The sequence below is a fragment of the Ranitomeya variabilis genome, chromosome 3 (genome assembly GCF_051348905.1).
Source record: "Ranitomeya variabilis isolate aRanVar5 chromosome 3, aRanVar5.hap1, whole genome shotgun sequence".
NCBI lineage: Eukaryota > Metazoa > Chordata > Amphibia > Anura > Dendrobatidae > Ranitomeya > Ranitomeya variabilis.
Genome location: NC_135234.1, coordinates 117,042,876 through 117,114,964, shown reverse-complemented (window position 1 = coordinate 117,114,964; position 72,089 = coordinate 117,042,876). Strand labels below are relative to the sequence as shown.

The window sequence follows — 72,089 nt, the reverse complement described above, 5'->3', positions numbered from 1 at the left end:
GGTTAGGGTTTGGATTAGGGTTGGCATTAGGGTTATGTTTGGGATTAGGGTTAGGGCTGTATTGGGATTAGGGTTAGGTTTGAGGTTACGGTTGAGATTAGGATTAGGGCTGTTATTAGGGTTATGGTTGTTTTGGGGTTAGGGTTGTGATTATCGTTAGGGTTGTGATTAGGATTATGGATCGGGTTGGGATTAGGGTTAGGGGTGTGTTGGCTTTAGGGTTGGAGTTAGAATTGGGGGGTTTCCACTGTTTAGGTACATCAGGGGGTCTCTAAACGCCACAGCCAATTTTGCGCTCAAAAAGTCAAATGGTGCTCCCTCCCTTCTGAGCTCTGCCGTGCGCCCAAACAGTGGTTTACCTCCACATATGGGGCATCAGCGTACTCAAGATAAATTGGACAACTTTTGGGGTCCAATTTCTCCTGTTACCCTTGTGAAAATAAAAACTTGGGAGCTAAAAAATATTTTTTGTGGAAAATTTGTTTTTTTATTTTCACGACTCTGCATTATAAACTTCTGTGAAGTACTTGGGCATTCATAGATAAGTTCCTTGGGGGTCTAGTTTCCAAAATGGGGTCACTTGCAGGGTGTTTCTACTGTTTAGGTACATCAGGGGCTCTGCAAACGCAACATAACGCCCGCAGACCATTCTATCAGTCTGCATTCCAAAACGGTGCTCCTTCCCTTCCGAGCTCTGCCATGCGCCCAAACAGTGGTCCCCCCCCACACATGGGGTATCAGTGTACTCAGGACAAATTGGAAAACAACTTTTGGGGTCCAGTTTCTCCTGTTACCCTTGTGAAAGTAAAAATTTTGGGGTGAAAAGATCATTTTTGTGGAAAAAAAATATGATTTTTTTTATCTTCATGGCTCTACATTATAAACTTCTGTGAAGCAGTTGGGGGTTCATAGTGCTCACCACACATCTAGATAAGCTCTTTGGGGGATCTAGTTTCAAAAATGGTGTCACTTGTGGGGGGGTTTCTACTGTTTAGGTACATCAGGAGCTCTGCAAATGCAACATGACGCCCGCAGACCATCCCATCAAAGTCTGCATTCCAAGCGGCGCTCCTTCCCTTCCGAGCCCCGATGGGTGCCCAAACAGTGCCCCCCCACATATGGGGTATCAGCGTACTCAGGACAAACTGGTCAACAGATTTTGGGGTCCAATGTCTCCTGTTACCCTTGAGAAAATAAAAAATTGCAGGCTAAAAAATCATTTTTGAGGGAAAAAAAAGGATTTTTTTATTTTCACGGCTCTACGTTATAAATTTCTGTGAAGCACTTGGGGGTTTAAAGTACTCACCACACATCTAGATAAGTTCCTTAAGGGGTCTAGTTTCCAAAATGGGGTCACTTGTGGGGGGTTTCTACTGTTTAGGCACATCAAGGGCTCTCCAAACGTGACATGGTGTCCGATCTCAATTCCAGCCAATTCTACATTGAAAAAGTAAAACGGCACTCATTCACTTCCAAGCTCTGCGGTGCGCCCAAACAGTGGTTTACCCCCACATATGGGGTATCGACATACTCAGGAGAAATTGCACAACAACTTTTGTGGTCTAATTTCTCCTGTTACCCTTGTGAAAATAAGAATTTGTGGGCGAAAAGATCATTTTTGTGTAAACAAATGCGATTTTTTATTTTCACGGCTCTACTTTATAAACTTCTGTGAAGCACTTGGGGGCTCAAAGTGCTCACCACACATCTAGATAAGTTCCTTAAGGGGTCTAGTTTCCAAAATGGTGTCACTTGTGGGGGGTTTCCACTGTTTAGGCACATCAAGGGCTCCCCAAATGCGACATGGCGTCCGATCTCAATTCCAGCCCATTCTGCATTGAAAAAGTCAAACGGCGCTCCTTCTCTTCCAAGCTCTGCGGTGCGCCCAAACTGTGGTTTACCCCCACATATGGGGTATCGGCGTATTCAGGAGAAATTGCACAACAAAATGTATGGTTAATTTTCTGTTTTTACACTTGTGAAAATAAAAAAAATGGTTCTGAAGTAAAATGTTTGCAAAAAAAAGTTAAATGTTAATTTTTTCCTTCCACATTGTTTAAGTTCCTGTGAAGCAAGTAAAGGATTAATAAACTTCTTGAATGTGGTTTTGAGCACCTTGAGGGGTGCAGTTTTTAGAATGGTGTCACACTTGGTTATTTTCTATCATATAGACCCCTCAAAATGACTTCAAATGTGACGTGGTCCCTAAAAAAAAATGGTGTTGTAAAAATGAGAAATTGCTGGTCAACTTATAACTCCCTAACAAAACAAAAATTGTTTCCAAAATTGTGCTGATGTAAAGTAGACATGTGGGAAATGTTATTTATTAACTATTTTTTGTGACATATCTTTGATTTAAGGGAATAAAAATACAAAGTTTGAAAATTGCAAAATTTTAAAATTTTTTGCCATATTTCCGTTTTTTTTCATAAATAATCGCAAGTAATATTGAAGAAATGTTACCACTAACATGAAGTACAATATGTCACGAAAAAAACAATCTCAGAATCAGCAGGATCTGTTAGGCTACGTTCACATTTGCGTTGTGCGCCGCAGCGTCGTCGCCGCAACAAAACGCATGCGTCGTGCGGCCCTATCTTTAACATTGGGGCCGCATGGCGCCGCATGTACATGCGTTGTTATGCGTTTTGGTGCGTTGTACGCCACATGCGGCGTTAGGGCGCACCTGTCAGGGCGCGGCAAACGCAACATGTTGCATTTTTTGGGCGGCGCAGACTTTTTAAAAAACGCATGCGTCGTGTTTGCGTCGTCGATGCGCCTTTTTTCCCATTGACTTGTATTGACAACGCAGACGACGCAAGTAGTTGCGTCGTGGTGCGTTGTACGACGCATGCGTTTTCCAATAAAAAATGCAAAACATTGTCTAGACTTTGGGGGGGGGGGAATGAAGAATGACTCAATGCAAAAAAAACGCATGCGGCGCAAAACGCTGCGTTTTTTGTTCAAAACGCAACTGCGTTTTTGTTTGCGTTGTGCGTTGCGGCGACGACGCTGCGGCGCACAACGCAAATGTGAACGTAGCCTTAAAGCATTCCAGAGTTATAACCTCATAAAGTGAAAGTGGTCAGGATTGTAAAAATTGGCTCGGTCATGAAGTACCAAATTGGCTCTGTCACTAAGGGGTTAATATAAACCAAATATAATCCCATCTCACTTGTTTATTTTCACCAGGTAAACCAATATAACTGCACAAAATTTAGAAATGAACATTTCTGACATGCAAAAACAAAAAAATAAAAAATTAGTGACCAATATAGCCATCTTTCTTTATGATGACACTCAACAGCCTTCCATCCATAGATTCTGTCAGATGCTTGATCTGTTTACGATCAACATTGCGTGCAGCAGCCACCACAGCCTGCCAGACACTGTTCCGAGAGGTGTACTGTTTTCCCTCCCTGTAGATCTCACATTTTATGAGGGACCACAGGTTCTCTATGGGGTTCAGATCAGGTGAACAAGGGGGCCATGTCATTATTTTTTCTTCTTTGAGACCTTTACTGGCCAGCCACGCTGTGGAGTAGTTGGAGGCATGTGATGGAGCATTGTCCTGCATGAAAATCATGTTTTTCTTGAACGATACCGACTTCTTCCTGTACCACTGCTTGAAGAAGTTGTCTTCCAGAAACTGGCAGTAGGTCTGGGAGTTGAGCTTCACTCCATCCTCAACCCAAAAAGGTCCCACAAGTTCATCTTTGATGATACCAGCCCATACCAGTACCCAGGGCCGGCGTCAGCACCCGGGCAAGTGCCGGGGCCCTGGCAAGACGGGGGGGCCCACTCACGCAGTCATAGATTCCAATTTGCGCTGGCACAAGCATCTTCTCAGTCAGTGCAGGGCCAGGCACATCGGGGTTAAGGACACAGCCAGCGTGACATTGTGGGCGGAGAGAGCACATTCTCCTGCTCTGCTTTCCCGCCGCTGGCTGCGTGCAGTGCTGAACTTATCAGGCACAGGCAGATTCCGGAGGAGCTCCTACCGGCGCCTGAGTGAGTGCCATGCTATATCGCTGTATATTCTGACAGTCTGGGTGACCTGGGGCGGCCATGGGCTGGTCGGCTGCAGCTGACATATATATATATCCATGAACAAGAGAAAAGAAATCGGACCGCACTAACAGTCTATGGAAAGCGTGGTGGGGAACCGCTCACCTGCACAGAGCTTGCCGTCGTCTTCAATCCTGGGTGCCGAACTCCACAGAAATCCAGTGTAGTAAATCAATGAAGAAAGAAGAAGGAGCGCACTCACAGGAGATCCATTGCAGGTAACTTTTATTGAAGCACGTAGTACATCTTCACGGCCGAGGGTGCTGGGGAGGGAGTGTGGCTGTGCGGGACAACAGCTGTTTCGCGCTTGACTGGCGCTTCAACAGGTCCGTGAGATTTCAGGGAGTGTGAGCTAGCGGATGAGATTACCACACTGAGTACTAAATCTCTTGAACATAAAATGTCAAACTTAACAGAAAAAGAAACTAAGTTATTTTGGACTAACAATTCCTTACAGTCGTATGTTGCAAGCGGCAGAGTGCCCCGAGGACTCAGGGTATGGAAGGATATAGCGCATTTTACCACTGATCCTACGTTTAAAACTGAATGGGAAGCTATAATGCTAAAATGTTCCCAAGAGTTACTTCAATTGGTATTAAAATCCAACATGCACAGCTATGCACAAATTAATAAAGACTTGATTAAAACCCAGGACGAATTAAGAAACAGACTCACTGACAACCAATGGGCACAGTTTAATAAGAAACTTGACATGAGAATGATCCCTATTCAAGCAGAGATTAAAGCACGTAAAAGGGACAAATTCATACGGGATAAAAACGACTTTGAAAATGGGCAGGTTTTTACATGGAACAAACAACCTAATAATGACAATAGAGGCCCTGGTCGCTCTAGTAATAATAAAAACAAGTACAGAAAACGGAGACAATTTATTAAAAGGGACTATTATACCACCGAATCGGACTCTAGTCTTAGCGAAAGCGCAGCGGCATCTATAAACTCAGAAAACGATCTTCCTATGGAAAAAGATAATATCCAAACAGGTTCCCCTTTAGGAGGAGGACAAGACGAGGAGGAGGAAGGAGGAGGAAATTACGAGCTGCGCCGCAAGAGAAAGAAAGTGTCATGGAGGGGGAGACGCCAGCGCTAGTTACTGACCAACACGTATTAAATTTAACTGAGCATATTTTACGGTCTGATCATTTGTCTTTATTAAGTAAAGGACTGTCATATTGCGTCCCAGAGGAATTCAGTCTGACTGATTTTAAAATCGATTTATTCAAGGCTACCCGCAAGATGCATCTGCACAAAGCCTTTCTTCCTTCTAATAAGACTAAATCTACAACAAGCCCGAAGGAGGGCGAAAAACCAGTCATGATTGGCCCTCCAGGTTTTTTAGCCGGAACGGGTCTACAATCCTTAGCAGACTTCAGGAAGGATGGGGCATTACTGTCGAGTCTGACGGATGATTTTGCCACTACTACGGATATCCCCACGGTGCCTATAACTCCCTTTGCAGGGGGAGTTTCATCCAGATACATGCCACCAATTTCCCCAGGGAATGTGATCGACCTGTTCGAAACATTGGTTACGAAAGATGTCGAGGCGTTGCTATATGCAAATGCGCCTTCAAATTTGTCCAATATGGAATGTAAGGCATTGAGAGAAATTTCAAAGTGGTCCGACACAGTTATAAGACAAGCGGATAAGGGAGGAAAAATTGTGCTTATCCCTAAAAATTCATATTTGAAAGAAGCCTACAGGCAATTAGCTGATGAGGCCACATACACCAGATTGCCACAAGATCCCACACAAAAATTTAAAGGGTCATTACAGACTTTCTTGAAAAAGTCGGTAGAAGTAGGCATTATTTCACAAAGCAAGGCTGAGAAGCTGCTGCCGGAGTTCCCTATCAGGCCCCATTGGTATTATGTCCCCAAAATTCACAAGTCAGAGACCAACCCACCCGGACGTCCCATAGTTTCCGGGGTGGGATCTTTAACGGAACCCCTGTCAAAATACATTGATTGGTTATTACGGCCCATATTGAGCAGTGTTCCATCGTATCTTAAAGATACAGATGCTTTTTTAAAATCAATCAAACATTTTCAATGGCAAACGGGGTTCGCCTTAGCGTCAGTGGATGTATGCAATCTATACACCATGATCCCCCAGAAGTTGGGTGTGGAATCTATTAGTCATTTTGGAATCCACTGATCGGTCTCAGACATTTATTGACTTTGTGTGTGGGGGCTTACAATTTATATTAACACACAATGCGTTCACCTTCCGTGATGTTTGGTACAGGCAAGTCATCGGGACCGCAATGGGAACTCCGGCAGCATGCACTTTCGCCAATTTGTTTTTAAGCCTCTTCGAGGAAAAATATATCTATGCAGCACAAAATGTGTATCTTAAGCACATAAAATATTATAGAAGATATGTTGATGACATGATTTTTGTGTGGGACGGCCCCGAGCAGACATTTAACTCCTTTGTTTCTTACTTGAATGATAACCATATGAATATGTCTTTCACTTCCGAATTTGGTGGCTGTAGTCTTAATTTTCTGGATATTACCGTTGAGGCAATAAATGGCACCCTCAGTACAACATTGTATAGGAAGCCAGTGGCAACAAATTCCCTACTTCATTATAACAGTTATCATCCTACACATGTCAAACGATCCCTCCCATGTAGCCAACTTTTACGGGTAAAGAGAGCCAACAGCACACAAGAAGGTGCTAGGGCACAATCTAATGAATTAATACACAGGCTAGAAAATAGAGGGTATCCTGTTAAACTGTTACATGAAGCAAGAGAAAAATCCGTTAGTAACTACAATAACAGCAATAGGGATATGTCCGCAGGTAAACGTTTTAATTTCAGTTTTCAATTTAGTCCTATTGATAGCTTCATACGGAGCGCTATACGCAAGAATTGGCACATCCTTGAAAAAGACAGAGACCTTGTTGACATTGTGAAAAGGGGTCCTTTGATATCAAATAAACGTAGCACAAATTTGAGAGACATTTTAGTGCATAATCGTTTACCGGGTGAGTGCAATAATTGGTTAAAATCAGGCACACCAAAAGGAAATTTCCGTTGTGGACATTGCGCATATTGCAAAAATCATCTAACAGGACGGCACTTTAATATTGGACCAATTAAACACACAGTTAATTCTCTCATAACATGCAAAACCAAATACGTGGTCTATGTTATATATTGTCCTTGCGGACGTTTTTACATAGGCAAGACAATTAGGTGTTTATATATGCGCTTTCGTGAACACTGTAATACCATTTCAACTGGCAAAGGCGTACCTCGCCTTATTGAACACGTTCGGGATAGACACGGTGGGGACCCTAATGTCCTGTCATTTGCAGGCATAGACACAGTCACTTTACCCAAAAGAGGGGGCGATTTGCATAATATGCTCCTACAGAAGGAAGCTAGGTGGATTATGCAATCACAAGCGATGGGCCCTTTAGGTTTTAATGATAGGGTAGACATGTCCATTTTTCTGTAATTTTAATGCCCGTTTTCTATAATTATTTCTGAGTCCCATAATAACCTGGTAGCTATCATAGTCCGTGCAGAGCTTCGCTTTGGAATAGAATAAATTCTTCCTAGTTCCAGTATTTTTCCATATTAGAATTATATGTTAAACTCTCCCCTTGTCCTTATTTGATTGTTTCTATTTTGACATTTTTTGTATAAATCAGTGTATTGTTTTTAAAGTATGTTTTATCTCGTCACAAGGTGAGGTGGAGGCGGAACTGCATGGGGGGAAGTGGGTGGGAGGTACACACCCTCCCCACACCTGACCCTATTTCACCCAGCGTTCTCGCAGCCATTCTCACGGACCTGTTGAAGCGCCAGTCAAGCGCGAAACAGCTGTTGTCCCGCACAGCCACACTCCCTCCCCAGCACCCTCGGCCGTGAAGATGTACTACGTGCTTCAATAAAAGTTACCTGCAATGGATCTCCTGTGAGTGCGCTCCTTCTTCTTTCTTCATTGATATATATATATATATATATATATATATATACTACAGCAGCCGCCCAGCCCAGGCCCCCAGCACAGCCTGTATAGATACAGTGTATATAATATATATACAGGACAGGTGCTGGGGGCCTGGGCTGGGCGGCTGTTGAAGTATATACACTGCACAGTACCACTCCCCTGTATATACACACCGCACAGTACCTCTCCCCTGTATATATACACCGCACAGTACCTCTCCCCTGTATATATACACTGCACAGTACCACTCCCCTGTATATATACACCGCACAGTACCTCTCCCCTGTATATATACACCGCACAGTACCTCTCCCCTGTATATATACACTGCACAGTACCACTCCCCTGTATATATACACTGCACAGTACCACTCCTGTATATATACACCGCACAGTACCTCTCCCCTGTATATATACACTGCACAGTACCACTCCCCTGTATATATACACTGCACAGTACCACTCCTGTATATATACACCGCACAGTACCTCTCCCCTGTATATATACACTGCACAGTACCACTCCCCTGTATGTATACACCGCACAGTACCACTCCCCTGTATGTATACACCGCACAGTACCTCTCCCCTGTATGTATACACCGCACAGTACCTCTCCCCTGTATATATACACCGCACAGTACCTCCTGTATATATACACCGCACAGTACTTCTCTCCTGTATATATACACTGCACAGTACCGCTCCTCCGGTATATATACACTGCACAGTACCCCTCCTCCTGTATATATACACTGTACAGTACCACTCCTGTATATATACACTGTACAGTACCACTCCTCCTGTCCTGTATATATACACTGCAGAATTTACAATAGCTACCACTCATCTAAGAAGTGAAATCTGGCATTGTACTGGACAGGTGCTGGGGGCCTGGGCTGGGCGGCTGTTGAAGTATATACACCGCACAGTACCTCTCCCCTGTATATATACACTGCACAGTACCACTCCCCTGTATATATACACCGCACAGTACCTCTCCCCTGTATATATACACCGCACAGTACCTCTCCCCTGTATATATACACTGCACAGTACCACTCCCCTGTATATATACACTGCACAGTACCACTCCTGTATATATACACCGCACAGTACCTCTCCCCTGTATATATACACTGCACAGTACCACTCCCCTGTATGTATACACCGCACAGTACCACTCCCCTGTATGTATACACCGCACAGTACCTCTCCCCTGTATGTATACACCGCACAGTACCTCTCCCCTGTATATATACACCGCACAGTACCTCCTGTATATATACACCGCACAGTACTTCTCTCCTGTATATATACACTGCACAGTACCGCTCCTCCAGTATATATACACTGCACAGTACCCCTCCTCCTGTATATATACACTGTACAGTACCACTCCTGTATATATACACTGTACAGTACCACTCCTCCTGTCCTGTATATATACACTGCAGAATTTACAATAGCTACCACTCATCTAAGAAGTGAAATCTGGCATTGTACTATACCTATACTTCTCTGCTGTATCTGGGCATCATGAATCGTGGTATGTGTTAAAGGACGGGGGGCCACTGAGACTCTTTCGCCCGGGGCCCTCAAAAACCTGGAGCCGGCCCTGCCAGTACCCCACCTCCACCTTGCTGGCGTCTGAGTCGGAGTGGAGCGCTCTGCCCTTTACTCATCCAGCCTCTGGTCCATCAAGAGTCACTCTAATGTCATCAGTCCATAAAACCTTTGAAAAGTCAGTCTCAAGATATTTCTTGGCCCAGTCTTGACAATTTATCTTGTTTCTTGTTCAAAGGTGGTCGTTTTTCAGCCTTCCTTACCTCGGCCATGTCCCTGAGTATCGCACACCTTGTGCTTTTTGTTACTCCAGTTACATTGCAGCTCTGAAATATGGCAAAGCTGGTGGCAAATGGCATCTTGGCAGCTGCATGCTGGATTTCCCTCAATTCATGGGCAGTTATTTTGCGCCTTTTTTTGCCCAACACGCTTCTTGTGACCCTGTTGGCTATTTGCCATGAAACGCTTGATTGTTCGGTGATCACGCTTCAAAAGTCTGGCAATTTCAAGACTGCTGCATCCCTCTGCAGGACATCTCACAATTTTGGACTTTTCAGAGCCCATAAAATCTCTCTTCTGACCCATTTTGCCAAAGGAAAGGAAGTTGCCTAATAATTAAGCACACCTTATATAGAGTGTTGATGTCATTAGACAACACCACACCTCATTACAGAGATGCACATCACCTGATTTACTTAATTTGTAGCCTGAACAGCTTGGAGGACAACATGTATAAAAAGTATCATGTGATCCAAAAAACAACTTGCCTAATAATTCTGCACGCAGTGTATGACGGGTTATTGTGGATTATATGACAGGTTATTGTGGATTATATGAAGGGTAATATTAGGCGTTGGGTCCCCGCAGCTGCACAGGGGAATCTCAAACCATGTCCTGTGCGGTCTTCCATTCTTCCTCAGCCGCAGAGGAGTCTGCTCAGCAGAGATGTCAGTCCCAGCGTCTTGCTCAGGCTGATGCGTTAGATTACTGCTGCTGTCCCAGGTCCAGCTATTATAACCAGCACTGGTTAGCGGAGAGCAGTCGCTCCTGGGACTAAGTCCTGCTTTTTGTCTACTGAGCATGCCCGTGGGACAACCTCTCATTGGAGGTCGGAGGTCACATGCCCAAGTCCTCAAGCGGCTCTGATTGGACCACTGGCACAGTCCTGAAAGGTTGCAACTATAAAAGATTTGCATGGCCATTCGCCCATGCGCTAGTAGAACCGCAAATCGTGGTGTGTGTAACGACCGTTATGCCGGTCACTGCTCGAGAACAGAATACGGCGCTGCTATGAATGACTCAGGGCACAATATGATATTAAACCAACTTTTCTTTATAACTTATGTAAAAAATGACAGAATTTTCTCTCCCAACACAATATGGGCCACAACAGCCACAACTCACAGAATACAAGTTATGCAGCCTGAGAGACCCCAAGTGCCAGCTTCACAGACAGGAATCCGACTACCCCACAACTATACCACTCCCTCCCTTATCTGTAACGGGCCTACACGGGGTTATACTGTGCCTGTGACACGTGGTCCTCTCAGGAATACAATCTTACACCCGCCTCCCGCCTAATTTACAATAAATCACGGGTACCCGGTTTTTCCCCCAACATATATATACATATATATCACAGTATATACTCAGTGTATACGCAGTGCACTGTCTTATTATTGAGCGCTCAGAGTGTACTCTTTCACAATATATGCTTCAACGGTAAATAACTGAATTTGTTATACAGACGTCCAGCAGCGGATTAAATAGGTATTTGAGCCACCAAATCTTCTGATGCAGATCCAGATAAAGTTCACAAATAATTCCAGGAACATCCCACAGCCAGAATCATGAAGCGCAGGAATCCACACATTGTCTATTGTCAGGCAATTCTTAATACAAGAGTGCCCTTAAATAGGCTGTGATTCCTATCTAGCTATCCCTAGCTAACTACACAGTCGGTGACCGCTTACACTTCCCTGTTTACTCACAAGAATAGCTTTCTTGAACTCACAGTCCCAAAACAGGAATGCCTCAAGATCTGGGTTCCCCACTCTCCATCACCGTGCTGCTTCTTCTCAAACGCCCAGAAACTCTCTCTGAGGTAACTGTCCTGTTTCCAGAATCTTCGTGTCTTTTACTCATGGGTGACCTCCGGTGGCTGAACAAAATTACTGCAACAACATTGTAATTATCCTGTCTATTACTCAAGAGTGACCTCCGGTGGCTGAACACAGTTACTGTATCAACACTGTTTATGATAGAAAAAACATCACCATTTTACATGTGTATGGATGCATGTATGTTCTGGTGAATGCTCCTTATCCCCTTCCCTAGCGTTGTTGAGTGTGGATGATTGGAGCTAACATAGCGCCAGTTTGTGCAATCCAGCACAGAGCACGAAATACCAGCGTCATTTTAGCAGTGTTCGCCAGTGCGGCACCGTGCGCAATTAGTGCGCTTTCCTCCCTAGTTAGGGTGGTTAGTGGCATTCGCCAGTTCCTCCTGGCATCGCAGTTGCGGTGCCGTACGCTCAGTGTGTCTAAAAGGACTCTTACCCTACGTCCTAGGGGCTGAGTCCTGTGACCATACACTAGTGCTCTCAGCTGAGCTCTGTGAGGTTAACAGGCTACGTCATTTATATTCCGTGGTATTGCGGCTCTGTGAATCAACAGAGCGCTTCTGTACACACCAGGTGGTGATAACCCACGTGTTGGTCTGTCATACCGCTATATACTGTCCGCCATTACTGAGCAGCAGGTAACATCTCTGTACGGTGGACCCCAGGCTGCGAACGCACCTTATATCTTCCTTTATATTATTTGGTGCATTCCGCCAGCCCTAACATACTAGCGCCAGGGTCTGGCTAGTAATGGCGGACAAACAGCGACTGCAGCGGTAGATCCAGCAGCTGGGAGGCAGGTTGGTGTCTCTCCAGCGCACAACCTCGGCTGTGGATGTTACCGCAGTAGCTGTTCAGGCTGCTAGCGTGGCTGCAGCTCGTATATCTGCTGTCACTCCTGTTCCGACCTTATCCTGCCTCCCACTGCCAGATAAGTTCTCTGACGATAGAAAGTTGTGTAGGGGATTCATGAGCCACTGTGCAATACACCTTGAGCTCCTGGCTGCACGTTTCCCCTCAGAGCAGGCTAAAGTGGGATTCTTAATATCCCTCATCGGACAGAGCGTTAAAGTGGGCTACGCCGCTGTGGGAGCGCGACGATCATGTGGTGCAGAGTGCTCAGTGGTTCCTGGGCACTCTGGAACAGGTCTTTTTGGAACCTTGAGTCACCCATGATATGGCGCTCCAACCGTTGGCACTGACACAGGGTTCATCCATGGTCACTCAGCCATTTTGCCGTCCACTTCCAAACTTTAGCATCTGAGATGGAGTGGCCGGCTAAAGTCCTCATCCCTGTATTTTGGAGGAGACTGGCTGACCATGTGAAGGACGCTTTGGCCACTAGGGAGATTCCAGCGGCACTGGAGGACCTAATAGTGGTCTCCACTCGCATTGTCCTTCGTTTTACAGAGGGAAGGTTGGAACGAGCCCATTGTCGGCAGAGGTTTCAGCTGGCTCCCACCTTCGCCAGACTTCTGGAATCTCCGTATCAGGCGTTCGAGCCACAAGAGGCCATGAAGGTTTCTCGAGCGGGATCTATGTCCCGGGTCGCTCGAGTACCCATGGTCTGTCCTGTCTGCCAGCAGTCGAGACATTATGCCAAAAAATGTCCCCAGCGGTCGGGAAAACGACCACATCTAGTGGCCATAGGAGGAGGTTCACTAGACACAGCGGCGTTTTCCTCTAAACTGTCCTTCAAGGGGACATTTACCATAGGCCCATCCACTCACACGGCAGAGCTTTGAGTGGATTCCGGGGCAGAGGGCAACTTCATGTCTTCTGCCTTCGCCCAACGGCACACAATACCCCTGGTGATGCTCACCAAACCAGTGACCGTACGAGTGGTAAATGAGTCGACACTGCCATCACAGATTACACACCAAACCATTCCACTTATTCTCTCCATGTCTCCTACCCATCAGATTATCTCCCTGCTAGTCATACCCGAGGGAATCGATGAGGTCCTGTTAGGGCAGTGTTCCCCAAGTTCGGTCCTCAAGAGCCACCAACGGGTCATGTTTTCAGGATTGCCTTAGTCTTGCCCAGGTGAGAAATCCATCATCTAGACAGGCAATAATTCCATCACCTGGGCTATACTAAGGAAATCCGGAAAACACGACCTGTTGGTGGCTATTGAGGACCGAACTTGGGGAACACTGTGTTAGGGATACCTTGGCTACGTTACCACTCCCCTCATATTGAGTGGTCCTCAGGGAGAATTCTGGAATGGAGTAAATCTTGTGAGGGTAGATGTCTGAGGGAGTGCGTTCAGGTTGCTACTACAGAGGTACCCGCAGATCTTTCCTCCCTCCCCAAACACTATTGGGTCTATGCAGACATGTTCTCCAAAAAGGCGGCGGAGACCCTTCCGCCTCACTGCCCCTATGACTGTCCTATTGACCTCTTGCCTGGTGCTGAGCCTCCCCGGGGTCGAGTCTACTCATTATCTCTCCCGGAGACGGAGGCAATGTCTCAGTACATCCAGGAGAATCTGGCAAGAGGATTCAATAGGAAGTCAGTATCACCCGCAGGGGCTGGGTTCTTCTTCGTGCAGAAGAATGGAGAATTACGGCCATGCATAGACTACAGGGGTCTTAACGCCATAACCGTTAAGAATAAGTACCCTCTGCCACTAATATCGGAGCTCTTTGATAGGTTGCGGGGAGACATGCGGGGAACGACATCTTCTGGGATATGATCTCCACCTCGGTCGTAGTCTATCTGGATGATATTCTCTTCTACTCTCCAGATATTGACTCCCACCGGAGAGATGTTTGCAAAGTCTTCGACCTCCTAAGGCGCAAATTCCCTCTATGCCAAGTTGGAGAAGTGTGTGTTTGAGCAGGAGTTATTGCCTTTCCTGGGCTATATCATCTCCGCCCAGGGATTGGCCATGGATCCTGCCAAGCTACAGGCTGTGATGGGCTGGCAGGCTTATAATAAAAAAGGTATAAAAATATGGTAATAAAGAGACATACAAATATGTAAAACAGTTATAAAAATAAACAGGAGAAAACTTACAGAAATGTCTAACTTTGTAGTCAGCTTTCTGCTCCCTGAGGGTAGGATGAATATGGACTGGAACACATCAGCTCGGCTGCCCCCAATATTTGAACAACTTTATATGTATACAAGCCTAATTTATAGAGTTACTCTGGAGGTCAAATTTCTAGACCCGCCTCTCAGGTTAATATTATAATTGCTTGTGTTTGATTGGGCCACGGCCGCTCCCCCAATGATTATATTATTTTCCTCTGAGATTCCCTGTGTAAAAGTTTCTCACAGATAGTGTCAGGCCGTAATTGATATCTCTCTTTAAAGAGCTAGAAGGTGTGAAATGTTTCCCCTTCTTCCTGGTTCCCAGCCAGACCCCCTGTCAAGATTGGAGACAGTAGACTGCCTTCCTAAGATACATATGTTGTGACCTTTGTGAGACCTGCAAGTCTCAGGACAGATGTTGGTTACACATGTAAACCTATACATTTTCCACTACAGTGGCGTTGTTCATTAAACACGTTTTCCGTCTTCACGGTATGCCTGACAAAATTGTCAGTGACCGGGGTCCCCAGTTCGCGTCTCGGTTGTAGATTATATCAAGGGTTATTGTAGATTATATCATGGGTTTTTGTAGATTATATGATGGGTTATTGTGGATTATATAACAGGTTTTGTGGATTATATCATGGGTTATTGTAGATTATATGACGGTTATTGTGGATTATATCACAGGTTATTGTGGATTATAGCATGGGTTATTGTGGATTATATGAGAGGTTATCATGGATTATATCACAGGTTATTGTGGATTATATGATGGGTTATTGTGGACTATATGATGGGTTATTGTGGATTATATGAGGGTTTATTGTAGATTACACTATGTTCCAAATTATTATGCAAATTACATTTTTCTCAGATTTTCCTAAAAGGTCGGGGCAAATGACAGTCAGTCTAATAAAAGTCATCACCTGTTAGAATATACTCCGAATTTTATTGGTGAAACCTCCCAATGATAACAGTATAATCTCCAAAATGAATAAAAACTCAAAATGCACTTTCCAAATTATTACGCACAGTAGAATTTCTAAACATTTGATATGTTATAAAGAACTGAAAATGCTCATTTGTGGAATTTGCAGCATTAGGAGGTCACATTCACTGAACAATAAAGCTATTTAACTCCAAAACATCCTAACAGGCCAAGTTACATTTTAACATAGGACCCCTTCTTTGATATCACCTTCACAGTTCTTGCATCCATTGAACTTGTGAGTTTTTGGAGAGTTTCTGCTTGTATTTCTTTGCGTGAAGTCAGAATAGCCGCCCAGAGCTGCTGTTTTGATGTGAACTGCCTCCCACCCTCATAGATCTTTTCCTTGATGATACTCCAAAGGGTCTCTATAGGGTTGAGGTCAGGGGAAGATGGTGGCCACACCATGAGTTTATCTCCTTTTATGCCCATGGCAGCCAATGACTCAGAGGTATTCTTTGCAGCATCAGATGGTGCGTTGTCATGCATGAAGATGATTTTTCTCCTGAAGGCACGTTTCTCCTTTTTATACCATGGAAGAAAGTTGTCAGTCAGAAACTTTATATACTTTGCAGAGGTCATTTTCACACCTTCAGGAACCTTATAGGGCCCTACCAGCTGTTTCCCCATGATTCCGGCCCAAAACATGACTCCTCCACTCCTTGCTGACGTCGCAGCCTTGTTGGGACATGGTGGCCATACACCAACCATCCACTACTCCATCCATCTGGACCATCCACAGTTGCTCGACACTCATCAGTAAACAAGACTGTTTGAAAATTAGTCTTTATGTATGTCTGGGCCCACTGCAACTGTTTCTGCTTGTGAACACTGTTTAGGGGTAGCCGAATAGTAGGTTTATGCACCACAGCAAGCCCTTGAAGGATCCTACACCTTGAAATTCGAGGGACTCCAGAGGCACCAGCAGCTTCAAATATCTGTTTGCTGGTTTGTAATGGCTTTTTAACAGCTGCTCTCTTAATCCGATGAACTTGCCTGGCAGAAACCTTCCTCATCCTGCCTTTATCAGCACGAACACATCTGTGCTCAGATTCAGCCACAAATCTCTTCACAGTATGACGATCATGCTTAAGTTTTTGGGAAATATCTATTGTTTTCATCCCTTCACCAAGGCATTCCACTATTTAACGCTTTTCAGCAGCAGAGAGATCCTTTTTATTTCCAATATTGTTTGAAACCTGTGGCCTGCTTAATAATGTGGAACATCATTTTTAAGTAGTTTTCCTTTAACCCCTTCCCGACATTTGACGTACTATCCCGTCGAGGTGGGGTGGGCCCCCATGACCGCCGACGGGATAGTACGTCATACGCGATCGGCCGCGCTCACGGGGGGAGCGCGGCCGATCGCGGCCGGGTGTCGGCTGCATATCGCAGCTGACATCCGGCACTATGTGCCAGGAGCAGTCACGGACCGCCCCCGGCACATTAACCCCCGGCACACCGCGATCAAACATGATCGCGGTGTACCGGCGGTACAGGGAAGCATCGCGCAGGGAGGGGGCTCCCTGCGTGCTTTCCTGAGACGATCGGTACAAGGTGATGTACTCACCTCGTACCGAACGTCTTCTCCCTGCAGGCCCCGGATCCAAAATGGCCGAGGGGCTGTATCCGGGTCCTGCAGGGAGCACTTCCGGGTCGGACCAGGCTGCAGATGAAAGCTGCAGCCTGCTCCGATGAAAGTATGATCGCCGATCTGATAGAGTGCTGTGCACACTATCAGATCTGCGATCTGTGATGTCCCCCCCTGGGACAAAGTAAAAAAGTTAAAAAAAAAATTTCCACATGTGTAAAAAAAAAATAAAAAAATTCCTAAATAAATAATAATAATAAAAAAAAAAATATTATTCCCATAAATACATTTCTTTATCTGAAAAAAACAAACAAAAACAATAAAAGTACACATATTTAGTATCGCCGCGTCCGTAACGACCCAACCTATAAAACTGGCCCACTAGTTAACCCCTTCAGTAAACACCGTAAGAAAAAAAAAAAAAAAACGAGGCAAAAAAACAACGCTTTATTACCATACCGCCGAACAAAAAGTGGAATAACACGCGATCAAAAAGACGGATATAAATAACCATGTTACCGCTGAAAACGTCATCTTGTCCCGCAAAAAACGAGCCGCCATACAGCATCATCAGCAAAAAAATAAAAAAGTTATAGTCCTCAGAATAAAGCGATGCCAAAATAATTATTTTTTCTATAAAATAGTTTTTATCGTATAAAAGCGCCAAAACATAAAAAAATGATATAAATGAGATATCGCTGTAATCGTACTGACCCGACGAATAAAACTGCTTTATCAATTTTACCAAGCGCAGAACGGTATAAAAGCCTCTCCCAAAAGAAATTCATGAATAGCTGGTTTTTGGTTATTCTGCCTCACAAAAATCGGAATAGAAAGTGATAAAAAATGGTCACGTGTCCGAAAATGTTACCAATAAAAACGTCAACTCGTCCCGCAAAAAACAAGACCTCACATGACTCTGTGGACCAAAATGTGGAAAAATTATAGGTCTCAAAATGTGGAGACGCAAAAACTTTTTTGCTATAAAAAGCGTCTTTTAGTCTGGTTTCACACTTGCGTTTTTATCTGCATGCGTTTTTTAAAAAAACCACATGTGTGAAAAAATGCATGTAAACGCGGTAAAACGCATGCGTTTTTATAGAAAAACACAAGAAAACAAGAAAAAAACAAAAAACCCTAACCCTACCCCTAACCTGAAATACGTGGCACTGAAATACGTGGCACTGAAATATACGTTTATATACGTATATAAGTGCCACGATATTTCAGTGGCCACGTATATAAGTGCCACGTATTTAAGTGCCACGTATTTAAGTGCCACGTATTTAAGTGCCACGTATTTCAGTGCCACGTATTTCAGTGCCACGTATTTTTCAGTGCCTGAAATACGTGGCACTGAAATACGTGGCACTGAAATATCGTGGCACTGAAATATCGTGGCACTGAAGTATTTACGTGCCACGTATTTTTCAGTGCCTGAAATACGTGGCACTGAAATACGTGGCACTGAAATACGTGGCACTGAAATATCGTGGCACTGAAATACGTGGCACTGAAATACGTGGCACTGAAATACGTGGCACTTAAATACGTGGCTCTTAAATACGTGGCACTTATATACGTGGCACTTACATACGTGGCACTTATGACTGTCAGAAAATGTTCAGTAAACGGTTAGGGGTGAGGTTAGGGGTAGGGTTTCAGGTAGAATTGGGGAGTTTCCACTGTTCAGGCACATCAGGGGCTCTCCAAACGCGACATGGCGTCCAATCTCAATTCCAGCCAATTCTGCGTTGAAAAAGTAAAACAGTGCTCCTTCCCTTCCGAGCTCTCCCGTGCGTCCAAAAAGGGGTTTACCCCAACATATGGGGTATCAGCGTACTAGGGACAAATTGAACAACAACTTCTGGGGTCCAAGTTCTCTTGTTATCCTTGGGAAAATAAAAATTTGGGGGGCTAAAAATCATTTTTGTGGGAAAAAAAATATGTTTTATTTTCACGGCTCTGCGTTGTAAACTGTAGTGAAACACTTGGGGGTTCAAAGTTCTCACAACACATCTAGATAAGTTCCTTGGGAGGTCTAGTTTCCAATATGGGGTCACTTGTGGGGGGTTTGTACTATTTGGGTACATCAGGGGCTCTGCAAATGCAACGTGACACCTGCAGACCAATCCATTTAAGTCTGCATTCCAAATGGCGCTCCTTCCCTTCCGAGCTCTGTCATGCGCCCAAACAGTGGTTTCCCCCCCCCCACATAGGGGGTATCAGCGTACTCAGGACAAATTGGACAACAACTTTTAGGGTCCAATTTATCCTGATACCCTTGTGAAAATACAAAACTGGGGGCTAAAAAATCATTTTTGTGAAAAAAAAAAATAATTTTTATTTTCACGGCTCTGCGTTATAAACTGTAGTGAAACACTTGGGGGTTCAAAGTTCTCACAACACATCTAGATAAGTTCCTTGGGGGGTCTAGTTTCCAATATGGGCTCACTTGTGGGGGGTTTGTACTGTTTGGGTACATCAGGGGCTCTGCAAATGCAACGTGACGCCTGCAGACCAATCCATTTAAGTCTGCATTCCAAATGGCGCTCCTTCCCTTCCGAGCTCTGTCATGCGCCCAAACAGTGGTCCCCCCCCACAAATGGGGTATCAGCGTACTCCAGACAAATTGGACAACAACTTTTGGGGTCCAATTTATCCTGATACCCTTGTGAAAATACAAAACTGGGGGCTAAAAAATCATTTTTGTGAAAAAAAAAAAATAATTCTTATTTTCACGGCTCTGCGTTATAAACTGTAGTGAAACACTTGGGGGTTCAAAGCTCTCAAAACACATCTAGATAAGTTCCTTAGGGGGTCTACTTTCCAAAATGGTGTCACTTGTGGGGGGGTTTAATGTTTAGGCACATCAGGGGCTCTCCAAACGCAACATGGCATCCCATCTTAATTCCAGTCAATTTTGCATTGAAAAGTAAAATAGCGCTTCTTCCCTTCTGAGCTCTGCTATGCGCCCAAACAATGGTTTACACCCACATATGGGGTATCGTCGTACTCAGGACAAATTGCACAACAACTTTTGTGGTCTAATTTCTTCTCTTACCCTTGGGGAAATAAAAAAATGGGGGTGAAAAGATCATTTTTGTGAAAAAATATGATTTTTTATTTTTACGGCTCTGCATTATAAACTTCTGTGAAGCACTTGTTGGGTCAAAGTGCTCAACACACATCTAGATAAGTTCCTTAAGGGGTCTACTTTCCAAAATGGTGTCACTCGTGGGGGGTTTCAATGTTTAGGCACATTAGGGGCTCTCCAAACGCAACATGGCGTCCCATCTCAATTCCAGTCAATTTTGCATTGAAAAGTCAAATGGCGCTCCTTCCCTTCTGAGCTCTGCCCTGCGCCCAAACAATGGTTTACACCCACATATGGGGTATCAGTGTACTCAGGACAAATTGCACAACAATTTTTGGGGTCCAATTTCTTCTCTTACCCTTGGGAAAATAAAAAATTGGGGGTGAAAAGATCATTTTTGTGAAAAAATATGATTTTTTATTTTTACGGCTCTGCATTTATAAACTTCTGTAAAGCACTTGTTGGGTCAAAGTGCTCACCACACATCTAGATAAGTTCCTTAGGGGGTCTACTTTCCAAAATGGTGTCACTTGTTAGGGGTTTCAATGTTTAGGCACATCAGGGGCTCTCCAAATGCAACATGGCGTCCCATCTCAATTCCAGTCAATTTTGCATTGAAAAGTCAAATGGCGCTCCTTTGCTTCCAAGCTCTGCCATGCGCCCAAACTGTGGTTTACCCCCACATATGGGGTATCAGCGTACTCAGGACAAATTGTACAACAACTTTTGGGGTCTATTTTCTCCTGTTACCCTTGGTAAAATAAAACAAATTGGAGCTGAAATAAATTTTGTGTGAAAAAAAGTTAAATGTTCATTTTTATTTAAACATTCCAAAAATTCCTGTGAAACACCTGAAGGGTTAATAAACTTCTTGAAAGTGGTTTTGAGTACCTTGAGGGGTGCAGTTTTTAGAATGGTGTCACACTTGGGTATTTTCTATCATATAGACCCGTCAAAATGACTTCAAATGAGATGTGGTCCCTAAAAAAAAATGGTGTTGTAAAAATGAGAAATTGCTGGTCAACTTTTAACCCTTATAACTCCGTCACAAAAAAAAATTTTGGTTCCAAAATTGTGCTGATGTAAAGTAGACATGTGGGAAATGTTATTTATTAAGTATTTTGTGTGACATATGTCTGTGATTTAAGGGCATAAAAATTCAAACTTGGAAAATTGCGAAATTTTCAAAATTTTCGCCAAATATTCGTTTTTTTCACAAATAAACGCAAGTTATATCGAAGAAATTTTACCACTAACATGAAGTACAATATGTCACGAGAAAACAATGTCAGAATCGCCAAGATCCGTTGAAGCGTTCCAGAGTTATAACCTCATAAAGGGACAGTGGTCAGAATTGTAAAAATTGGCCCGGTCATTAACGTGCAAACCACTCTTGGTGGTGAAGGGGTTAATTAGAATCACCTGGAAAACTAATTATCACGTGTTTCAGATTGATTTCAGTGATCCATTGAGCCCTGAGACACAATACCATCCACGAGTTTATTTGAAAAACAAAACAATTAAATCTGTACGACACTTAAATCCAATTTGCATAATAATTTGGAACACAGTGTATATGACGGATTATTGTGGATTATCTGAAGGGTTATTGTGGATTATATGATGGGTTATTGTAGAATAAATCACGGGTTATTGTGGCTTATATAACGGATTATTGAAGATTACCCGTATATACTCGAGTATAAGCCGACCCGAGTATAAGCCGACCCCCCTAATTTTGCCACAAAAAACTGGGAAAACTTATTGACTCGAGTATAAGCCTAGGGTGGAAAATGCAACAGCTACCGGTGAATTTCAAAAATAAAAATAGATGCTCCATACTGTTCATTATGGCCCCATAGCTGTGCCATATAGTGCTCTGCACCATTATTGCCCCATAGCTGTGCCATACAGTGCTCTGCACCATTACTGCCCCATAGCTGTGCCATACAGTGCTCTGCACCATTACTGCCCCATAGCTGTGCCATACAGTGCTCTGCACCATTACTGCCCCATAGCTGTGCCATATAGTGCTCTGCACCATTATTGCCCCATAGCTGTGCCATACAGTGCTCTGCACCATTACTGCCCCATAGCTGTGCCATATAGTGCTCTGCACCATTATTGCCCCATAGCTGTGCCATACAGTGCTCTGCACCATTACTGCCCCATAGCTGTGCCATATAGTGCTCTGCACCATTATTGCCCCATAGCTGTGCCATACAGTGCTCTGCACCATTACTGCCCCATAGCTGTGCCATATAGTGCTCTGCACCATTACTGCCCCATAGCTGTGCCATACAGTGCTCTGCACCATTACTGCCCCATAGCTGTGCCATATAGTGCTCTGCACCATTACTGCCCCATAGCTGTGCCATACAGTGCTCTGCACCATTGCCCCATAGCTCTGCCATATAGTGCTCTGCACCGTCCATTATTGCCCCATAGCTGTGCTGCTGCTGCTGCAATAAAAATAATAAAACACATACTCACCTGTCTTGCTTGCAGCTTCTCGGCGCCATCTTCCCGGCGTCTCCCTGCACTGACTGATCAGGCAGAGGGCGGCGCGCACACTATATGCGTCATCGCGCCCTCTGCCTGCAGTCAGTGAGGAGAGAGAGACGCCGGGAAGATGGAGACAGCGCCCGGCGTGTGGAACCAGGACAGGTGAATATGACATACCTGCCCCTGCCTGTGTTCGGTGCCGCAGCCTCTTCCTCTGTCAGCGGTCACCGGCACCGCTTCATTAGAGAAATGAATAGGCGGCTCCGCCCCTATGGGAGGTGGAGCAGCCTATTCATTTCTCTAATGAGCGGTCCCACGTGACCGCTCAGGGGAAGAGGCTGCTGCACCGGAGACCGTGGGACGGGCAGGGGGAGTGACAGGATCGCCGGGACTAGGTAAGTATGCCTCAGCGCCCTCTCCCCCTCACCCGCCGACCCTGCCACAGACCGTGACTCGAGTATAAGCCGAGGGGGCACTTTCAGCCCAAAAATTTGGGCTGAAAATCTCGGCTTATACTCGAGTATATACGGTATATCACAGGTTATTGTAGATTATATGACGGGTTATTGTGGATTATATGACGGGTTATTGTGGATTATGTCACGGGTTATTGTAGGATATATGATGGGTTATTGTAGATTATATGACTCATTATTGTGGATTATACAAGGGGTTATCGTGGATTATATGAGGGGTTATCGTGGATTATATGACAGGTTATTGAGTATTATATGACGGGTTATTGTGGATTATATGACGGATTATTGTAGATTATATCACAGGTTAATGTGGATTATATGACAGGTTATTGTGGATTATATGAATGGTTAGTGTAGATTATATCACAGGTTATTGTGGATTATATCACAGGTTATTGTGGATTATATCACAAGTTATTGTGGATTATATGATGGTTTATTTTGGATTATGTCACGGGTTATTGTAGGATATATGATGGGTTATTGTAGATCATATGACTCATTATTGTGGATTATGCAAGGGGTTATCGTGGATTATATGAGGGGTTATCGTGGATTATATGACAGGTTATTGTGGATTATATGACGGATTATTGTAGATTATATCACAGGTTAATGTGGATTATATGACAGGTTATTGTGGATTATATGAATGGTTAGTGTAGATTATATCACAGGTTATCGTGGATTATATCACAAGTTATTGTGGATTATATGACGGTTTATTGTGGATTATGTCACGAGTTATTGTAGGTTATATGATGGGTTATTGTAGATTATATGACTCATTATTGTGGATTATACAAGGGGTTATCATGGATTATATGACAGGTTATTGAGTATTATATGACGGGTTATTGTGGATTATATGATGGATTATTGTAGATTATATCACAGGTTAATGTGGATTATATGAAGGGTTATTGTAGTAGACTATATTAATGGTTAGTGTAGATTATATCACAGGTTATCGTGGATTATAGCACAGGTTATTATGGATTATATGACAGGTTATTGTGGATTATATGCTGGATGCCGTGTTTCTACAGTAGATTTCCACGTCTCTGGAGGGAGTCTCACATATTGGGGTGATGTGGGCCACATCTGGCTCCAGCACAGGAGCCGCTCCCTGCACGGTGCGGTTTCCCTGCATGCTGCCGTCCCATGTGTCCAGCCCTTCTCTCCGGGTACACGCGGGGCTCTCAGGCCGCGGCCTCCTCCGCCCTCCCCGCTCTGGGCCCGGGCCTGGCCTCTGTGCTGACAGCAGCCCGTGTGCTCTGCGGCCTCCCCCTTCCGCATTTTCCTGAGGCTCTGCGGCAGTGACGTCTCCGCTGACGGCGGCCCGGCCAGGAGAGCGGCGGCTTTTCCTCTCCCTCCTTCCCCCCTCTCTTTCTCTCTCAGCCATCGCTCGGCCCCTCCCTTTCTGCCTGTCGCACTCGCTCTCTACCTTCCCCCTCCCTTCGAATCAGCCATCGCGAACAGGCCTAACAGACCAGGAGCCCCGGTGCCGGTGCACGGAGGGAATCTCTGCAGTGTTCTCAGGTGAGGCCGCGGCGGGAGCGTGTGCGGAGGCCTGGGCGGGCGAAGAGCGCGGTCGGGGGGAATCTGCAAGGCCGAGGAGGCGGCTGGCAGCGCTGCAGCCTGGGCTCTGCCACGAAAGTGTGCAGGGAGGACCCGTTAGCGGCGCCGCCTCGTCCCCGGTGTAACGCCGAGCTGCTCCCACGTTATCGGTGACGCCGCTGAGGGGAGGCACAGGCCGCGGCCTTGTACGGCCCGTCTGTAGGCCTGCGTCCGACCGCCCGCCCTTCCAGGCCTCAGAGGAGGCCGCAGCTAGGCCCTGGTGGGGGCGGCGGCGCGGGAATGGCGGGCGGCGGCGCGGATTTGTCTTTACTGCCTTATCGCACACGACATGTAATAGTGTGGAGGGAGCTGTGACTGGCCGACACGCTGCTCAGTCGTGACACAAGGCTGATACTTGATAAACTGTATACGATGCGGTGAAAGCAAGATGGCGTCGGCCCACATGCGGCGTGTGAGGGGAGCGCCGCCATCTTGGATCACTGAGGGAACAGGCGGCGGAGGAGGGAGAGAAGGAGAGCGGCCTGATCACACCCGGCCTGCCCTGGGGCCGAGGCGGGACCGAGCGGCGGACACTCCCTCCTGTCACTGACTGTTGTACACAGCTGTCTTCTACACGGGACCGTGTACAGCGGTGTCCTAACCCGGGGGGGGGGGCACAGTATACAGCGGTGTCCTAACCCGGGGGGCCCCAGTGTACAGCGGTGTCTAACACAGGGGGCCACAGTATACAGCGGTGTCCTAACTCCGGGGGGGGGGGGGCCACAGTATACAGCGGTGTCCTAACTCCGGGGGGCCCCAGTGTACAGCGGTGTCCTAACCCCGGGGGGCCCCAGTGTACAGCGGTGTCCTAACTCCGGGGGGGCCACAGTATACAGCGGTGTCCTAACTCCGGGGGGCCACAGTATACAGCGGTGTCCTAACTCCGGGGGGCCCCAGTGTACAGCGGTGTCCTAACCCGGGGGGCCCCAGTGTACAGCGGTGTCCTAACCCGGGGGGCCCCAGTGTACAGCGGTGTCCTAACTCCGGGGGGGCCACAGTATACAGCGGTGTCCTAACCCGGGGGGCCACAGTATACAGCGGTGTCCTAACTCCGGGGGGGCCACAGTATACAGCGGTGTCCTAACTCCGGGGGGGCCACAGTATACAGCGGTGTCCTAACTCCGGGGGGCCCCAGTGTACAGCGGTGTCCTAACCCGGGGGGCCCCAGTGTACAGCGGTGTCCTAACCCGGGGGGCCCCAGTGTACAGCGGTGTCCTAACCCGGGGGGCCCCAGTGTACAGCGGTGTCCTAACCCGGGGGGCCCCAGTATACAGCGGTGTCCTAACCCGGGGGGGCCCCAGTGTACAGCGGTGTCCTAACCCCGGGGGGGCCCCAGTATACAGCGGTGTCCTAACCCGGGGGGCCACAGTATACAGCGGTGTCCTAACTCCGGGGGGCCACAGTATACAGCGGTGTCCTAACTCCGGGGGGCCACAGTATACAGCGGTGTCCTAACCCGGGGGGGCCCCAGTGTACAGCGGTGTCCTAACCCGGGGGGGCCGCAGTGTAGAGCGGTGTCCTAACCCGGGGGGGCCGCAGTGTAGAGCGGTGTCCTAACCCGGGGGGGCCACAGTGTAGAGCGGTGTCCTAACCCGGGGGGGCCGCAGTGTAGAGCGGTGTCCTAACCCCGGGGGGGCCCCAGTGTACAGCGGTGTCCTAACCCGGGGGGGCCTCAGTGTACAGCAGTGTCCTAACCCCGGGGGGGCCCCAGTGTACAGCGGTGTCCTAACCCCGGGGGGGCCCCAGTGTACAGCGGTGTCCTAACCCGGGGGGGCCTCAGTGTACAGCGGTGTCCTAACCCCGGGGGGGCCCCAGTGTACAGCGGTGTCCTAACCCCGGGGGGGCCCCAGTATACAGCGGTGTCCTAACCCCGGGGGGGCCCCAGTATACAGCGGTGTCCTAACCCGGGGGGCCACAGTATACAGCGGTGTCCTAACCCGGGGGGGCCTCAGTGTACAGCGGTGTCCTAACCCCGGGGGGCCCCAGTGTACAGCGGTGTCCTAACCCGGGGGGCCCCAGTGTACAGCGGTGTCCTAACCCGGGGGGGCCTCAGTGTACAGCGGTGTCCTAACCCCGGGGGGGCCCCAGTGTACAGCGGTGTCCTAACCCCGGGGGGGGCCCCAGTGTACAGCGGCGTCTAACCCGGGGGGCCACAGTGTACAGCGGTGTCTAACCCGGGGGGGCCTCAGTGTACAGCGGTGTCCTAACCCCGGGGGGCCACAGTGTACAGCGGTGTCCTAACCGGGGGGGGGCCCAGTGTACAGCGGCGTCTAACCCGGGGGGCCACAGTGTACAGCGGTGTCTAACCCCGGGGGCCCAGGTGTACAGTGGTGTCTAACATGGGGGGCCCCAGTGTACAGCAGGGTCCTAACCCCGGGGGGGCCCCAGTGTACAGCGGTGTCCTAACCCGGGGGCCCACGGTGTACAGCGGTATCCTAACCCGGGGGTCCACAGTGTACAGCGGTGTCTAAAACGGGGGGCCTCAGTGTACAGCGGTTTCCTAACCGGGGGGCCACAGTGTACAGCGGCGTCTAACCCGGGGGGCCACAGTGTACAGCGGCGTCTAACCCGGGGGGCCACAGTGTACAGCGGTGTCTAACCCCGGGGGCCCCAGTGTACAGTGGTGTCTAACATGGGGGGCCACAGTGTACAGCGGTTTCCTAACCGGGGGGGGCCCAGTGTACAGCGGCGTCTAACCCGGGGGGCCACAGTGTACAGCGGCGTCTAACCCGGGGGGCCACAGTGTACAGCGGTGTCCTAACCCGGGGGGGGGGCCTCAGTGTACAGCGGTGTCCTAACACGGGCCGCAGTGTACAGCGGTGTCCTAACCCGGGGGGGGGGGGGCACAGTGTACAGCGGTGTCCTAACACGGGGCCGCAGTGTACAGCGGTGTCCTAACCCCGGGGGGGGCCACTGTGTACAGCGGTGTCCTAACCCCGGGGGGGGCCCCAGTGTACAGCGGTGTCCTAACACAGGGGGCCGCAGTGTACAGTGGTGTCCTAACCCCGGGGGCCCCAGTGTACAGCGGTGTCCTAACCCGGGGGGCCGCAGTGTACAGCGGTGTCCTAACACGGGGGGCCGCAGTGTACAGCAGTGTCCTAACCCCGGGGGGGCCACAGTGTACAGCAGTGTCCTAACCCGGGGGGGCCCCAGTGTACAGCGGTGTCTAACACAGGGGGCCGCAGTGTACAGCGGTGTCCTAACCCCGGGGGGCCCCAGTGTACAGCGGTATCCTAACCCGGGGGGCCGCAGTGTACAGTGGTGTCCTAACCCCGGGGGGCCCCAGTGTACAGCGGTATCCTAACCCGGGGGGCCGCAGTGTACAGCGGTGTCCTAACCCGGGGGCCCCAGTGTACAGCGGTGTCTAACCCCGGGGGCCCCAGTGTACAGTGGTGTCTAACACGGGGGGCCTCAGTGTACAGCGGTTTCTAGCAGGGCTGTGGAGTTAGTAAGCCACAGTTGCGACTCCGACTCCTGGATTTTATCAGGCTCCGACTCCCACTACTTCATAAATGGCCAATTCGTAACAATAAATTTACTGTTGTAAAATATTATCGTGCTTATTCAGTTTCTCACCATCATATAAGTAATCAGACCACTTAGGCCATGTTCACACGCTGCGGTTTTTACCGCGGAACCGCCGCGATTTTGATGCTGCGGGTCCGCAGCAGTTTCCATAGCGTTTACATTAACATGTAAACCCTATGGAAACCGCAAACCGCAGTGCACATGCTGCGGGAAAAACCGCGCAGAAACGCAGCGGTTTACAACCCGCAGCATGTCACTTCTTTGTGCAGAATCGCTGCGATTCTGCACCCATAGGAATGCATTGAACCGCTTACTTCCCGCATGGGGCTGTGCCCACGTTGCGGGAAGTAAGCGGATAATGTGCGGGTGGTACCCGGGGTGGAGGAGAGGAGACTCTCCTCCAGGCCCTGGGAACCATAAAATAGTGTAAAAAAAAAGAATTAAAATAAAAAATGAAGCTATACTCACCTCTCAGCGCTGCCCGCGGCCGCCCGGTCTCAGTTGCTGTGCCGAACAGGACCTGTGGTGATGTCGCGGTCACATGACCGTGATGACGCCGCGGTCACATGACCGTGACGTCACGAAGGTCCTTGTCGGCACAGCCGCTTGCAGCGCCGGGGAGATCGCGACGTCAGAGGGTGAGTATAAGGCCAATTTTTATTATTTTTTACATTACTATTGATGCTGCATATTGCTGCATATGCAGCATCAATAGTACAGCAGTAATCCCGCAGCGGAAACCGCGGAACAAACCGCGATAAATCTGCAGGGATAACCACAGCGGTTTTGCCCTGCAGATTTTCAATTCCGCTGCGGGATTAACCCGCAGAGGAACCCGCAGCGTGTGAACATGGCCTTAGAGCAAAAACTATATTTATTAGAATACAATTAGAATATAGCAAATAACTTTTATAAACTTTTCTAAACTCTTGTATGTAAATATGCAATAAACACTGTTATGCAGTTAATAAGAAGAAATCTATAAATTTGTCCTCAGAAAAGTATTGCCTCTGTCAGATCCTCCTTCAGGATGTCCTCAAATCTGATCTAATTATTTTGAAAGCAGAGAACAACCTCTCTACACTAACTTGGGTTGGTGGCAAAGCAGTAACCACTCGGGCAACATCTCTGACAATGTCAGGATACAGAGGAATCGCTTGTTGCACTGTTATTTTTGATGAACGGTCACATTTCTCAGTTTCTTTTAGTGCACATGAAAAATTCTGCTGAAATGTACTGGCTGTGTTCTTTGATGGGGATGACTCTTCTTCTATGCGGGAACACTTTGCACGGTCCTTGTGATCCAAATATTTTTCGAAATTAAATTCTTCATCAGTTGATGAGGGTGACGATGTGGCAGGACGACCAAATTCTTCTTGTTCATCCTGACTGTTCTGCAACCCTTTCATCCTTACTGCTATTTCAAACAGAGCTTCTTTTCCTTTAGTTAGCTGTTGATCATCTAGAAGAATCCGATGCATTGGGTCTACATAAACAGCTGCCAAAAGAATGTTATTTTGTAATAGTAGCTCCTCTCTCCGTTTCATTGATGTAGCAATGCCACTTGCAATTAACCCTCCTCTTTGGGACAGGCGAAACATTAGGTTCTTCCACTCCTTTAAGAAAATACCTGGAGTCCTCTGCTTGTAATTTTTTAGTCACTGTAAATGGGTGCTCTAGCAATTTTTCCAGCTCAGTCACCTGATTCCACTGACTTTCATTTAGCGTCAGTTGAGGGTTAGCCATGTCTACAAGAAAGGTTTTCAGTTCAACCAAGCGCTGAATCATTAAGTAAGTACTGCCCCATCGTGTGGCTTGATCAATAATTGCCCCTTTTCCAGCACGTCTCTTCAAAATTGAGTCAACTTTAGGGGTTCTGGCAACAGTAGCCAATTTTCTCACCTTGCCAATCAGTGCAGCAGCATGTCCTTCTTGCAGACTGTCTCTTACAGCCAGCTGTAGCGTATGCACAACACAGCGCATGTGATGAATGAAAGAACGTATTGACACAGTTTCAACAAGATCATCTAAACTATCATGTTGCTGTTCATCTGAAGTAACTTCAGTTTGCTCCTCAGTTACAATACTGTGTTCCTCCATTTCAAACATTTCTGTGTGTGTGGACCCAGAATGTTCTTCTAGCTGCTGGTCACCATCATTACTCTCATTCATTAGCTTAATAGTACTTATCATATTTAAAGCATTGTCAGTTACGACAGAAAGAACTTGCTCTTTTTTAAGTTCATAGTCTTGCAGATCCTTTTCCACCAAGACCTGGAGAAACTCACTGGTGTGATGAGCTTTGGTGTCTTTTACTGCCAATATCTTGGTAACTATTTCTTTTTTTGTCACAAACAAATCGGACATTGATGGCAAAATAGTTCACTCTGTGACGTGTGCAGGCATCCATTTTAAGAAACAGAAAGCATCCCTTGAGAGTTTTTTAAGTTCTTCCTTTTGTTTAAAAGCTTCTTCGATTACTAATTTTCTAATACTCTCTCTCTCCAGAGAAACACCAAGCTTGCGGGCCATTTCCCCATTCAGACACACAAAAGCTGGTCGTGAAAATAATGAAATAGGCACACTATCCTTTACAACAAGCTCTATGATCTGTTTTTTAAATATATCGACTCTCATTGTCACAGTAACTTTGTCACTGACAAAATATCTTGCAACTGATGGCTGCAAAGGTCTCTGCTCCTTTGTTTGGCTGGAAGAGCAGGGCACTGGTTCATTGGTTTGGATGCAGTCTTTCTCATCCACTGCTTTCAGTACTTCTGGATGAAAGCGCTGTAAATGTCTCTTTAGATTAGAAGCTCTGGTAGGAGCATTTTTATCTTTGCCTGAATATGCACTGATTTTTGCTTCACAGCATTTGTTTTCGTCTGGATCATTTGTCATACACTGACAGACATAATGTTTTCTATCTTGAGTGATGGTGAAATGTTCAAATACAGCTGATTTAATGTGACGCTTCTTTGACAGTCTCAGGTTTTTAATTCTGCATTCACAATCCAAATGACAATTGTTTTTCCTAAAAACAATTGTACAAAATTATTGCCAGGTCATACAACTGATATAGTGGTCAGTAATACTGTTATTCCTCATGTACTCACAGTTAACTGATGCAAAGTTTGTTGAAATTATAATACTTCTTACAGTCTTCCTCTTCTGAGTAGCAGCTGTGAGATGCTTGGAAGACGCACACCTAGTAAACATCTAGTCTAGAGGAGGAGCTTTACTACTAAGAATTTGCAACACATTTTCACTTTCAGTTTCATACATTGTAAGTAGGGGGGTTGGGGCAACATGAGGTTAACCAAGTATAAGATTAGATAAGGGCAGTGGAGAACAGTGACACACAAGAAGTAAGCGTACTGTCACACAGTGCAATTTTGATCGCTACGACGGTACGATTCGTGACGTTCTAGCGATATCGTTACGATATCGCAGTGTCTGACACGCAGCAGCGATCAGGGACCCTGCTGAGAATCGTACGTCGTAGCAGATCGTTTGGAACTTTCTTTCGTCGTTTGATCACCCGCTGACATCGCTGGATCGTTGTGTGTGACACCGATCCAGCGATGTGTTCGCTTGTAACCAGGGTAAACATCGGGTAACTAAGCGCAGGGCCGCGCCTAGTAACCCGATGTTTACCGTGGTTACCAGCGTAAACGTAAAAAAAACAAACAGTACATACTCACATTCCGGTGTCTGTCCTCCGGCGTCTCAGCTTCTCTGCACTGTGAGCGCCTGCCGGCCGGAAAGCGGGCACAGCGGTGACGCGGTGACGTCACCGCTGTGCTTTCCGGCTATGGTGCTTACACAGTGGAGAGAAGCAGAACGCCGGGGGACAGACACCGGAATGTAAGTATGTAGTGTTTGGTTTTTTTTACGTTTACGCTGGTAACCAGGGTAAACATCAGGTTACTAAGCGCGGCCCTGCGCTTAGTAACCCGATGTTTACCCTGGTTACCCGGGGACTTCGGCATCGCTCCAGCGCCGTGATTGCAACGTGTGACCGCATTCTACGACGCTGGAGCGATAATCATACGACGCTGTGACGTCACGGATCGTGCCGTCGTAGCGATCAAAATTGCACTGTGTGACAGTACCCTAAGAAATGTCTCTATCTCCAGCAGTAAATATAAAAAGAACCCGGCACTCAACTTTAGGTGGATCTCTTTTGATTTTATTAACAAAAGAGAAGCTAAACGTTTCGGCCTGGCTTGGCCTTCTTCAGTAACGTGCTGCCTGTTGTAGCAGTGATAGGTGGTGCAGTAATGATCGGTGGACACCGCGTCGCCAGGACATACTTACTCCACGGCTCTCCACAGGCAGCGCACGGTCTTTCTGACCCAGCCACAAACGGATCCTGTGAGCCAGGAAATATCTTCCTACTGATCATAAGCACTGGCAGATCATTACTGCACCACCTATCACTGCTACAACAGGCAGCACGTTACTGAAGAAGGCCAAGCCAGGCCGAAACGTTTAGCTTCTCTTTTGTTAATAAAATCAAAAGAGATCCACCTAAAGTTGAGTGCCGGGTTCTTTTTATATTTACGTCAGGTGTGGGATCCTACCCGGGCACCCTCACAGGGTAGTGCATACGGTTCTTCCTCTCTATCTCCAGCAGGACTGCTTATCACTGTTGTTCATAGTTTGATAGAACATATATATTCAAGTAACGTTTATAAAATTCATATGAAAGTTCAATTATGAAATATTAATACATTTTTTTTAAAGCTGGAGTCGGTACATTTCTACCGACTCCAACCAAAACTAACTCCGACTCCACAGCCCTGGTTTCTAGTCCGGGGGGCCACAGTGTACAGCGGTGTCTAACCAGGGGGGCCACAGTGTACAGCGGTGTCTAACCCGGGGGGCCACAGTGTACAGCGGTGTCTAACCCGGGGGGCCACAGTGTACAGCGGTGTCTAACCCGGGGGGCCACAGTGTACAGCGGTGTTTAACCCGGGGGGCCACAGTGTACAGCGGTGTCTAACCCGGGGGGGCACAGTGTACAGCGGTGTCTAACCCGGGGGGGGGGGCACAGTGTACAGCGGTGTCTAACACGGGGCCACAGTGTACAGCGGTGTCTAACACGGGGCCACAGTGTACAGTGGTGTCTAACACGGGGGGGCCTCAGTGTACAGCGGTGTCTAACCCGGGGGGGGGGCCGCAGTGCACAGCGGTTTCTAGCCCGGGGGGCCACAGTGTACAGTGGTGTCTAACACGGGGGGGCCTCAGTGTACAGCGGTGTCTAACACGGGGGGGCCTCAGTGTACAGCGGTGTCTATCACGGGGGGGGGGGGGCCTCAGTGTACAGCGGTGTCTAACCCGGGGGCCACAGTGTACAGCAGTGTCTAATGGGGGGGGGGCACAGTGTACAGCGGTGTCTAACACGGGGGGGGGGGGGGCCTCAGTGTACAGCGGTGTCTAACACGGGGGGGCCTCAGTGTACAGTGGTGTCTAACCCGGGGCGGGCACAGTGTACAGCGGTGTCTAACCCGAGGGCCACAGTGTACAGCGGTGTCTAACACGGGGGGGCCACAGTGTACAGCGGTGTCTAACACGGGGGGGCCTCAGTGTACAGCGGTGTCTAACATGCCGGGCGCAGTGTACAGTCATATCACGGGGGGGCCGCGGTGCCTAACACGGGGGGCTGCAGTGTACAGCGGTGACTAACACCCGAGGCACGGTACCCAGGGATCTATAACATGTTGTACGCTGCGATATATAATATGTAGGGCCTGAGTGATCTCTGTATATCATACAGTGGTATAAATACACATATACCCCCACACCAGACCCGGTCACACCCTGCAGACACCCACACTGGGTCTGTGCCTTTCATATCTCAGTCCGTAGAAGGCAGAATTCATCCCTATCACAGACAGGACATCCTCTGGGTGTACAGACAGAAAATGCACAATTTACAAGGTCTGCAAAGTCCCTTGTGTGACTGTACTGAGCATGTGTGTGTCCGCTCCCATTGACAGTGAATGTGGCAGCGGTAACTCATGCATGCTACCGAACCCTGTTCTTGTGAGAGGTAGCGGTAATGGCAGGATTGGATAGGTGAGAATTCTCATAATCATGCAAATCCCTACCACCCTTCTGATTAGCAGGCCCTGCGACATCACTGTGGTGTGAGGCATATATGACAGCTTGCCGAGCCAACTAATAAGAAAAAGTGCCAGTGAAGAGGATGTTTTCAGGGCTCTGGTCCATCGTGCACGGGTGACTGATTTGACAGGAGCGTCCTGCAGATGTTTTTGCTTAAATCTAGTGCTACACTTTTGTGACAGCACTTTTTGAAAGGACCTGTTAAAGTCAAACACTGGCCAATCTTTCTTGAACTAATTGTTTGACCCCAATGAAATAAAAAAAAAAGCTTAAACTCACCTCCCGTACTGGTGCCGTTCCAGCGGTGTCAGCACTCGCGTTCCTGGGGTTCTTGTGCTGTTGTTGTGACAGGTGACCCTAGTGTCCATTCTGCGCTGGCGTCACTATCCCCGCCTTTTATTGAATTGAACATTAAGAGGAAGTCCGGGCTGCAGCTGATCTCTCGCTTCCTCTTCCTGTTCAATTCGAGCGCAGCGGGGACAGTGACACCAGCGCTGATTGGGCGCTGAGAACACTGTGGGAACGTCGCCTGCACAGGAGGGAAGGGAGTATAAGCTTTTTTTTATTCAACTGGGCCAAATGTGGGGTATAATAAGAAGGGGTTGTCCTAGTAGTGGAATTCCTGCTGCTCCTAAGAGTATTCCATTTTTTGTTTTGTTTTTCTTCATTTAAAACCCACAGTACGGTTCCAGCGATATGGGCCTTTTTATTTAGTGCTAATTCTTCTATTTTTTACCAGAGAGCATGGCTAAAGGCTGAGTCACACATAACGATATCGTTGCAACGTCACGCTTTTGGTGACGTAAGCAACGATCCCGCTAACGATCTCGTTATGTGTGACAGCGACCAACGATCAGGCCCCTGCTGGGAGATCGTTGGTCGATGGGAATGATCAGGACCTTTTTTTGGTCGCTGATCACCCGTTGTCATGGCTGGATCGGCGTGTGTGACGCCGATCCAGCGATGTGTTCACTTGTAACCAGGGTAAATATCGGGTTACTAAGTGCAGGGCCGCGCTTAGTAACCCGATATTTACCCTGGTTACCATTGTAAAAGTAAAAAAAAAAACCACTACATACTCACATTCTGCTGTCTGTCATGTCCCCCGGCGACCACAGGGTTGACTGTGTCAGCGCCGGCCATAAAGCAGAGCACAGCGGTGACGTCACCGCTGTGCTCTGCTTTATGGCCGGCGCTGACACATTCAGTGCAGGGAAGCTCTCGGCAGCAGCGCGTGCATTACCAGCCGAAAGCAGTTTTAACCCTGTGGATGCCGGGGGACGTGACAGACATCAGAATGTGAGTATGTAGTGTTTTTTTTTTTTACTTTTACAATGGTAACCAGGGTAAATATCGGGTTACTAAGCGCGGCCCTGCACTTAGTAACGCTATGTTTACCCTGGTTACCCGGGTGCTGCAGGGGGACTTCGGCATCGTTGAAGACAGTTTCAACGATGCCGAAGTCGTTCCCCTGATCGTTGGTCGCTGGAGAGAGCTGTCTGTGTGACAGCTCTCCAGCGACCACACAACGACTTACCAATGATCACGGCCAGGTCGTATCGCTGGTCGTGATCGTTGGTAAGTCGTTTAGTGTAACGGCACCTTTACGAGATTTTCTGGGGGCGTGACTTTAGGCTGTACTATAATATTACCTTGTGAGCCCCCTGGCCTTGTAAACATATAAGAATTAGCTCTCGATAAAAACAGTATCTCTGGACCATACGGTGGATTAAAAAAAAAACAATACTCGGGAGCAGTGGGACTAAAATAAGAGCAAAATCTGGTCACTTTTTCTTTCAAATGATCTTTGTATTTTATGTTTTGACAATATAACCAAGAATATAGTCAAATATATCATCTCAGTATGTTAAGGGTATGTGCACACGATCAGTAAACACTGTGGGTTTGATGCTGTGTATTTATGCAGCCGCCAAATGTTACAGCATAGTGGATGGGATTTCAAGAAATCCCATGTCCACTATGTGTCCACAGAGGCCCCTGGATCACCCGCGGAGAGGGACATGAGGTGTCTTTCCAGACTGCAGCATGCCAATTTCACTTGCGGAGGCACTTAGTCTCCGCAAGAGAAATTTCACCCATAGAATGTATTGGACGTGGTGAATCCGCACAGTTCAGTGATCACTTGTGTTCAATAGGAGGCAGCACTTTGGATGCAGGGAACATGCACTACGTCCAAAGCCCTGCCACTCTGTATCCTGAGCACCCGTCCTAACAGATCACATAACAATGAACTAATAGAAAAAAACAAACACTATGAGGCACATGTACAACAGAAAGGTAAGGATCAGGAATTAAGAGGTCATGATGTATTATTATATATATATTATCCAAAAGAATAACTGTAGCTTGTTGTCCATATGTTAGGCTTTGTTCACATGTCCAGTAATCATCGTTTAGAACTGATCCAGCAGCAATCTATTGACCAAAAAGTTGTGCGGACACAAAAAATAAACGATTTCGATTGTATTTTATTTAAACATTGAAACCAATGGAAACGGATTTGTTAATTGGTCTTCTGTTTTTCTCCCATTTGAAAATAATCTGTTGGTTTTTTTTCTTACTGGAGGAGGAAAAATAAATATGTAACATATGCTACTGGACATGTGAACTGTCAAGTAATAGTCAATTTGAAACTGATCCAGTAAGCAAAAAACAAATCTTTTTCAAATAGGAGAAAAACAAATGGCTAATTAACAATATCTGTTTTCCATATGTTAAGATTTTCAGGTGGACAAAAAAAGTTGTGTCTGCAGAACTGATTGCTGCTAGATCCTAGTTCTAACTAATGATTGCTAGACATGTGAACCTAACGTAATCCCAGGTCCCAGAGAATTTAGTTTAAAGGCCGAGGTCACACTTGCTGCATAGAAATACATGCAGCCGCACGCTCCGGTCCCGAGTGCTGGCGGCCATGCCGCGTATCGATGTGAGTTTCTCGCATCACACTCACAAGTGTGACTACTGCCAAAGGGTGTATCCGGGACTGTATGGAAAAACAAAAAATGTGCCTAATCACTAACAGGCAGGTACAGTAATTGCAACTTACCTACCAGTTGTGCACAGTGTCGTTCTTCCCCAGCATGGAACTGTCACGTGCACACGCTGCAGATTACTCTGCAGATTTTTCCAGACTGATTTTGGTAAGTCTGCCTGTAACCTGCACTGCGGATTTCCTGCGGATTTGCCGCGATTTTTTTGCGGATTTTGTTCGGATTCTCGATGCGGTATTACACCTGCGGATTCCTATTATGGAGCAGGTGTAAACCGCTGCGAAATCCTCACAAAGAATTTACATGCCGCGGAATAAACAACGCTACGTTTCCATGCGTTTTGTTTTCCATAGGTTTACATGGTACTGTAAACGCATGTAAAACTGCTGCAAATCCGCTGCGGATCTGCAGCAAAATCCGCAACGTGTGCACATACCCTCAGATACTGCTCCTGCCAGGGCTTCAGCTGCCTCTACTGACGCGGTGGGGCGTGACTTCCGACATTCTGATTGACAGCCGGCTCCTCCAATTAGGCAGCGGGAATCCAGCTGTTAATCAAAATGACGTTGGAAGTCCCAACCCATCAACAGAGCAGAGCGGAAAAGAAGCCTCCGCTCTGTCAGAGTGACGTCAGCAGAGGCAGCTGAATCTCCAGCAGGAGCACCTGTGACCGCTCTGTTCCGGGGAAAAACTGTGCCTTGCACAACAGGCAGGTAGGTAGCAACTACCTGCCCATTAGCACTTAGGCACATTTTTTGTTTTTCATAAAGTTCCAGCTATACCCTTTTAAGGAGTTGTGTCACAAATAAAAGGTATATTTTAATCAACAGATCTTGGAATAAAAATACTCCACAATTGGATGTTTTTTAAAAAAATGTTCCCGTGCTGAGCAAATCTTATAAATGTGCCCCTGCTGTGTGCTGTGTAATGGCTGTTTGTGACCGTGCAGGGACAGGTCGCAGAAAGCAATACAGAGTATACTGACAGCTTGGTATCACAGCCTCTATGTTTGAGGTAAACTTTTGTTTAAAAAACAGGCAGTGAAATGTTTTAGCTCACAAAAAGAATCAGCTGTGATCCCCGCTGTCTTGTCTGTACACTCCTTTCCTTCCTCCCCTGCCCAGGAGCTGTGGTATAATCAGACCATGTTCCTGTACGGTCAGACACAGCAATTACACAGTACACAGCAGGGACACATTTATAATATTACCTCAGCGCAGGAACATTTTTTTAACACCTCAAATTGTGGAAATTATTATTCCATGATCAAAAATTAAAATATACCTTTGTTTGTGATGCAAGCCCTTTAAGTGTCATGTAAGACAATAGTGACTTGCTTATTGTTTGCAAAATTATCTACTTGGGATAGAAATTCCAGGTATGGTATGTGTCTTTTTTTTTTTTTTTTAATCTGGTCACTTTGGACCTGGTGACTAGTCCTCTTTCAATTCTTCAGGGGACTGCACAAGGTTAAAATAATATTTTTAAGATTGTAAGAAAACACAAATTCATCACGTTTAACCTATAACCCAACATGTTGATCTAGAGCAGGGGTCCCCAACATGTAGCTCGGGAGCCACATGTGGCTCGCGGTCCCATGAATTGTGGCTCGCGGCTGTCTGTCAGCTTGGTGAATTAGCTCCAGTTCTAGCAAACAGGTATGAAGAGCACATCTGAAAATGGTGGATTTTGTGAGCAGCCCTGTACAGAAGAGCAGATCTGGATACACATATACTGGTCTTAGGGGTTTTGAGATGATTTAAGTATGGTACGCTGGAGACAAGATGATGCCACCTGTCAGAGAAGATGTTTGAAGCTGGATGTGACAGTGTCTTGGGAGTGCTTTATAGGAGAATACTGAATGGGGGGTCTTGTAGGAACCCCTGGATCTTTGTATACTGCTTTGGCGTGATTTTTGTGGAAAAGCTTTAGTAAGGCTACGTTCACATTTGCGTTGTGCGCCGCAGCGTCGGCGCCGCAGCGCACAACGCAAACAAAAACGCGGCAAAACGCACGCTAAAACGCTGCGTTTTGCGCCGCATGCGTCGTTTTTGCCCGCAAGTTGGACGCAAAAAAAATGCAACTTGAAGCGTTTCTTGCGTCCAACGCTTGCGGCCATGCGGCGCAAAACGCAGCACAACGCATGTCCATGCGCCCCCATGTTAAGTATAGGGGCGCATGACGCATGCGGCGCCGCTGCGGCGCCCGACGCTGCGGCGCTGACCGCAAATGTGAACGTAGCCTAAGGCTTCTTTCACACTTCAGTTGTTTGGCGTCAGTCTGCTCCGACATAGTGACGGATCCATCACAATTGTTGAGAAAACAATTCTAACGGATCCGTTATTTTTACGGATCCGTTACTTGGGGGTTGTCTGGGAAAAGTATCTACTTTTTGGAGCATGCGCAATTGAAAAAGCGGATTGGGGCGACGGATCCGCCGAAATGACGGTCGCGACGGATCCGTCGCCCATAGGTGCCATTTTGGCGCAGACAAAAAACGTTATAATAGATGACGTCCGCCAAATCTTGATGGATCCGTCACATGGCGGATGGAACGGACGACCATCCGCCACAATCCGTCGCTAATGTATGTCTATGGGAAAATAGCGGATCCACCAAAAAAAAATGGCGGATCCGCTATTTGAGGAAAATGGCAGTTTCAGACTGACGCCAAAAGACTGAAGTGTGAGAGGCCTTAACCATTAGGCTGTGTTCACACGTTGCAGATTATTCGCGGTTTTTTCGCGGTTTTTCCCTATAAAACCGCAAATAATCTGCTTATATTATGCATCCTATCATTTTTAATGAATTCTGCACTTTTTGTACACATGATGCGTTTTTTTCCGCGGTAAAAACGCATTGCGGTAAAAAACGCAGCATGTTCATTAATTTTGCGTTTTTTTTGTGGATTTCCCACTTAAAATGCATTGGGAAATGTCCGGAAAAAAACGCATCAAAAACGCACCAAAAACGCGGTAAAAACGCCCAAAAAACGCATGCCGTTTTCTAGCAGATTTCTTGCAGAAAATTTCAGGTTTTCCTCAGGAATTTTCTGCAAGAATTCCTGAACGTGTGCACATAGCCTTATGCCTGTGGGGGCTTTGGTTGCCACTATTGTGAGGGGGGCGGGAGCTGAATGTGGCTCCTGCCCCTCTCTCAGAGCTGAATGTGGCTCTCAAGGTCAGAAACGTTGGGGACCTCTCATCTAGAGGAAGGCAAAATCCTAATGAGGCAAATTCTAATTGCCCCATATTATAGGAACATTACTTCCCAACTTCACATTCAGCAATCGCACTAGTTCCCTGGATCATCATCTCATCACAGAATCTAGTGCCCATAACTTGTCATAAAACTGTATTTTTTCAACAATATCATCCAGGCCTCCTTGTACCTTTCTAAGGCTACGTTCACATTTGCGTTGTGCGCCGCAGCGTCGGCGCCGCAACGCACAACGCAAATAAAAACGCAGCAAAACGCATGCACAACGCTGCGTTTTGCGCCGCATGCGTCGTTTTTTTCATTGAATTTGGACGCAGCAAAAATGCAACTTGCTGCGTCCTCTGCGCACCGACGCGGGCGCCGCAGCGAAGCATGCGGCGCAAAACGCAAGTGCGCCGCATGTCCATGCGCCCCCATGTTAAATATAGGGGCGCATGACGCATGCGGCGCCCGACGCTGCGGCGAGGACCGCAAATGTGAACGTAGCCTAATCAACAACTAGAACTTGTTTTGCAGAGGATTGTATAATCTCACTGCTCATACAGTGAAAGAATTGTGATGATTAAACCTTCCTTCCTCTGGACGTAGAGGATACCCCCTTGTGATAGTTGCAGGCCTAGGTGTAAAAAGATCAATATACAGATCTCTGTACTGTCGCCTCATATATTTATGCATTGTAATAAGATTCCCCTAAACCTTGGATTTTCAAAACTGAATAACCTCAGGTTTTGTTAACCTGTCTTGGTATTTCAGTTCCTTGGTCTCTCTTCTCTGTGACTGTTCTAGTTCAGCCATGTCCTTATACACAGGAGCCCAAAATTGTGCAGAGTGTTGTAAGGGTGTGTGCACAAGATGTCTTTTTCTGGTGGCCCATAACATCCCTTTTTCAAGCTGAAGATGCTTCAGGAAACTCTCCTTTTCACTCTGGTTTTGTACACCTGAAGTGTTTTTTTTTTATATAGTTTTCTGAGCGCTTTATTGACATTTGTGGGCTTCTTTCCAGCATTCTTGGCGCATCTTTTAAACTGGAGGTTTCTCTTTTTTTTTCTTTGATCTCCATTCAGCTATGAAGTAACTACTAGTGTTTTTTGAAGCAAAAAATTTGACAAAACTCTGAGATGCCTGGCATTTTCTAAGCCGTTCCATTGACTTGTGGAAATCGCCTGAGGAATGGTCAGCTCATGCCTTTGGAAACCTAAAACAGTTAAAGGGAACCTGTCACCGCGTTTTTTTGATATGAGATTAAAATATGGTTCAGTAGGGCCTGAGCTCTGCTTTACATTAGTACCTTTCATATCCCCTGATTCCCCACCTTTGCCGAGAAAATACTTTAGTAATCTCTCTGTTTTCATCCGGTTCGGTCCAATAGGCGGGGCCTAATTGCCGATTCTCCCCACCTCCGGCTTTGCTCTACGAATCTTCTTTCCGGCGTTGTTTTCTACGCCTGCGCATTCAAGTGGCGTCTCGCGCATGCGCAGTATGTTTTGCCCAACAGTGGGCAAAGTATTCAACTTATTGCGCATGCGGCGGCATTTTCCTTGACGTTCTGTGCCCCGGAAGTCTTTCTGTGCTTCTGGGGCACAGAGCATAGGGTGAAAAGCCAGTGCATGTGCAGTAATGATTTCATGCTTTGCCCACAGTTGGTCAAAGCATACTGCGCAGGCGCTAGACGCTAATGCAATGCGCAACTGCAAAAAATGACCGGGATCTGTGCTATTCACAGATCTAGTTACGTTGACACGCCGAGGAGCGGGGGGAGAGACAGCGATTAGGCCCCGCCCATCGGACTGGGGTAATTGACAGACGAAAACAGAGAGATTACTACGGTATTTTCTCTGCAAAGGTGGGGAATCGGGGGATATGAAAGGTACTAATGTAAAGCAGAGCTCAGGCCCTATTGAACCATATTTTTTATCTCATATCGAAAAAACGGGGTGACAGGTTCCCTTTAAGACACCCAGAGTATGAACAGCAAAGACTTGTTTTAGAGGAAAAACTATGCTCTTGTCACGAGCATCTATTCCCCTTTGAATTCTTCTCATTATTTTATTTGTCTTGGCAGCAGCTGCTTGGCATTGGTTAATAGAGTTGATTTTGCTGTCCATCAATACACTCAAAGCTTTTTCGTATTTTTTTTAGCATATAATTATATATTGTATTTCCTCTGCTTAAATGCATGACTTTACATTTATCTACATTAAACTTCAATGTCCATTTCTCGCCCTAAATCTCCCACTTTTATAAATCTTTCTATAACATCAAACTATCCTCTCTGTTGATTGCCTTGCAGAGTTTAGTATCATCACTGAAAAATATTATTACTGTAATCTCTCTACAAGTCGTTACTCATCCTCCCAGGGTCCAGCGCTGCCTGTTTGCCTCACATCGGTCTTTTACTGCAGTGGTGACATCGCAGCTACAGCACTTTTTACCACTGCAGCAATACTGGTGTTTGTGGGCTGTTATATCTCTTTTTAGATTTTGTAATTTCCATCTTTATGATGATTTTGTTGGACATACAAGAGGCTTTTAGTATTAATTTAGACCCCATTTAAATTACACAAGACAGGCCGCGCTACATTCATCACAGTAGTCTATGCTATGAGATAACCTTAGCACCTTTTACTATACATATTGAACATTTTTCCTTACACCACCTTAGCTTAGCTTTAAATTACACTAATAATAATAATCTTTTTTTTTTTTTTTTCTATATATATATAGTGCGAACATATTCTGCAGCAGAGCTTTACAGTTTGCACACATTATCATCACTGTCCCCGATGGGGCTCACAATCTAAATTCCCTATCAGTATGTCTTTGGAATGTGGGAGGAAACCCACGCAAACACGGGGAGAACATACAAACTTCTTGCAGATGTTGTCCTTGGTTGGGTTTGAACCCAGGACCCCAGCGCTGCAAAGTTGAGCCGCCGTGCTGCCCATTTTGCTCCACAATTATGGGGCACACCATTAATGAAACCCTATTGAAAAAAAATATTGCCATTCAGCTAAAATACATAGATTGAAGTTAAAAAAAAAAGAGTTTTTTTACTTTTGTTTGTCAACAGTCCCTGATATTCCTAATGTCCAAATATGTACCGAGAACTGTGTTATACATAACGTAAAGTTTTCTTGTACGCTTTTTTCCAGAGAATGCCAGCCCTGAGGGAGGAACACTTTCCAATCTCTTGTATGCTGGGCTCTCACATCCTCATTTCACGGTGTGTGTAAAAGCTATGATTTCTGTACCGATTGTAGGTCTCTGGAATTGAACGAATAGCTGCTGTATGCCTATGAGGTGTGTGGTTCAGGTCTGGAGATGTGCGGGCGCTTTGGGCATTACTGTCCGTGTATGGACTGTATAATACGTTTATGTGAACGTACCCCTAGGCCAAATTCACATGACACCACGATGGCCGTGGTGTCCAGCAGGCGTTCCCTACAGCCATCACTTAAGCAAAAGGGAGGTCTTGTGGAGCGCTTACTGCATGGAAGTGTGTGTCAGCAGTGGGGAATATGCTAGATTAAAATCTACGCTTTGATGTTCATGCCGCTGCTACTACCTTGTAGAAAGTTGTGTTTCAACTTTTAAAGGGTTGTCCTGACCCAAATGAAAAGTCTGCCATCTCTCTGTGTGACTGCAGACTTATGAAACCTCCCAGCGCATGCACTGCACCGAGACCGGAGGGTATATGTGCGTTATGCATACTCCCGGAGCCTGACCAGTGGACGCTGCCTCGTTCCATTTTCATACACTTGTATTGAGCAAAGTCGCACCCTGCCTAGTGACCTGGCCATCCAGTGGGCATGGGGTAATTATATAGCACTGTGCACTTACAATTGCTCATTTTGCCTTTCTACCCAGATAATTCTTCTGTTTTCTCAGCTGTCCCTGCAGAAATCATTCCCCTCTTTACCTGCTGACCCAGCTGCTCCGCCCCTTTGTCAGAGACTTTTGCAGTAACTCATGAGTCATACAGGGAAAATGTACCTCCTGTTTCTAGATAGAGCTTAGAAAGATTCAGCTAGTCTGTTTTTAATCACGTCATGTCATAGACCTAATGGAAAATAAAATAATTAACTGGGTAGAGAAGCTAAATGAGCAATTGTAAGTACATAGTGCTATGTAATATGATTACTGCAATATATTAAAAGGATAACACTTTTGATGGGAGTGCTTCTTTAAGGCATGGAGAGATATAACTGCATGCTGGGCAGTACAATTTCCAAGGCCCTGCAATATCATCCTGTACTTAACTTGGTATCATCATCTTAGCAAAACTATCACCTGATTGAGTCTTTCCACCACGAATGTCAGATGAGAAAGTGTCTGTGGGCTACATGTTATAACGCTGCCCATCGTAGCATCGCTGATGTTCTCTTGTATATAGGAATATCCCTAACAATGTTGGAGGTGTCACGTTTTACACACTTTGTGAATGGATCATCTTGGTAATTGTACATTTTTTATATTTTACAGAATAAAATCAGCTAATGATTGTTCAGAGTCATGGAAGAAGATGTGGCCGAGCTTGCTCTGCGAGCAACAGAACCGCATGCCTTTTTTCATACTTCAGGTACTTCTAGATTCTAGTACTACATGATTATATTTCCAGTACATGAATACATGTATATTAAGCACAATATAGTAATGAAGAACATTTAATATGAAAGTGGGATGAAAATGTAAGTAGAAAAAACAAATGGCTTCTTCGTTAAATAAAAGTGATTTACTAAAACTGTAAGGAAACTAAAGAATCATTTCTACTGGAGTAATTACATGTAGTGTCTGTCGTTTCCTATCTTTTTGCCCATACCTTTCGTGCAAATGCAAGTCAATCAGTTTCCCTTTGGAGAAACATGAGGAGACTGATTCATACATGTAGCAATATCCTATGGCCACATACACATATCAGTCAGCAAGTGGGCAGATTAAGTACGATTATATGTGTCACTTAGTCTCTCGCTCTTACCTCCCAAGCACCCAGAATATTGAGCTTGGTGTTATAAAAGCCAGACTCTCAGCTTTTTATTGATACCAACAAATAAGCACTAGCTGTTTATTTTCTAGAAACGACATGCACTTAAAGGCAAGATACATTTAACCCCTTTACCCCCAAGGGTGGTTTGCACGTTAATGACCGGACCAATTTTTACAATTCTGACCACTGTCCCTTTCTGAGGTTATAACTCTGGAACGCTTCAACAGATCTTGATGATTCTGACATTGTTTTCTCGTGACATATTGTACTTCATGATAGTGGTAAAATTTCTTTGATATTACCTGCCTTTATTTCTGGAAAAAAAAACAGAAATTTGGCGAAAATTTAGCAATTTTCCAACTTTGAATTTTTATGCCCTTAAATCACAGAGATATGTCACGCGAAATACTTAATAAGTAACTTTTCCCACATGTGTACTCTACATCATCACAATTTTGTAACCAAATTTTTTTTTTTGTTACGGAGTTATAAGGGTTAAAATTTGACCAGCAATTTCTTGTTTTTACAACACCATTTGTTTTTAGGGACCACATCACATTTGAAGTCATTTTGAGGAGTCTATATGATAGAAAATAACCAGGTGTGACACCATTCTAAAAACTGCCCCCCTCAAGGTGCTCAAAACCACTTTCAAGTTTATTAACCCTTCAGGTGTTTCACAGGAATTTTTGGAATGTTTAAAAAAAATGAATATTTAACTTTTTTTCACAAAAAATTTACTTCAGCTCCAATTTGTTTTATTCTACCAAGGGTAACAGGAGAAAATGGATGCCAAAAGTTGTACAATTTGTCTTAAGTACGCCGATATCCCATATGTGGGGGTAAATCACTGTTTGGGCGCATGGCAGACCTCGGAAGGGAAGGAGCGCCATTTGACTTTTCAATGTAAAATTGACTGGAATTGAGATGGGACACCATGTTGCATTTGGAGAGCCCCTGATGTACCTAAGTATTGAAACCCCCCACAAGTGACACAATTTTGCAAAGTAGACCCCCTAAGGAACTTATCTAGATGTGTGGTGAGCACTTTGACCCACCAAGTGCTTCACAGAAGTTTATAATGCAGAGCCGTAAAAATAAAAAATCATATTTTTTCACAAAAATTATATTTTCGCCCCCAATTTTTTTTTTCCCCAAGGGTAAGAGAAGAAATTGGACCCCAAAAATTGTTGTGCAATTTGTCCTGAGTACGCTGATACCCCATATGTGGGTGTAAACCATTGTTTGGGCGCATAGCAGAGCTCGGAAGGGAAGGAGCGCCATTTGACTTTTCAATGCAAAATTGACTGGAATTAAGATAGGACGCCATGTTGCGTTTGGAGAGCCCCTGATGTGCCTAAACATTGAAACTCCCCACGTCACACCATTTTGGAAAGTAGACCCCTTAAGGAACTTATGTAGATGTGTTGTGAGAGCTTTGAACCCCCAAGTGTTTCACTACAGTTTATAACGCAGAGCCGTGAAAATAATTTTTATTTTTTTTTTCACAAAAATTATTTTTTAGCCCCCAATTTTGTATTTTCCCAAGGGTAACAGGAGAAATTGGACCCCAAAAGTTGTTGTCCAATTTGTCCTGAGTATGCTGATACCCCATATGTGGGGGGAACCACCGTTTGGGCGCATGGCAGAGCTCGGAAGGGAAGGAGCGCCTTTTGGAATGCAGACTTAGATGGAATGGTCTGCAGGCATCACATTGCGTTTGCAGAGCCCCTAATGTACCTAAACAGTAGAAACCCCCCACAAGTGACCCCATATTGGAAACTAGACCCCCCCCAAGGAACTTATCTAGATGTGTTGTGAGAGCTTTGAACCCCCAAGTGTTTCACTACAGTTTATAACGCAGAGCCGTGAAAATAAAAAATATTTTTTTTTCCCCACAAAAAGGTTTTTTAGCCCCCCAAATTTTTATTTTCCCAAGGTTAACAAGAGAAATTGGACCCCAAAAGTTGTTGTCCAATTTGTCCTGAGTACGCCGATACCCCATATGTTGGGGTAAACCCCTGTTTGGGCGCATGGGAGAGCTCGGAAGGGAAGGAGCACTGTTTTACTTTTTCAACGCAGAATTGGCTGGAATTGAGATCAGACGCCATGTCGCGTTTGGAGAGCCCTTGATGTGCCTAAACAGTGGAAACCCCCAATTCTAACTGAAACCCTAACCCAAACACACCCCTAACCACACCCCTAACCCAAACATGCCCCTAACCCTAATCCCAACCACACCCCTAATCCCAACCACACCCCTAACCCCAACCGCACTCCTAACTCCAACACACCCCTAATCCCAACCCTAACCACACCTCTAAATCCAACACACCCCTAACACTAATCCCAACCATAACCCTAACCCTGACACACCCCTAACCCTAATCCCAACTGTAAATGTAATCCTAATCCTAACTTTAGCCCCAACTCTAACCCTAAATTTAGCCCCAACCCTAATCCTAACTTTAGCCCCAACCCTAATCCTAACTTTAGCCCCAACCCTAACTGTAGCCCCAACCCTAGCCTCTAACCCTAGCCCCAACCCTAGCCCCAGCCCTAACCCTAATGGGAAAATGGAAATATATACATTTTTTTTATTTTATTATTTTTCCCTAACTAATGGGGTGATGAAGGGGGGTTTGATTTACTTTTATAACGGGTTTTTTAGCGGATTTTTATGATTGACAGCCGTCACACACTAAAAGACGCTTTTTATTTCAAAAAATAATTTGTGTCTCCACATTTTGAGAGCTATAATTTTTCCATACTTTGTTCCACAGTGTCATGTGAGGTCTTGTTTTTTGCGGGATGAGTTGACGTTTTTTTCGGTACCAATTTGGGCATGTGATATTTTTTTGATCGCTTTTTATTCCGATTTTTGTAAGGCAGAGTGACCACAAACCAGCTATTCAAGAATTTTTTTTTTTTTTTGGGGGGGGGGGGGGGGGGGCTTTATACCATTCCGCGTTTCGTAAAATTGATAAAGCAGTTTTATTTTTCGGGTCAGTACGATTACAGCGGCATCATGTTATAAGGTCAGATCGCTGATCTGACACTTTGCAGAGCACTGTGTCAGATCAGCGATCTGACATGCATGGCTGCAGGCTTACCTGCGCTTGCTCTGAGCAGGCGCTGGTAAGCCACCTCCCTGCAGGACCCGAAAGTAGCCCCACTGCCAATTTGGATCCGGGGCCTGCAGGGAGAAGGCTGTAGGAGACCTTCGGAGCAACGCGATCACATCGCGTTGCTCTGAGGGTCTCGGGGAAGCACGCAGGGAGCCCCCTCCCTGCATGATGCTTCCCTATACCGCTGGAACACTGCGATCATGTTTGATCGCGGTGTTCCGGGGGTTAATGTGCCGGGGGCCGGTCCGTGACCGCTCCTGGCACATAGTGCCAGATGTCAGATGCGATAGTCAGCTGACACCCGGCCGCGCTCACGGATCGCATATGACGTACTATCCAATTGGTGGTCATACGGGCCCATACCACCTCGACGGGATAGTACGTCATATGTCAGAAAGGGGTTAATGTGTCTTTGAGAGTGAAAGAGTTAAAAGTGAACCACGGAGTTCTTTAGAAGTAGTAATTTTTAGTTCTAATAAAAATGTGAACATTTTTTAATGGTCTGTGGATCCTATGTTCTCTCATCCCCATGCCAGTGCTTCTCTGCTATCATAGTTCTGTGTGGTCTCTGTGGCTGTTTGCACAAGGACATGTTCCACCCTATTAAATGCAGGATTGGATTAGTAAAGTTTCTGAACAGCATGAATTATTAGTCCTAATTTAAGTACCTCAGTAACATGAATATATTGCAGTGTCTGACTTTTTTGTTTTCGTTTCACCATGTTATAGAAACGGGAACCCCTCACCTTAATGGGAATGAGATTATTGTGGAAATCCAAGAGACACTCTTTGTGGCAGATGGAGACGGAGGCATGGCTGTTCAAGGTTTCCACGATGATGCAGACTCAGTTGTTATTCAGGACGTAATTGAAGATGTGGTCATTGAGGATGTGCAATGTTCTGATATCTTGGATGGAACACGGGTATCGGAGACCGTAATAATACCGGAGCAGGTCCTGGAGGATGAGATTGGCCCTGACACAGAGGAACAGGAACTGGAAGATGATGTGTTATCCAATTGTGACGTTCCTGACAATGTTTTAGACTCTGCTTTAGTGGAAGGAGCATTGACTGTTCCCAGCAGTCGAAATGCTATCCATCCAAATCATGTAGTAGAAGACATTGTAGAGGATGGTCTTGGTGATGACATGATTTCAGAAGAAGTCCTTGTAGCAGACTGTGCTTCAGAGGCAGTGATTGATGCTAATGGCATTCCAGTGCAAGGTCCTGATGGGGAAGAAGTCAATTGTGATGACTACCTTATGATATCTTGTAAGTTACGCTACTCATTTAATTTTATACAGCTGATACAACAATAAACTGAAATATTCTATTGGCACATTATAACAATGCAATAATTAACTCTTGAGAACAGTGGATGGGACATATTGAGATACCACATTTGACATCTGCTTTCACAGGAGATTCAGGATGGATTCATTAACATTAGATTCCTTTAACAACACACATCACTTCTGATTTTGATCCTTTAGAAAATGTATCTATTTCTGCAGTGATATTTTGCTCTTCAGCTTGAAAAAGGGGTCAAATATAACTACCAGGAAATAAAATTTCAATTTACATATTATAGTGGGCCTTGCTGGAGTAAAGAAATTCACTTTAAAGGGTAGTTCAGCTAGGCAAAAAAATTGTTTTAATGTCTTTCATATAAAAAAAATTTAATAGTATGCACTTTAAATAATTAAGTTGCCTCGATGTTAAGATTTTAGCGTAGGCCCTCTTTTGTCTCTGTATCAAGCAAGATGGAGGAAGGACTGGTTTACATAGTTACATAGGTTGAAAAAAGACCTACAGTAGGTCCATCACATTCAACCTTTCTCCACCAATTATATATTTTGGTCACTAAATTATCTCTAACCTACAATGTTATGAGCGCTGAGGAAATCGTCCAGCCCTTTTATTAAAAGCTGTTATGGTGTGTACCATTACTAGCTCTTGTGGTCGGCATTCCACAGTCTGACTGCTCTAACTGTAAAGAACCCTTTCTTATTTAGCTGCCAGAATCGCCTTCCTTCAACTCTTAATGAGTGCCACCTAATCCTCAATATGGTCTTTGGAAGGAATAAGTCATGTGCCAGTGTTTTTATGCAAGCCACACATATATTTATACATGTAAATGAGATCTCCTCTGAGGTGTCTTTTTTTCTAAGCTTTTTTCAAGCCCAACTTTTCCAACGTCTCATCATATGAGAGGCCTTCAATCCCTTGTAAAAATCTAGTTGTTGCCTTTCAACTATAACTTCTGAATATACTTTTTAAACTGTGGAGTCCAAAACTGGATCCCATATTCTAGATGTGGCCTCACCAGTGATTTATAGAGGTGCCTAGCGGATTCTGTATCTGCTGCTCACCAGCTGTTCTGCATTGCATTATGGCACACAGTGTTGAGTAGCTGTGTGCTACATGTATGCAGGTAAAACAACCATAGTGGATTTGCTTGTAATACATATTTTTCGTTATACTTTACCTGTTTAGTGGACGATGCTGAAAAGATTGAAGATGGAGCAGAAGCAATCACTATGGGTTGTGAAGTTGGAGACCCAGCTAAGTTAGATGGCTCATGTCCAGAAGTCATCAAGGTTTACATCTTTAAGGCAGACCCTGGGGAAGACTTGGGTATGAAAGTTTAATTTCATTGAGAAATTCACTTTATTACTTATGCATGAGACATTGTGTTATATAATTATGTTTGACCTTCTTTATGTAACACAATAAATGTAATTACATAAATGTAATCCTTGTCAGGTGGCACTGTGGACATTGTGGAAAGTGAGTCTGAAAATGATCCAGGAGATGGGCTTCTTGATCCTCATACTGGTGGTCGTCTTCTTCCCCGTGAAAAAATGGTTTACATAGATGTGAATGACTGTCAGAATGATACTGACGATTTGGGTGAGTTCACTCGATGATTTCTTACTCGTCCTTTCTGTATGGTGTGTATTCTGTAGGTTGTATGCAGGCTGCAGCTATCTCTATTTTGGAGTTTTATCCACTTAGTTTGCATTGCTCTGGTTTGCAGATGGTGATGCATGTTTTTGTTTCTTCAGATGTAGCGGAAATTGCTGATGAAGTGTATATGGAGGTGATTGTTGGAGAGGAAGATGCTGCAATAACACATGAACATCAGCTGGATGATGCCGAACTAAGCAAGACTTTCATGCCAGTTGCCTGGGCTGCAGCTTATGGTAAAGGCTAGAGTCTATATTTGCATTGTACACCAAGTCACCAATTTATTACAGTCATCTTACTAATATTTTGAATTACTTTTTATCCCCCTCAGGCCTCTTTCACACGTCAGTGTCTCCGGTACGTGTACTGACAGTTTTCTCACGTACTGGAGACACTGACACACGTAGACCCATTCAAATGAATGAGTCTATGCACATGTCTCCGTGTTTTCACGGACCGTGTGTCGGTGTTGAAAACACGGAGACATGTCCGTTTTTCTCCGGCAGCACGTAAAGCAATACGTCCTGCACACGGAGAACAGTGTGCACTCTCCTCCGTCTGCATGTACCGCCCGCAGGAGAGACAGCGGGGGTCACATGCAAACTTTATTTTTAACAAAAAAGAAAAAAAACCTTGATCTTTCATCTCTTCTCTCCTGCGGGGGAGAAGAGATGAATGCCGCCTTCAGCACCACACGCGGGGGGGGGGGACAGCGCTTACTGTAGCGCTGTCTCTCCTGCACGGTCCGTGTGGTCCTCGGGCGGCACACGACTGCCGCACGTGTGCCACACGGATGTGCCACGTGAGCACACGGACACGGATAACTCCGGTACCGGAATTATCTGGACGTGTGAAAGAGGCCTCATATGGTGTGCACAACTTTGCACTGTACTTTGTGGTTATGACGCTTCTTTTTGCTTCTGTTTATTTTTGTAAAGCCACATTCACACGTTCAGCATTTGGTCAGTATTTCACAACAGTATTTGTAAGCCAAAACCAGGAGTGGGGGAAAAATAGAGAAGTGGTGACTTGTTTTTATTCTACTTTTCATCTGATTAATGATTATTCCACTCCTCCTGATTTTAGCTGACAAAAAAAAGATGTAAAATACTGACCAAATACTGTGAACATGGCCTAAGTCGAACAATCTCACATTTAAAGGGACCTGTCATCATATTCATACTGCTGAAGTATAGGCAACAGGAATTGGATACTGGCTGCACTGTTGGTCGTGTGTGGTTTAACCCCTTAATGACCGCCAATACGCCTTTTAACTGACCTGAGATATAAGAGAATAGCCTCCTCATACAGGTGACAATCCAGTAGCTGTCAGCTGTCCACTATAGCTGACAACTTGCTGTATCAGCCATGATCAGTGCTTGCACCGTCCAAATCTGTTTAACCCCTTAGATGCTGCTGTCAATAGTGACTACATCATTATAAATGGTTAACAGAGTGTGGGGGCTTCCTCTTTATCCCAATTGGTGCCCTTAGATCATGATTGTGTGGTTCTGATGTTTGCCATGGCAATTCAAGACCAAAAAGTGAGCCTTGGAGTCTGACGGCTGTAGTAATCTGTTCAGAAGTTAGAGGCATTTATGTGGTAAAAATACAAATTTTCATTTCTGTCATGCTACTTTGCATTAATTCCTGAAAAGCTCCTGAAGGATTAATAAACTACCTGACAGCAGTTTTCAATATGCCAGGGGGTGCTGTTTTGAAAATGGTATAACTTTTGGGGGTTTCCCAATATATGGGACCCCTAAAGGCACTTCAAACATGGATGAGTCCCTAAAAAAATACATTTTGTAAATTTCCTTGAAAAAAATGAAAAATTGCTGCTACATTTTTAAACCTCCTAAGATGCTAACAAAATAAAATAACATTTTATAAATGGTGCTGATGTAAAGCAGGCATGAGAGAAATGTTATTTATTAATGGTTTGCTGTGGTATGACTCTCTGGATTAAAGGGATAATCATTCAAAGTTTGAAAATTGCTAATTTTTTAACATTTTTCTAAAATTTCTGATATTTATTATAAATAAACACAAAACATATCGACCTAAATTTACCATTATCATAAAGTATAATGTGTCACGAAAAAACAAACTCAAAATTACTTGGATTTGTTTAAGCTTTCCAGAGTTATTACCACATAAAATTACAATGGTCAGATTTCAAAAATTTGGCTCCGTCACTAAGGGGTTAATATATTTTATGAATAGGTCTCTGATGACAAGTGTGGGGCTAGTCCCCATATAGCTTCTCCTTGCCTGCTCCTTTTGACTGACAGCTCTTTCCTTATGTATACAGCCAGACTTGCCTCAGACTAGTTGACCAAGGCACGCCGTACCCGGATGGCTTTTTCTTTGATAAAGGCAGCATTTCAGAGTGAAACATACAAAGCTACAATCGCACAGACAGTGCTTTGGGTATTATGAATTTGATGACTGGTTCTCTTTAATAGCCATTTACCACTGCCATGGAGTTCATACAAAATTTAGTTTTCTCCTCTTTAGAAATGTTACCAGTGTAGCAGCTCATGTTATGAGCGTGAAAACTTTGTCCACAGTGACACAGTCATCCGCATTCTGTGGCTGTGCGATGACATCTATTGCTCACTATGAAGTATAATCGCTGGTGGTGTCTGTTTGTTTTTATATTAACTTTCTTATACCTGCAGTGTCTTCATGTTCATAGTAGTAGAATCACTTTCCTGATCTGTCGCCCCCAAAACTGAAATTGAACAATTTAGTCATTCATGTAGTGATTTGGTCCTGTAAAAACATACTGGTATTTTAGATTTTAATAAATGTGTTTTTAAAGAAAAACTTTTTTCTTACACATGTACGTGAGGGAGCTTTTGGCAGCAGCATATGGCCATTATACAGAGGAGAGATAGATGAGAGGGCACGTACACTGAAATGGTGCTTGTTTTCTTCCCTATCCTGTGCCCGTCGGCTGCCGCTGCTTTGTGATCCTGTGTGTAGCAGCTTCTACACACAGGAGGGGGTCAGAAAGGTGAACCGAAGCCCTCTCATTTACAGATGTAATAAAACTGTGTTCTTCTAAAATGTACAGTACCAGTGTGATTTTTATAGACACTATAGTTAAATTTCATTTCTGGGGGTGAAATGAAAGACTTGCTTTAAAATGTTATACTTGTCATAATAAACTGTCCCACATTGTGATTATTGTTACTATGGTAAGTCTTGTCAGATCTCCTTGATAATTTTGACTGTGTTCTAGGTAATACTATGAATAACAGCTTGGAGGGCGTGGAGCACAGGAATGGCACTGCTAGCGCCCTATTGCACATAGATGAGTCGGATGGACTGGACAGGCTAGCAAAGCAAAAACCAAAGAAAAAGAGAAGAGGGGAGAACCGTCAGTACCAAACAGGTGTGTGTTTCTCATTATACTAGGGCGTAGAACAGTTTTTTATCTGTAGTATGCATCAAAAAACTTTTGGAGATATTTTCCTATTGGATAGGTTTTCCAGAGCTTAAACATTTGTCTCAACAGTTATGAAACTCACAATTTTTTTAAAAAATGTTACGGTTCAACTTCCAGGCCTCTGTACCCAACACCTTTAGAGTAAGGCCACACTCATATGCCACAACATTTCCATGCCATCAAAGCTTACTTTTTAGTGCACGTAAAATAAGGCTGCATTCATGCATTGTATCTGCATCGTACTTGTGGTTTTCCAAAATTGAGGCACCACAATTGCAGCAAATGGTGACAAGAAAAACATTCTGGCTGCAGAAGGCAGTTTAGCCTTACTGGTTTGACATTAAAGGTTGTGGATGTTGCCTTTTCATGAATATTAACAAGTTTGCACATGAACAGTTCATACAAGGTGAATTTCTTTTAGAAATTGTGCACACAAGTCTGTTTGCTGATTCTTTCGGAGCAGAGATGCCCAAGTTTTTGAGTTTTCACTAAGTGTGAGCAAACCCTTAAACATAAGAAAAGTAATACATCAAGCATGCCACTAGAGGTCCTATATGATTGGTTATTTTTTCCCTTTTACTAGGGTTTATGTTGAATGGTATGCATTGATGCATCGGTATAGAGCACACAGTTCAGCATGGCTCATGCCATGGTTGGCTTCCTCAGTGCGTCTCATGCTGAGCAGCAGACTGTCTAGCTGCTGAAAATTTACACTAAACTCTAGCAAATATGTTACTTTCACAGAGGGACATTGAATTATTTAAAAAGGGATCAAGAAAAAAATAGTTGTTTTAAAAGTACAAATGAACCTAAGGGTCTGTCATCTGCAGCCTGCAGCTTGTGACTGGCTGCTAGTACTGTATGTTCTGTGTATGTACACAGTTTACAGTACAGATGCAGGCTGCTTTTTTACAGAAACACACACATGGACAGATCAGTACACAGTCATATGTTTGTGTATATATTCACATGAGACACAAGTGGCTGCGGCTCATCCTATACAGAGTCTGAGCTCATGTATATATTCACATGAGACACAAGTGGCTGCGGCTCATCCTATACGGAGTCTGAGCTCAGGATTATAGACTATCAGGGAAAGCAATTGTTACATTGCACAAAAGCACTTTTAGTATCACATCACTATAGAGAGTGAGCTATAAAACTAGCTACAAAAATGGGAGACCGTTTTTCTCTTTTAACGTCGGACAACGCTATTATCCTGCAGCTGTGAGAATAATCTGCAAGTTAATAGCGTTAGGAAGGTGCCAGCCTGCTATACTGAAAGTGGGACACCAACTTCTTTCCAGGAGCCTCCAGCATTCAGTCATACAGGTGTAGTTGCCATCACTGTTAGACCCCCCAGCACTTTGACTGACAGTCGGCTCTGTATTGTTGCACTGTTGAGCGCTGTCAGTCAAAGTGCCGCGGTGTGCTTACAGCCACCATTCACAGTATAATGAGCAATGACTGAAATCTGGTGGCTCCTGGAAGGAATAAAGCTAATTTTCTGCTGGGTGCTGAACATTCGGTACAGCAGCCGTACACCTTCCTAACACTATTAGCCAGCAAATTAAACTTATATCTGTAGGTCAATAGCGTTATCCGACTTAACAAGTTCCATTTTAAAACATGTAAAATTGATTGTATAATTCTTTAGCAGCTGTTTCTATCTGCAGGAGACTCCTGGGCATAGAAACTAGAAGCAATAATGTCAGTGTCTCTTGTCTCAGGATATTGTGACTGCTGGAAATTCCCAAGCATCACAAATGAGGTTCAGGCTCTCAAAACGGCAGCAAAGGCCTCTAGTTTGGAGATATCAGGAAAAAAAATTAACTTCTTTATTCCCTTCAAACGTCTTCATCAGTAATGTGTAAATGTGTGTTTGTTTTATTTTATAGCCATAATTATTGGCCCTGATGGCCACCCTCTTACTGTTTACCCATGTATGATCTGCGGCAAGAAATTTAAATCCCGAGGCTTTCTGAAGAGGCACATGAAGAACCACCCTGAACATCTGGTGCGTAAGAAATATCGCTGCACTGACTGTGACTATACCACCAATAAAAAAGTAAGTCTACATAACCACCTGGAGAGTCACAAACTGTCTGCTGTAGTTATTAAAACGGAGAAGGAATTGGATTGTGATGAATGCGGAAAAGTATTTCTACATGTGAATGCTTTGTTTGCCCACAAGCTGACACACAAGGAAAAGGCAGGCAACAAAATGCACAAGTGCAAGTTCTGTGACTACGAAACTGCTGAACAGGGCTTGTTAAATAGACACCTTTTGGCCGTACACAGCAAGAGCTTTCCTCACATCTGTGTGGAGTGTGGGAAAGGTTTCCGTCACCCATCAGAATTAAAGAAGCACATGCGCACTCATACCGGCGAAAAGCCATATACCTGTCAATATTGTGACTACAAATCTGCTGACTCCTCGAATTTGAAAACTCACGTTAAGACAAAGCACAGCAAAGAAATGCCATTCAAGTGTGAGATTTGTCTCCAGACATTCGTAGACTCTAAAGATTTGCAGGCACACGTCATCCTGCATCAGGAGAGCAAAAGTCACCAGTGCCTGCATTGTGACCACAAGAGCTCTAACTCGAGTGACCTGAAAAGGCATATTATCTCTGTGCACACCAAGGACTATCCTCACAAGTGTGAAGTCTGTGAGAAGGGCTTCCACCGGCCGTCGGAGCTTAAAAAGCATGAAGCTGCGCACAGAGGTAAAAAGATGCATCAGTGCCGGCATTGTGAGTTCCAAATTGCGGACCCTTTTGTGTTAAGCCGCCACATCTTGTCTGTACATACTAAGGAGTTGCCGTTCAGGTGCAAACGCTGCCGTAAAGGCTTCAGGCAGCAACAAGAACTGAAAAAGCACATGAAGTCTCACAGTGGTAAAAAAGTGTATCAGTGTGAGTACTGCGAGTACAACACCACAGACGCTTCTGGCTTTAAACGCCATGTCATCTCCATTCACACCAAAGACTATCCCCACAGATGCGACTACTGCAAGAAAGGCTTTCGCCGGCCATCTGAAAAGAATCAACACACAATGAAACATCATAAAGAAGCTAGCTTAGTTTGACTTGGTCTATTGCGGTCGTTTGCAGAGTATTGCTAAAATATACCCGTTCTTGTAGAGATTCTGTCAGGTTTTTTTTATGGTTAATAATCTATGTGCCTCTAAACTAATACTTATTTTTATATTCGAGTCCTGCTCTTTGTTTCATTAACAAAGTTGTAAATGCAGGGAGACCACTGGATACTTGTGTTCAGTTAATTTGTCCAGATTCTTGTCAATTTTCCCCTCAGTATCCATTCCTCTTACTCCATCTTGGCCCGCTTTCCACAGATCACAGTGCACTTTTTTTTTCCAAAGGGAAAACTTGGAGTGTATCCTAAAGTCAAGTTTTTGAATGGGGTTTCCAGAAACTTAAATGGGTTGTCCCGCCTTGGGGTACATGTATGCAATCACTCTGTGACTGCAGACTTGTGAATTCTCATATCTCACGCACTGCTCGATGTCAGGAGTCGCAAACATGTGGTCACATGCTAACTAGACATGAGAGGCCTCGCTCAATGCAAGTGTATTGAGCGAGGCCGGACACGTCTAGTCAGAATGTGGCAGGAAGTGTGCAAGTCATATACTTGTGATCACATGACTGCCAGCATTGAAAAATCCTCATTGTGCAGTGTGCGTGATGTGAGGATTCGCAAGCCTGCAGTCACACAGTGACTGCAAACTCTACCCTAAGGCCGGACAACCCCTTTAAATTGATCACCTAGTCTTAGGATGAGACTATTAATGTGTGATCTTTTCTTGGTGCCACATACAGACCATCAGTGATAAGGAAAAAAGCAGGGACTTGTTAGAGATGTCTGGTGACATCCATACCTATGAGGCTGTGCGTGATACTGTCACTTAGGCCATTCGAGTGAGCGGTAGTAGTACCAGGTAGCTGTAGTACCAGGCACAGCGCCACGGGCACGTGTGCTGTACAGCAGTGAAAGGTCCATTGCTGCACTTATCCTGGGGATTTTGTGGCATGACCCCAACTATTCACTAACTATTGGTGATCATTGCAGATTTTTATACACTTTACACTTGATGGAAGGTCATTTTCTGAAGACGTAATGTCTCATAATTTAAACTTTCTTTTATAACCTAATTCTACTCTTTGAGACAGAAAGGAAAGCACAGCTAACCTACTCTTGCAAAATTCAAGCAAATCTTACCAGAGAGAACTTGTTGATCCATTTTGTTTATTTCTTGGTATTTCCAAATATGAAATAAAGACCGAGATGACCATGTAGGGGAGAGTATTTACTAATGTAAAACTGTAATCCTTGTCCTCATTGTGGGTTCCCAAATACACTGTCGTTCTTTCCATGGGTTTTGTAGATTTGTGGCTTTTTTTTTCTTCATCTGTTTTGTAGACTGTGCTTTCCCTTGCAATTTGGATGTTACTGACGATCCTTTTTAAAGAATAAAAAGTCTATTTCAAAATATATTCCCAGTATTTTAAAGAGGTTTTTTAGATGTTGTCTTTTTTAAAATAAATGATAAAAATCTTATACTTCACAAAAAGCAACTCTATCTTCAGGTTGAGAAACTAAATACTTTATTGTAAATACTAGATGGGAAAGCTGGAGAAATTCTTACAATAAAAGTATTGATGGCTATTTTGTATAAAATGTTGACAACTGATAATTTTATTTGCATCAGAAGATTTATTGTCAGAAGCTATGCAGTGCAATTATGCAAAGAGCAATGTAGATATATTCACTTATTACATAATGAAATAGATGGCACGCCGTTAGCAGTGTACCATATGTAACGATCATATGTACTTCTTTGTCTGTCCTGTCAATGAATTGGCACATGGAATTTTATGGAGATTTTAAATGCTGTTTACACTTGTGATGTTTGGCTTTTTTTTTTTTTTAATTTGGGTCTTAAATTATTGAAAATTTGCACTTTTTTAATATAACTGCTAGTGTTTTTGCTGCATGCAGATTACAAATGGCTTTGGGAGAAAACCGGACGACAAGTATTGCGAACAAAAAAAAAAAAAAATTGATTAAAGTCCCATTAATGTTTTGCATCTTTGTGGATTGGGTAAAATGTTAATGGCGCTTTCTTACAATGGACCTTTGTAATATATCGTGATCCGCTCCCTATGCTTTATATACAGTCGAGATGTTTTATTTCTTTGCACATAAGACACTAAACTTGTACAAAAATTGTCCTATGCTAAATGTTAAGAGAACATTCATCCATGTAGAACATGAGAAGTACTTGATGCCAATGTGAAGGTGGGCGTCCTCCTTGTCGGCTCACACTGTAAGTAGGGCTTTTCTTCACTTTGACGTTTCTTGTGTTACCAGAATGTATTACATTAGCCTCTAATAGTTACTGAGATTACTCCAAAACATATGACAAATCCATGCAGTGTTTATTATTCCCAACATGCATTCAGTTCTTCTACATAGAATATAATCAAGATTCAATTTACTTTTTGTTACGAGAACGGGGCTGTATAAATGTACATTTGTTTTTTTTAAACTTTTTTTTTTTTTAATACATCATTCATCTGGCTTTTGTAAAGACCGCGTCTGTATAAAGAGGTTGTAGTTATTGTTCATACTTTTTGTTTTGTTTTTGTTTCCATGGTTTTAGTTTCAGCTGAAATGTTTCGTAAGTGATCCCAAATTTGAATGTTCAAGAGGTACAGGTTGTTTAGTTTTTTTTGTTTATTTCCTTTGTACAAGAACATAATGTAAATTATTCATTAGACAAACCCTGTAAAATATTTTATTGTCTTTATTCTGTGTATAATTTTGTATAAAAAGTAAAGCAAAATCAATATAGGGATGTGAGATGACATTGTAATTGTGCTCTTGATAATGTGGTAAAATAAAGATCAGAATATTTTCCTGTTGTTGAATGTTCACAGTATGTTATTTTATTTTTTGGGGGTGAAAGAAGTAGCTCAAACCCTGCAATTACTGTTCCCTTCACCATGAAAAATACCTATTAAAGCTAGAAATTATAGATCAGCAATATCTTGGTAGGGGACATCGACTTTAAAACAATAATTGAATACATTATCCAGAAATTTGTTGATATTTACATGTTTTCAGAAATAGTGGTGAGATATTAAAGCTACCTTGCAGAGGTACTTCAGACAAGAAACTTGGAAGTGCATTATAAGGCTATGTTCACATGGAGTTTTTTTTAAAGGGCTTTCAAATATGATGAGTTTTTCAAGCGGAAACCACTTCAGGATGCACTCATATTTTGGAAAGTTTTCAACTGACTTTTTTTTTCTGTGACTGTGGAAGAGATTTAAAGGGAATGTGTCAATTGGATCCACCCTCCAAAGTCGTTTATAAGGGCATGTAGGTCATAGAAAGTTGAACTGGATGATACCTTAACCCCTTCCCGACCTTTGACGCCACGTAGGCGTCATGAAAGTCCGTGCCAATCTGACCTGTGACGCCTATGTGGCGTCATGGAATGATCGCGTCCCTGCAGATCGGGTGAAAGGGTTAACTCCAATTTCACCCGATCTGCAGGGACAGGGGGAGTGGTACTACTGCCCAGGGGGGGTGGTTCACCCCCTCGTGGCTACGATCGCTCTGATTGGCTGTTGAAAGTACAACAGCCAATCAGAGCAATTCGTAATATTTCACCTATAAAAAGTGGTGAAATATTACAATCCAGCCATGGCCGATGCTGCAATATCATTGGCCATGGCTGGAAACCCTGATGTGCCCCTCCCACCGCCACCGATCGCCTCCCCAGTCCTCCGATCTGTCCCGTAGTCCCCTCCATCCGCCTGTCCGCTCCCCCGTTCTCCTGCCCGCTCCCCCTTTGTCCGATCCACCCCCCCGTGCTCCGATCCACCACCCCCCCCCCCCCGTGCTCCAATCCCCCCCCATACTTACCGAGCCTCCCGGAGTCCGTCCGTCTTCTCCATGGGCGCCGCCATCTTCCAAAATGGCGGGCGCATGTGCAGTGCGCCCGCCGAATCTGCCGGCCGGCAGATTCGTTCCAGGTATATTTTGATCACTGTGATAAACTTATCACAATGATCAAAATAAAAAAAAATAGTAAATGACCCCCCCCCCCTTTATCACCCCCATAGGTAGGGACAATAATAAAATAAAGAAAATATTTTATTTTTTTTCTGCACTAGGGTTAGGGCTAGGGTTAGGGTTAGAATCAGGCTATGTGCACACGGTGCGGAGTTGGCTGCGGATCCGCAGCGGATTGGCCGCTGCGGATTCGTAGCAGTTTTCCATCAGGTTTACAGTACCATGTAAACCTATGGATAACCAAATCTGCTGTGCCCATGGTGCGGAAAATACTGCGCGGAAACGCTGTGTTGTATTTTCCGCAGCATGTCAATTCTTTGTGCGGATTCCGCAGCGTTTTACACCTGTTCTTCAATAGGAATCCGCAGCTGAAATCCGCACAAAAAACACTGGAAATCCGCGGTAAATCCGCAGGTAAAGCGCAGTGCCTTTTACCTGCGGATTTTTCAAAAATGGTGCAGAAAAATCTCACACGAATCCGCAACGTGGGCACATAGCCTTAGGGTTAGGGTTGAAATTAGGGCTAGGATTGGAAATAGGGTTAAGATTAGGCCTGTGGTTAGGGGTGTGTTGGGGTTAGGGTTGGGATTAGGGTTAGGGTTGGGATTAGGGTTATGGGTGTGTCGGGGTTAGGGTTGTGGTTAGGGTTATGGCTAGAGTTGGGATTAGGGTTAGGGGTGTGTTGGGGTGAGTGTTGGAGTTAGAATTGAGGGGCTTCCACTTTTTAGGCACATCAGGGGTCTCCAAACGCAACATGGCGCCACCATTGATTCCAGTCAATCTTGCGTTCAAAAAGTCAAATGGTGCTCCCTCCCTTCCGAGCCCCGACATGCGCCCAATCAGTGGTTTACCCCCACATATGGGGTAACAGCATACTCAGAACAAACTGGGCAACAATTATTGGGGTCCAATTTCTCCTGTTACCCTTGCAAAAATAAAAAAATTGCTTGCTAAAACATAATTTTAGAGGAATGAAAAATTATTTTTTATTTTCACGGCTCTGCGTCATAAACTTCTGTGAAGCACTTGGGGGTTCAAAGTGCTCACCACACATCTAGATAAGTTCCTTGGGGGGTCTAGTTTCCAAAATGGGGTCACTTGTGGGGAGTTTCTACTGTTTAGGCACATCAGGGGCTCTGCAAACGCAACGTGACGCCCACGGACCATTCCATCAAAGTCTGCAGTTCAAAAGTCACTACTTCCCTTCCGAGCCCCAACGTGTGCCCAAACAGTGGTTTGCCCCCACATATGGGGTATCAGCGTACTCGGGACAAGCTGGGCAACAACTATTGGGGTCCAATTTCTCCTGTAACCCTTGTGAAAATAAAAAATTGCTTGCTAAAACATCATTTTTGAGGAAAGAAAATTTTTTTTTTATTTTCACGGCTCTGCGTTGTAAACTTCAGTGAAGCACTTGGGGGTTCAAAGTGCTCACCACATATCTAGATAAGTTCCGTGGAGGGTCTAGTTTCCAAAATGGGGTCCCTTGTGGGGAGTTTCTACTGTTTAGGCACATCAGGGGCTCTGCAAACGCAACGTGACGCCCGCGGACCATTCCATCAAAGTCTGCATTTCAAAAGTCACTACTTCCCTTCCGAGCCTCGACGTGTGCCCAAGCAGTGGTTTACCCCCACATATGGGGTATCAGCGTACTCAGGATAAACTGGACAACAACTTTTGGGGTCAAATTTCTCCTGTTACTCTTGTGAAAATAAAAAATTGCGGGCTAAATAATTTTTGAGGAAAGAAAAATGATTTTTTATTTTCACAGCTCTGCGTTATAAACTTCTGTGAAGCACTTGGGGGTTTAAAGTGGTCAGCGCACATCTAGATTACTTCCATGGGTGGTCTACTTTCCAAAATGGGGTCACGTGGGGGAGCTCCAATGTTTAGGCACACGGGCTCTCCAAACGTGACATGGTGTCCGCTAACGATTGGAGCTAATTTTTCATTCAAAAAGTCAAATGGCGCTCCTTCCCTTCCGAGCCCTGCCGTGTGCCCAAACAGTGGTTTACCCCCACATGTGAGGTATCAGTGTAGTCAGGAGAAATTGCCCAATACATTTTAGGATCCATTTTATCCTGTTGCCCATGTGGAAATGAACAAATTGAGGCTAAAAGAAATTTTTCGTGAAAGAAAAAAAAAGTACTTTTTCATTTTTACGGATCAATTTGTGAAGCACCTGGGGATTCAAAGTACTCACTATGCATCTAGATAAGTTCCTTGGGGGGTCTAGTTTCCAAAATGGGGTCACATGTGGAGGAGCTCCAATGTTTAGGCACACAGGGGCTCTCCAAACGCGACATGGTGTCCGCTAGCGATTGGAGCTAATTTTTCATTCAAAAGTAAAATGGCGCTCCTTCCCTTCTGAGCCCTGCCGTGTGCACAAACAGTGGTTTGTGACCACATATGAGGTATCGGCGTACTCAGGAGCAATTGCCTAACACATTTTAGGATCAATTTTATCCTGTTGCCCATGTGAAAATGAAAAAATTGAGGATAAAATAAATTTTTTGTGAAAAAAAAGTACTTTTTCATTTTTACGAATCAATTTGTGAAGCACCTGGGGGTTCAAAGTGCTCACTATGCATCTAGATGAGCTCCTTGGGGGGACTAGTTTCCAAAATGGGGTCAGTTGTGGGGGAGTTCCAATGTTTAGGCACACGGAGGCTCTCCAAACGCGACATGGTGTCCGCTAAAGATTGGAGCCAATTTTTCATTCAAAAAGTCAAATGGCGCTCCTTCCCTTCCGAGCCCTGTCGTGCGCCCAAACAGTGGTTCCCCCCCCACATATGGGGTATCGGCGTACTCAGGACAAATTGTGCAATAACTTTTGGGGTCCAGTTTCTCTTTTTACCCTTGGGAAAATAAAAATTGTTGCTAAAAGATCATTTTTGTGACTAAAAAGTTAAATGTTCATTTTTTCCTTCCATGTTGCTTCTGCTGATGTGAAGCCCCTGAAGGGTTAATAAACTTCTTGAATGTGGTTTTGAGTACCTTGAGGGGTGCAGTTTTTAGAATGGTGTCACTTTTGGGTATTTTCAGTTATTTAGACCCCTCAAACTGACTTCAAATGTGAGGTGGTCCCTAAAAACGGCCAGGTCATTAAGGTCAAAATAGGCTGGGTCATGAAGGGGTTAATATGTGCAATCCGATGTCTTATTCTGGAGAAATTCACATTATTCTTAGTATGTAAATTAGCTGGTGAGATCTATGGGCTGGACAAAGATCTCCCTGAGAATCTACCTCCACATCTTATTTTAAATGAAAGGGGCATTACCAGTGTGAGACATGTAGATCAGGAGAGCGGGATGTAGGTCATTACCCAGGCTTCCAGCTATTATAAGAACCCCTCAGTCTCAGTACTTAGATGCCATGGTTTCCAAGTTCTCCCTGCAGTTGAGCCAGCACCCGGCACATATGGAGCAGGCTTATCTCCTGAGGCTGCGCCATACAACGCCATTCAACTTCTGTTGGAAACTGGTTATAGAAAATTAGGAAAAAAAACAAACCATGGCTTCAACATTACAAAAACAGTTACCCCTGCCCACAGTGTTCAGTGTGACACCATGACAAGGTGGCACTATGGTAAGCTATTAATAACTTTCTCAATGTGAATGTTGGTCAGTGGTTTGTGGTATTTGATGTAGCAGTTTATGCCATGTGGTAAAGATGGCCAAATTGTTACACGCAAATATTAATTTGCACGAGTCTTTATGGTTTCATTTCATAATTGCAATCTGCCAGTTTTTAATTGTGAAGAAAATATGCTCAAAGTTAAGGATTATGAGCTCTGACCATTGCTGTAAGCATTCTTTCTTGATAGCTTCATTGGGGGACAATACTGCTGTCGCTAGGAGGCTGACACTAGGCGAAAAGAGTTAGTTCCTCTTCAGTAGTGTACACCTACTGACCGGCACAAAACTCCTCAGTTTTAGCTTGGTGTCAGTAGGAGGCAGACCTGGATCTGATTTCAGATCCATCTTTTTCTCCTTAGGTCACCCTGTTGTGTGTTAAATCTTTACTAATGTTTTTCAGTGATCCCCTCCACACCTGGAGGCTCATGATGTCTTCTCTGGAATGGAGAAGGAGTCGAAACCTCGTCCAGAAAGGTACGTTTTCCCGTTCTTTCTCCACAGTCCCTCTTCAGGGGGCGGGAAGGCTTCACAAAGATGACGAGATCGCAGTGCTCCCCCTCCTTCCAGCGCGTGTCCTCCGATTCGCCGATGTAGGCACCCAGAAATGTAAACTCCAGTCTCTCTTGAGGCCTACACGCTTAACCACAAACCCCACCCTTGTGCACGCAGGCCAATCAGGAATTGAGGGCTTGCACTCTTTTTCTGCTTATAACCCTTTTTTCATTATGAGGCTGGGCTTGTCCAGGCCCCCCACTAACGTCAGCAAATCAGCGTGCGAGGTGTCACGCACCCTTTCCGGCCTATTTGAGCCCATCTTTCATTTCAGGCTGGGCTGGTTCCCACCCCCTTACGAGCGCCAAACAATCAGCACGCGAGGACTCCAGCGCTCTCTTTCCCTCCTATGGGAGCTCTGCTTTTATTTTTCTTAGCTTGGGCTTTTCATTGCGCCTTGCTTGAGCTCGCCCCTTCCGTCCCCTTCTCTCTGACTACATCTCTGTAATTGCGTCATCCCCTCCGGTTCCCGCACAATATTGTTCCTCCTGCTGGACCGATCTCCATTTCTTTATCGCCTCTCATTGGGGAACACAGGAACCATGGGTGTATGCTGCTGCCACTAGGAGGCTGACACTATGCAAATAAAAAAGTTAGCTCCTCCTCTGCAGTGTACACCCCACCGACTGGCATTATACTCTTCAGTTTAGCTTAGTGTCAGTAGGAGGTGGACACGGGTCTTTCATTAGACCCTTATCTACCTCAATGTGCGTCGTTTTCTTTTCAGGTTTTTCCGGAGGGATACAGGGTGAACAGTCACACCTGTAGTCGCACAATACGGACTATGAGTACGGCGTGTACTGCCACCCCGTATTCTCATATATCCCTCAGCAGGACCAAGATCCTGGCACACAAGCGTGCTCAGAAGTCCGGTCCTGGCCCCGTCCCCCACCCACTCGCCCACCAGAGCCTGTCGGTTGGAGGAGACGAGGACGTCCATCACCAGCTCCATGGACGTCTCATTCCCCTCAGGTTAGTAACGGCGTGGGATGTTTAGGTGAGTATTTCCCCTTCCATTCCCAGATCTTTCAAGAGGGGGGGGTCTTGCTAGGGACCCCCTGATTACCTGGTTGTCGCTTACACAGTTTGCAGCAGCACGGCCCGTGATTGCTGTAATGCGCGGCGGCCTTTGCAGGCAGCCGCGTTTCTTCCTTCGACCGTCTCAGGGGGGGCACAGCAGCCATGCAGCAGCTGCGGCCCCTCTGCCTTCTATTCCGGCGCGGGGCCTCTACAGGCTGCTGCGCCGCTTCCTCCCCCGGCGCAGCGTTTTTCTTCCAGTGAGACAGCCTTTCAAGCTGTCATGCTGCTTCTTCCTGCGGCGCACTGCTCTCAAGGCCACAGGCGCGTCAAGAGAAGAAGACGGTATCCTTTAGGCCCACTCCTTCCTGGCGTCCTCGCTACTCCCAGGGTAGATCCTCCAGGTCCAGTACTGGAAGAACCACCTCGGCATGACTCTCGGCTAGTCGTCAGCCCACCTCCCAGGCTGGGCGGCCGTCTCCTTCTTCAGGGACGTCTGGATCTTCTCAGTAGAGGACGCATGGGTCAGGGAAGTTGTATCCTCGGGATACAAGATAGAGTTCGTTTCACGACCCCGGGATAGTTTTTTCGAATCCCGACCTCCAAGAGATCCCGCTCTAGTTCCCGGGTTTCTTCGCAGCCATCACCTCTCTCCTCAAAGCCGGGGTAATTGTTCCCGTCCCAGAAAAAGAACGATTCACAGGTTTCTATTCAAACCTTTTTGTGGTACCGAAAAAAGACGGCAGGGTGTGTCCCATTCTGGATCGCAAATTGCTGAACAAGAGTTCGTCTGAAGCACTTCAGGATGGAATCCCTTCGTTCAGTAATTGCTTCCATGGAGGCTCAGGAATTTCTGTGTTCCATAGATATTCAGGACGCCTACCTCCATGTTCCGATATTTCCAGGACATCACCGATACCTGCGCTTTGCAGTGTTTCAGGAACATTTTCAGTTCGTCGCCCTGCCGTTCGGTCTTGCAACCACCCCAAGAGTTTTCACGAAGATCATGGCGGCGCTGATGGCCATCTTGAGGGTCAGAGGCCTGGTTCTGTTTCCATACCTCGACGACATCCTCATCAAGGCTCCGTCCTTTTCTCAGGCCCACGAAAGCCCATCCATCATTCTCGACACCCTAGTCCGTTTCGGGTGGCTGGTCAACCGGAAGAAGTCCTGCCTTATTCCTTCTCAGCGCATCATCTTTCTGGGCATGCTCTTCGACACTCGTCAGACCAAGGTCTTTTTTCCCGAAGACAAGAGATCCATTCTTCGTCGGGACATACGCGTGCTCCAGGGCCCTCGGTCTCCCTCCTTCCGATCGGCCATGAAGGTTTTGGGGAGGATGGTAGCAACACTGGAAGTGATTCCCTTCACCCAATTTCACTCGCGACCTCTTCAGCAAGCCATCCTGTCTCAGTGGAACAGGTCTGTCTTCTCCCTGACCGCCCGATCCGACTCTCTCCCCGGGTCAAACGGTCTCTCAACTGGTGGCTCACATCACCTCTCGTCTCCCAGGGCAGGTCCTTCCTTCCAGTTCACTGGCAAGTGGATGCCAGCCTGCTCGGCTGGGGTGCGGTGTTGCGCCACCTGACTGTAGAGGGCCGCTGGTCGGCGCAGGAGTCAACCTTGCCGATCAATGTCCTCGAGATCCGGGCCATTTTTCTGTCCCTTCGTCACTGGGAAGGGATCCTCAGGAGCCTTCCAACTCGAATCCAGACAATTCCACGGCGGTGGCATATGTCAACCATCAAGGGGGGACTCGGAGCTCCTTGGCCGAGGTATCAAAAATCCTCCTCTGGGCAGAGGCAACGGTTCCGGTGATATCCGCGGTGCATATCCCCGGCGTGGACAATTGGGCCGCCGACTTCCTCAGCCGCGAGGGTCTCGCGGCAGGAGAATGGCCCTTGCATCCGGAGGTCTTCCATCAGATTTGTCTTCGATGGGGAACTCCGGACGTGGACCTCACGGCGTCTCGAATGAACAGGAATGTTCCGCAGTTCGTCTCCAGGTCTCGCGATGCTCTTGCAGTGGGCGTCGACGCTCTGGCCATTCCTTGGTCACAGTTCGTGCTGTCCTACCTGTTCCCACCCCTTCCATTACTTCCCAAACTGTTGAAAGAGATCAAAGCGGAAGGGGTGCCGGTCATTCTGATCGCCCCGGATTGGCCCAGGAGAGCTTGGTTCGCGGAGCTCGTCAATCTTCTCGCGGACGCTCCCTGGCGCCTTCCAGACAGGCCCGATCTGCTGTCTCAGGGTCCGATCTGCCACCCGAATTCTCGGTCGCTCAGTTTAACGGCGTGGCTGTTGAGACCGCAGTTCTAAGAGCGTCCGGCCTTTCGGATTGGGTGATTCATACCATGATTCAGGCTCGGAAGCCTTCGTCTTCCAGGATCTACTATCGTACCTGGAAGGCTTACTTCCGTTGGTGCGAGTCCAACCGTGTTTCTTCTATGTCCTTTTCCCTGCCTTCCATTTTGGCCTTTCTTCAAGCAGGACTGGATTCGGGCCTAGCTCTTAGTTCCCTGAAGGGCCAGGTCTCTGCGCTTTCCATCCTTTTTCAGAAGACTTTAGCTTCCCGACCACAGGTCAAGACCTTCCTTCAAGGTGTAGCCCACGCTGTCCCTCCGTACAGGGCCCCTGTGGATTCATGGGATTTAAACCTGGTACTGGACGTTCTGAGGGTTTCCCCCTTTGAGCCTCTCAGGGAGGTCCCCCTGTCAGTTCTATCTTGGAAGGTGGCCTTTCTTGTGGCCATCACTTCTATCCGCCGCGTTTCCGAGTTGGCGGCCCTGTCTTGCCGTCCTCCGTTCTTGGTCATCCACCAGGACAAGGTGGTCCTCAGACCTCCGCCTTCTTTTCTTCCTAAGGTGGTTTCCACCTTCCACCTTAACGAGGACATCGTTCTACCTTCCTTTTGTCCAGCTCCGACTCATCCTCTGGAGCGATCGTTGAACAAGCTGGACCTCGTCAGGGCAGTGAAGATCTACCTGGATAGAACGTCCACTTTCTGGAAGACGGATTCTCTTTTCGTCATTCCTGATGGCTCGCGCAGAGGCCAACCGGCTTCTAAGGCGACTATTGCTCGCTGGATCAGAACGGCTATTCTGGAGGCTTACCGGGTCAAAAACAGAGTGCCCCCCTCCTGGGATCAAGGCTCACTCTACCCGGGCAGTTGGCACCTCCTGGGCGGTGCACCACAGCGCTTCCGCCCTACAGCTTTGCAAAGCGGCAACCTGGTCTTCCATCCACACGTTCGCCAAATTTTACAAGGTCCATACCTACGCTTCGGCGAACGCCAGCCTAGGCAGAAGGATCTTGCAGGTGGCAGTGGTGAGTCCTCTGGCCTGATGGAAGTCTGTTTTTCCCACCCCAGGGACTGCTTGGGACGTCCCATGGTTCCTGTGTCCCCCAATGAGAGGCGATAAAGAAAACAGGATTTTTGGTTGCTTACCGTAAAATCTGTTTCTTGGAGCCTCCATTGGGGGACACAGCACCCTCCCAATGTTTCTCAGTTTCTATTGTCTTATACAATTGCAGTATTACAGTTCTCAAGTTTGTGGTTATGGTTTTCAACCTTGTTATTTATCTCCTACTGCTTTCTTACTAACTGAAGAGTATAATGCCAGTCGGTGGTGTGTACACTGCAGAGGAGGAGCTAACTTTATTTGCATATTGTCAGCCTCCTAGTGGCAGCAGCATACACCCATGGTTCCTGTGTCCCCCAATGGAGGCTCCAAGAAACAGATTTTACGGTAAGCAACCAAAAATCCTGTTATTCAAGAACAGGTAGGCTCTGTCCAGGCTATTTTTTCCTATCCTAGGCTTAGCCCTCCTCAGCATCCCCTTTCAGTTCCAGGGAGTCATTGGCTTTATATATGCACAGACCCAGGAAGTCTTGCTCTTGTCCCTCCCACACTACTGTGCACTACGCCTGTTCCCCCTGCAAAAAGAAGTGGCCGACAGGTCAGGCTTCTGCCTAGAGTGCAGCCCTTCTAACATGAACTACCGCAAAGAAATCAACGATCAAAAGAATCCCAAAAATTGTTTTATCAAAAAGTATGAAAATCTTTATTTAATTCAATGGGGGTACATGGAAACGGGGGAAGGGCCAAACAGGAAAAATGCACATGCGAGAAAGGGGCACACTAGCTGACGGTATGCAGTATATAGAAAAATCATATAACCCTAAATATATTACACATTCCCAATAGGCCTAATGAAAGGTAAGAATACGCATGCTCCTATGAATATATACAAATTAGTATTCATTATGCATCAACA

At 45.6% G+C, this 72,089-nt stretch overlaps 1 protein-coding gene across 2 annotated transcripts; it reads left to right on the top strand.

The window, feature by feature from the left end:
• The first annotated feature begins 24,644 nt into the window (after nucleotides 1-24,644).
• Nucleotides 24,645-61,452, top strand: ZFX (zinc finger protein X-linked). Of its 2 annotated transcripts, none has more exons than XM_077294585.1 (8): nucleotides 24,645-24,991; nucleotides 45,442-45,538; nucleotides 49,801-50,343; nucleotides 51,568-51,708; nucleotides 51,838-51,984; nucleotides 52,140-52,277; nucleotides 55,292-55,444; nucleotides 57,397-61,452. In XM_077294585.1, exons 2-8 carry the CDS (start codon nucleotides 45,472-45,474, stop codon nucleotides 58,587-58,589), a joined length of 2,382 nt encoding a protein of 793 aa, XP_077150700.1. In that variant the 5' UTR covers nucleotides 24,645-24,991; nucleotides 45,442-45,471; the 3' UTR covers nucleotides 58,590-61,452. The 2 variants fall into 2 exon arrangements, with proteins under 2 accessions (XP_077150700.1, XP_077150701.1); XM_077294586.1 differs by lacking the exon at nucleotides 24,645-24,991 and adding an exon at nucleotides 44,079-44,182.
• Nucleotides 61,453-72,089: the final 10,637 nt, after the last annotated feature.

What these genes read in the sequence shown, in the direction of transcription:
- ZFX (XM_077294585.1), top strand. Translation starts at nt 45,472, where the DNA reads ATGGAAGAAGATGTGGCCGAGCTTGCTCTGCGAGCAACAGAACCGCAT. An exon ending in AGACCCTGGGGAAGACTTGG is followed by an intron (nt 51,709 to 51,837) that starts GTATGAAAGTTT and finishes AATCCTTGTCAG; the next exon opens with GTGGCACTGTGGACATTGTG. An exon ending in TGCCTGGGCTGCAGCTTATG is followed by an intron (nt 52,278 to 55,291) that starts GTAAAGGCTAGA and finishes ACTGTGTTCTAG; the next exon opens with GTAATACTATGAATAACAGC.